The sequence below is a fragment of the Euprymna scolopes genome, chromosome 19 (assembly GCF_053919585.1).
Source record: "Euprymna scolopes isolate OS-2025 chromosome 19, ASM5391958v1, whole genome shotgun sequence".
Taxonomy (NCBI): Eukaryota; Metazoa; Mollusca; class Cephalopoda; order Sepiida; family Sepiolidae; genus Euprymna; species Euprymna scolopes.
In genome coordinates, this window is record NC_136500.1 from 56,906,958 (window position 1) to 56,979,046 (window position 72,089).

Genomic DNA, 72,089 nt, shown 5'->3' on the forward strand with positions numbered 1-72,089 from the left:
TGCGCAGCAAAAACGATCCATTTCTCGAGCGGATGGCGACGCGTGATGAAAAATGGATCCTCTACGACAATCGGCAACGTTCGGCATAGTGGTTGAATGACAGAGAGGCTTCACATATCTTCCCTAAGCCGAAATTTCACAAAAAAAAAAGGATTATGGTGGCTGTTTGGTTGTCTGTGGCCGGTCTCATCCATTACAGCTTCTTGTATCCGGGCAAAACCATTACGGCGGAGAAGTACTGTCGACAAATTGACGACATGCACCAGAAGCTCCAACGTATGTGCTCGAGATTGGTCAATATTAAGGGACCAGTTCTCCTCCATGACAACGTTTGCCTGCATGTTGCTGAACTAACCCTGCAGATGCTGAACGAATTGGGCTACGAGACTCTGCCTCATCCGCCATATTCACCGGACCTCTCACCCACCGATTATCACTTTTTCAAACATCTCGAAAATTTTATCGGTGAAAAACGCTTCAAAAGTCGAGGTGATGCCAAATTGGCCTTCAATGACTTTATCGCTTCTAAAACTCCGGATTTCCATGCTAAGGGGATGAATAAACTTGTTTTTCGTTATCAAAAACGTGTCGATTCTAATGGTTCTTATTTTGATTAATAAAGTCTATTATAAAAGAACTTATGATATTTTGAACGTAAAAACGACTTATTTTAGCACCAACCTAATATAATAGTTTGAATTAAAGTTTAAATTGCAAAAGTCAAGTATTATGCTTCAATTGTGCTGTAAATAGAAACATTTAGAACGTGCCACTGTTATATCCAAAAACTTACTGTTAATTTTATATACCTGGCCTTACTGGTTGTGAGGTGGTAATAGCTGGAAATTCAGTTTAGGATGAAAAAGTCAAGTAGCATGTCGCAATATCACTTTAAATAGAAATATTCATTTCGAACGCGCCTTTGTCATGTTTAAGAACCTACTTTTGATTTTATATGTTGGGTCTTTCGACGTGATGAAATAAAGCTTATCCAATGTACTGCTGATGTTGGGCAGTGTGAGGTGTAAACTTTCTTCAAAATCGACCGTTCTTTCTTTCATCGGATTATTTCGCTTATCGATTATTGATTCTTATTGAAGACATTCGGATATAAAGCCTGTTTTAGAAGACTGCCAGTGACATAAAGTATTTTCGCGTAAAATTTTATAAAAATAAATCCAGTTCATAGGGAATGGATCCCACACACAATTCTTTTTTATATAATAGTTGAGATGAACACACACACACACACGTGTGTGTGTGTGTGTGTGTGTGTGTGTGTGTGTGTGTGTGTGTGTGTGTTCTACTTCCACAGATTTGTATGGATATGGTCATTCTGTGGTAGATTTCAAGAAGCAAAATAAAATTGATGGTTTACTTCTGGCTAACCAGATTTTTCATAACTACTTGTTCGCATCTATTACGTTATTTCTTTCTTGCCTCAAGAGTATTTTTTTTTTACTTGTAAGCTAAGAAAATCGATCTCTTTCCTTCCATCGCAGTTTCTCACAATTGCATACGCAGAATAGTCTCATATACAAACGGACAATACAAACATGTTCTCGATGCGCAAACAGCCCGCTATTTTATAAGGCAGTAAATCTATTGCGCATGTTCTATTACGGAGGCTTTCGTTCGCCAATGCATTTATTCTGAAAGGAAATACATTTAAAAGCTGACAAATATGACAAAAGTAGAATAAATAAGAGAAGTGATTTTGAAGTATATGATCTTAAGTCACACACACACACACACACACATATATATATATATATATACATAAAAGTGTATGTGTGTGTGTGTCTGTCTGTGTACATTTCCCTACACAATAACTCTGTCAATTTTTAATCTACAAACTCGAAATTTGATATGCAGGGTATGGAGATTTGGGAAAATCTTTGTAATCCGTTTTCAGCCAGAAATTTGGCTGTTAGGGGGTCAAAGTTCAACGATTTGACCTTTGAGAACTCTACCAAACTCCTCCGCCAATTCGGTTATAAACAATTGAAATAGGTTCCTTGGACAAGGATCTAACTTAATAACTTGATTTGAGCCCAAAACAATAAATTTTAAGGGTCATAATAGGGGTCAAAGTAAAACAAAAATTGACCGCTTCGGTCTCTACCAAATTACTCAGACAATTTCTGGTCTAAATAATTGAAATTTTACATAAAGGATATTCAGAGAGAGGGCAAGCTTTATAGTCGGTTTGCGTCGAAAATTTCCCCTACCAATATATAAATGTATGTATGTATGTTTGCATGTCTGCCTAAAACTTTCGAGAGAGGCGACGGATTTTAATAATATCAGTATTGATTTGAAGCTCGACCCTTCAAACGACAAATACCCAAAAATTGGCTTAAAACAGTAATTTCTTCACCCTCAACTGGGAACTTTTCTATAGGGAAGGGTCGCCTTTTTTAACTGATATTTTCGAAAGTCACTCTTTGTTTTTGCTTGTCTAGCCTTAATTTAAACCTACGTCACTTCCGGTTTGGTGGTGGTCGTAACAGTCAGGACGTTACGTTTCTCCCCGTTCTTTTCCTCCTTCGCAGTACGGGTTCGAGCTTGCCCTCCTACTACCACTTTTTCCCTCAACATACACCTCCAAACACCCGTGCAACATTGGGCTGAAATGCTAGTATATATATATATATATATATATATATATATATATATATATAACTACTTAATTTACTCACATAAAATTAATATACGAAAGTATAGATTTATGCGTAAACTTTATGTATTTACTTCAAAAGTACTCAATACGTAGGTAGAGCTAGTTAGTAAGTTATAAAATGTATGTGGCATAGGCCTGAAGAATCCTAAATTGATTGAAACGCGGAATATTCAGTGTAGCTTAATCGCCACATACATTTTATAACTTACTATATATATATATATATATATATATATATATATATATATATATACGAGGGGTGTGCAATAAGTAATGCCCCTGACCCACTTCCAGTTTTCTGATCTGGCCGAAATTTTGCATGTGCAATGATTTATATCTCTACGGGTTATGTGGGAAATTACAGCTCTGAACTAATTGTGGTTTCTGTTTTACAGGTGTTTAAACTGAGTCAGGTGTGAAATGGAGCCCGGTGAATGTCGAGCAGTGATCCGGTTTTTGTATTTGAAAGGACATACACCACAGGAAACTTTTGATGAAATGAAAGAAACTTATGGTGCTAATGCCCCATCATATGACCTTGTAAAACGCTGGCATTGTGAATTCAAACATAGCAGGAAGTCTGTGGAAACAGCTCCCAGACCTGGTCGCCCCCATCTGCCATTGAGGAGGCATCTGTTCGTCAAGTTGTGGCTGCTATTTTTGAAGATCGGCGCATTACTATTCGCCAAATAGCCCAAGATGTCAGGATTAGTACAGGGTCTGTGGAAACTATCATTTATGACCATTTGCATATGCATAAGATGTCTGCCAGATGGATTCCTAGGTTGTTTACACCATTCCAGAAGCGAGAACGAATCGAGTGCTCCAGGATGAATTTGGAGATGTGCCAAGAAGATGAGTCCAAGTTTTTCAAAAGACTGATTACACAGGATGAAACCTGAGTCTATCACTATTATCCAGAGACCAAAGCCCAATCAATGCAGTGGAAGCACTTGGACTCACCACCTCCAAAGAAGACAAGGGTGCAGCCCTCCGCTGGCAAGGTCATGCTCACAGTCTTCTGGGACCAGGACGGAGTAGTGATGACAGATTTTCTGGCAAAGGGTACCACAATTACAGGAGCCTATTATGCTTCACTTTTGAGGAAATTAAGGGAAGCTTACAAAATCAAGAGGCGGGGCAAGATCAGCAAAGTTCCCCTCCTCCTGCTGGACAACGCTCCGGTCCACAACTCGCATGTCGCCAGATCAGAAGCACCGGCGTGTGGTTATAAAATTTCCCCACGTCCTCTCTACTCTCCTGACCTTGCATCCTCTGACTTTCACCTCTTCCCAGCCATGAAATTGGTTTTGAAAGGAAAGCGTTTCCCAGATGATGCAGCCTTGATTTCTGTAGTCACGTCGTAGTTGGTCCTGGAGTGTTCTACAAAAACGGGCTTCCTGAGCTGCATCAAACGATGGGAGAAATGCATAACTCTTGGTGGTTCCTATGTAGAGAAACACTAATAACTGTTCCAAGTTTCGTTGCTCTACTGCTATGGGAAGTGGATCAGGGGCATTACTTATTGTTATAGTTCGTAGGAACACCTAAAACAAATACTTTAGCCAAGGGATGTGCAGAGGGGGTACTAGGTGTGCACAAATCCCAACATAGTGCCCCAGTAGTTGCTGCCCATGATAGTAGCCCCCTACACCAAAGTGGCAATGTGCCTTGTTTGGGGTGAAAATGTAATAAAAAATAAAATAAAATAAAAAGCACGTGCCCCTTTCTCTCCTGTCTTAAAAGTGTCCTTTTTAGAGGAATGTTTTATAGATCTGTGCCACACCGAGACACTATTGTTTTCACTTGAGTATCTGCCCCGAAAATTTTCTCTGTACGTCAGGCCCATAGAGAAAATGGTATTCTTGACTGGTAATTTAGTACAGATAATTTTCTACATCGAGTTACCAGTCGAGCTTATGTCCGTGAAGATAATAAACAAAAATACCGAAAGTGAGTTGTGGTTGTATTTGTTGATTTCGCTGTTGTGCGCTGCATATTTGGTCTCGATAATCTTAAGAGGTCAAACATTGACAACTTCACGTTCTCACTTTTAAAGTGGTTTGGTTTATGGCCAATCGCATCAGAGGCCATTTTCAGAGAATGACGATCAGCAGACTCACTGCCAATTGATCTCTGTACAACCGGCCTACACCACCTGACGTAAATACCCCGTCAGACCCGACTATCAACAAAGCCCCCCTGCACAGTAGAGATCTCTAGATGTAAGAAAACCTTCTACTCTAATAGTTTCTTCCCAGAACTGATAAACTCTGGTTCCTGCTTCCTCAACTGTACTGACATGCAGAGTTCAAATGTAATGTGAATAGACATCTCGCTGCTCAACTCCCTACGTAGTATACCTGCAACTTATGTATCTGATAGTAGTCCCTACATCAAAGTAGCACTGTGCCTTTTTTGGGGTTAAAATATAATAAAAACGGAAGTTTGGACCCTGAAGTTTGAACAATAGTAGAGCAATATGCAATTTACTGAAATCAATGTTCCTATCAGATAATCATTATATGTTGTTCGCAAAGCATTTGCTCTCTTAAAAACATATTTAGGATGATATCTGTTGACAAAAATCAGTTGATAATGCCAGTGTTTTTTGTTTGTTTGGGTTTTTTTTCATAAGACCTAGCACAAAAACCTAACCTGATAGAAGGAAACGGACGCCATTTGCTGATTCAGTTGTAGAAATATAGATAACATTCAAAACATAAAAATTGCTGCACAGTTTATTTATATATAGATAGATTCGGGGGTTGCCGTTATATACGGATATGGATTGGTAAATGTTTACATGTACCGATATAGGTCACTTGGTGTGTGTGAGTCATTCGCCATATGTCGTATTATATGAAATGTGTGAAATAACGCGTTGTATCAGAATTCGCGTGTGTAATTTCCTATTTATGTCTTTTTATCTACGTATCAGTTCTTTATTGCTTGTAATGAAAGTAATTTGACGCAAATATTTCGAACTTTTATTTGTCAGAAATGGATTTTATTCCACACTGCATTGTTCAGTGTTTTCATGCACATTGACCTACTGGCACCTTTTGGTCTTGTTTTGTGTCATTTATATTGATTTATTCGCAGGAATTATGCGATATAAGCCAGCTCATGTTTTTTACGGACGTCGTTTCAAAAGTAATGCGTAATATTTTAAAATCCATAAAAAATTAAAGCCATACGAAGAAGAGAATAGTATCATTAACACGGGCGACCTATGGTCAGCAATGTTATGATGGCTGCGTTCAGACCGCTTTGTCACTCGCATTCTTGTCACCATTTTGAAATCGACGAACTGACATCAGCTGCATCAGCTTCCCGAAAGTGTAAAAGTTCAAATGAGTGATGATCGTTTTCATTTTTCTGCATCCAATAATTGAATAACGCAGCTCTGTTTCTGATGCACGTCCATGACAGGAATTGATTCGTTAGTCTCACATAAGCAATATCTGCAACAAAACGATGAAACTTTGCATACGTTTAGTCATGATGACAGTGCAATTTGCAATCCCTCTGATTAATTCGGACGCAATAAAAAATAGGAGGTATTACTTTTGGAACACGTCTCGCCCATTTTAGGACATTTATGTAGATGGGCAGTGATGCTTAGTGTATTCATCTTACTCTTAAGAAATATATAATTTGGAGATTGCCTTTCGCTCATGTTTTGCTTTTTGTATCACTCCTATTTCTAGTCTGATATTGTAACGCCTCATGATATCCTATAACATTACAATACACTGTCATTTCATATAAATAATCATTGGAAATTTCATGTTAGCGCATATGTTTGTGGAATTTTATTTTAAATTTTGAGTAAAAAAAATCTGATCATTTTTTGTTTTAATTTAAATAAACAAAAATACATTATATTTAACGTTGGGTTTCGTGTAATTTCTTGGATATTCCTGTAATAAAAGGGCGTATTTCTTATAAATGATTCTTATCATGGATGGATTAAATTTTTGTATTAAAATTAGACATGCTAAATTAGTTGTTTAGGAAGAGTATGTCGATCTTAATAAAATACTGAAACAGCGTGTTATATTGATTTCGGTATAATGCGTATCATTAATTTTGTTTAATTACCGGAAAATTATATGTGAAACTTTCCTAGTTGTTAGGGACGACTTATTAAACAAGCAAGATAGGCTGCTAGTAGACATCCATGTGTAATGCTAGGGATCTTATGTTGGTCTATTTTTAATGTTGCAGAATCAATTTATTACTGAAGAAATCCTAAGTGGATAAATAATGTTATTAATATTAGCAATACTTCCCTCTTGCATATTTTCTAATACTATCAGAGGTGTGTATTAGTTAAGCCATTTCTATGATTCTTCAGAGTGAAGCTAAGAACCTATTTCGTTAAACTTCCGGTGTATGTACGTATGTATTAGATTCAGTTGAATGCATCAACCGTACTTATTTGAATATATATATATATATATGTATGTATATATATATATATATATATATATATATATATATATATATATATATATAATCGAAATTCCCTGTCTGTGTGGGTATGTGTGTGTGTGTCTGTGTATACATTTCCCGATTCGAGATTTGACATAAGGGGTATTGACATATGTGAAAATCTTTTTAATCGGTTTTTCAGTTCAATGGTTTGGTATTTGCAAACTTTACTAAACTCCTCCGCTAATTTTGGGTCTAAACACTAGAAATTTAAGATGTAGATTACTTGGACAGGGATCAAACTTTTATATCGATTTGAGCTCAAAACAATATATGTTAAGATATCAAAATTGGGGTTTAAGTTAAAAATACCAATTTTTGGTCTAAACATTTGAAATTTTACATAAAGTGTATTCAGGTATAGGGAAAGCTTTTGAATGGTTTTTGCCCGACTATTATGCTGCTAAGAAGTAAAAGTTAAAAAGATTTGACATTTGCAGTCTCTAGCAAACTACCCACCGAATTTTGTGTCTAAACATTTTACATTTTACATAAAATGTATTCAGACAAGCAGCAATCTTTTTAATCAGTTTGTGGGATACAATTTGGCTGGCAAGAAGGTAAAGTTGAAAGAGTTAACCTTTGCACATTCTACTAAACTCCTCCTCCAATTTTGAGATAAACAGTTGAAATTTTAGGTGTAAGTAACTTGGACATGGATCAAACGGTTAATATATATATATATAAATAAATATATATATATATATATACATATGCATATGAAGTTATGTACAGTTAATAGGACCCGAATTGCTAGTATATATATATATATGTGTATATATATGTAAATAAATATATATATACATACATATATATATAAGAGAAAGAAAATATATATATATATATATATATATATATATATAAGAGAAAGAAAATTATAACTGTAAGTTGAACTATACAATCATCAGACTCCAAAAAACAATTTACAGAGTGCTTGTTCCGCGGAGTTTCAAAGAATCTAATTCTTGTTATTCTACTCATCAGAGAACATAAAGAAATCAGCAGTTTATATTTGCTATGCTAAAATTTGCTTGTTAAGGCATTAAGTGGAGCCGCAATTTATTGTAATTATAAATTGCCCAATAAAAAGACAAGTGAAAAAATGTTGGATATATATATATATATATATATATATATATATATATATTAAAAACGCGCATAATAGTTCAGCTTCCATGAAAATACTCTCAAGTCGATCCGAAATGCAAAATAGTTCTTTAGAGAGAATGGAGTCCAAAATAAGTCCAGCGTTACGATGCATATAATCTGATTGGAAAGCCTTCAAAACAGCTGAAATAATTAAAATTGTTTTTTTCGTGAAGTGCGGTAGTCTAAAGAAAAGTCTGCCCCAGTCAAATGGAACCGAAGATTAAAAAGAGAGAAAACCAGTATGAGAATCTTCATGATCGGCTTAATTAGAAAAAAGTGATATCATCAACTTTTAAAGAAATTAAGATCAGGCTAAGCTTGAAAAAGAAAATCAGTCTGTGACAGCTCGTATTACTCTGATCGGAAATTTTCTAGACAGAACGAAACAGATTTTCCTATAAAGTGTTAAAGTTGGGGAGTGAGGATTATTAAGTTTTACGTGTTGCAGAATTTTAGTTTATTAAGGCTGTCGAAAAGCCATGATGATGATAAAGATGACAAAATAATAATAATAATAATAATAATAATAATAATAATAATAATAATAATAATAATAATAATAAATACAAAGTAATTCTAATTACAGTATAGTCAATGATTATTTGTAATAATAATAGTAATTTAGTAATTATAGTAATAAATTTGGTAATAATGTAAAAAATAGCAATAATGATAAAAAACGGTAATAAAGATGGCGATAATAATAACATTTATAAAGCTACTACGTCTAAAAAAAAGTATAGTAATGGAACTAAACATAATAGCAGCAACAGTGATAGTGACACGAATGATGATGTCAATCATATACCGGTATTGATAAAAGGTAAATATATATATATATATATATATATATATATATATATATATATATACTTACACATATATACATAAACATACATACACATACTTACCCACATTTATGCATACATAAGTACACCCATAAACACACAAATACACACACATGCACACACACACATATATATATATTTAAAAGAAACCTACGCATATAAATATAAATAAATATATATGCAATCACATACATAGACACACATGAGGACAATTATATACACATACCCAAATTATAATAGATGTTACTACCGCTACTACTACCACAACTACCACCACCACTACCACCAGAAACACTACTAATAATAATAAGAAGAAGAAAATACCTAGTGAAAGAATAGTAAATGCGCCTAAATAAAATTAAAATTGAAAATGTATTGATAATATATATACATACATATATATATATATATATATATATATATATATACATATACAACGCCGGGCTGAAATGCTAGTATATATATATATATATATATATATATATATATATATATAGAGAGAGAGAGAGAGAGAGAAAGAGAGTAAGAGAGAGGGGAAGTGAGAGATAGAGACAGAAACCTTTAAGGTAATGCTGACAGGAATTTACCTGAATGTGATATATATATATATTTTACGAATATATTTTCAATTTTTAATTTTCTTTATCCTCTATACGCATTGGATAGAAAGCATTGTCTGTATACATCTTGCTCTATATGCAGCTAGACACCAGCGAAAAGCGAACTGAAAATTGGGTATAATGATGCAGTTAAGAATTTAGATAGAATTCAAATTCATCTCTCGTTATAATACAAATAACATCTCCAAAAATGCTTCTCGATTTAATTGAGGCTATAGTTTGCTATTTGAGAAATAGGTGTGCCTAGAGATGGATATTTATGAAAACTGAATAAGAGTAAGTAAATATGGCAAGATACGTTTCGGAGAGAGAAGCATATATACAGAGATAGATATGCATTATTGAGAGAGGTGTTTCATAATGTATATATATAGGTTGATGCATATATATATATATATATATATATATATATATATATATATATATATATAAAGGTTGAGGATACTGTGTCTATTTGTGCGTACATAGGAAAACTCGTACTTGATATATTCTCAAAATACAAAATATTTTCATATCAGTTTTATTTGCATTTTGTTTAATCTATATTTATATATATATATATATATATATATATATATATATATATATATATATATATATATATACATGTAATGGATCAGAGGCAATTGCATTGTTATGAAGACTGAAATTTTATCTATTTTTTGCAGATATTATCCGTGTGAGACGCTAAGAAAGCATCCTGTCATGGAGTTGCGTCAGAATGAGGATATGTGCCCTTAGATTTGTTGTAAAAATGTACTGAAAATTGTAGTGACTATATAGAAAATCAATTCTGAAACAGAGAAGGTCGCTAATTTTTACGGTAATGTTCCGCTTTAATTTTTCGAGTGAAAAGAAATAGGAGGCTTTACTTTTGCCACGATCTTCGCATAAAAAGCGCACTCCAAACGCCTATTGACATCTATATTTGTTCATAAAAAATTAATCTGTGCATGTATATGTGTTTTGACCTCTTGTTATTTTTATGTGATTCTAACACATCTAATTGATGATTACACACAATTACAAAAGTGACCTTCGTTTTGTTACTTGTAGAATATTTTAGTGTTTACAATTAAAAAAGGATAGATTATTTATTTGAGACGATTAAAACAGTAAGAATAATTTAAATAAAATATTTAAATTGATCTATTTAAAGTTATTTTGATTTATTTAAAAGAAAATATTTAGTTGATACCTATTTTTACAGTATGTAAAGAAGAAAATTTATTGTGTTACAAAGATATAAATTGCTAAAATTTTAAATAAAAGAACAAAGAGAGAATAATTATTTTAACGCATATTTAAGATAGATTGACAATTATTTTAATGGGAAAAGAAAGGCTGATTTATTGTCATATTAATAATCCTGAAACATTATTGGAAGAGAAACAGTATTGTTCACAGTATGTTATGTAGAAAGTAACCGTAGAATTTCAGCGGGGATTTATAAACATATATACAACCGCAATCAAGTCGACAACGATATGTAATAACATATAAATGAAAAACTATCATACCAACAACTTCACAAACTGTAAAATTTTTGAAAATACAATAATATTTAAAATAAAAAACATTAAAATAATCGATTACTAAAACGCCCTTTTCTCGAACATGTAAGATTTCAACGACATTTTTAATTTTACTCAGGTTTAACACTGGCATACAATAAAAAAAGTCCAACGTATGAATTTTGTATTATTCAATCTAACAGCATCATTAAACAAAAAGTATATACCTTTCATAATTTATCTAGTGTCATATTATTAAACCAAGATGATATTCAGATTAAATGTTAAATATTATAAATTATCAGCAAAAAGTAGGATTTTGATATATTTTTTTTGTGATCTGTAAAAGTCTTATGCAAATTATTTTTGAATGTCTAGCACGTTGTTAAACATATTTCAAACCTTTAATCGGTTCATCTTGATTGGCATTTTGGATTGATGTCAACTTATTCATTTTATCCGTTAGTTGTGTGTTTTGCTAGTAATTAATGGAGAGTGAATAAACACGAAACAAGGAAAACAAAATGTAAATTAAAAAATTAATCTTAGCATTCACCCCGTGATTGATTAATGTCACAAGAATTAATTCCGAAAGTACAGAATAAATTCAGAAATAAAAATTTAAAAACGGAAACAGACATTAATTTTGACAGTTCTAATTATTTCCATACAAACTTTTACTCGGATTTAAATATGAAATACATTAATAGATTATGAAAACGGAAATGACAAGCGGGGGGTGTACAAGGGCGTGTAATTCTTCGGAGCACCTATTTAAATACTTGTAAAACAGGCAGAGAAGTGCAACATGTTGTCAATGGGAGAGAGGTTGAAGCCTAGCCGACTGTGCGAGACATATTAGCTTGGTGACTTTCTTTTGAATCCTATACAGGAGTGAGAGACTAGTAGCAAATGCACCAGCACAATACGCCATACCTGGGCAAATAGTGGCCTTGTGGAGGTACATGATACTCCTAGACGCAAGTAACATTCTAGCACAACAGAGAGTACCTATCTTCATAGAACTAGCCCCGGCAATGGCTTGAATGTATGTGTTCATATATATTAATTTGTTATGCATACATATGGCTTTTAACAATTTTCATTGGCTTTTATCAGCTTTTATCATCTCTAATTTACAAACAAACTTTAACTGTTTGATTTCTTCTAGGGAACATATAGATTATCTTTGATATATATATATATATATATATATATATATATATATATATATATATATATATATATCCGAATAACGAGATGGATTAAATCCTATATTAATCAGTCTTGTGGGTCACAGTCTTACAAAATATTTTCGGGGGTAATCATTTTATATAAGACAACCCTAGCCAAATAAAATTGCTCAATATACGAGATGGAGCAAATTACAATACAGCATATAAGAAGTGCTGAACATCAGCATGCCTGCTAAGATTTAGACTGGGATCGTCCTAACAGCGGTATTTATATTGAATGTGTTTTCATGTAGAAAACATAAATACATAACAGCACTCCATGTCAGGTGAAATATAAGTTATACATAAGGAATATTTTACAATATGTTCAAGATTCATATATTTTTTTTTTACTTTTATTTACCCTAAACAATAAAAAACGCCACTCGAATATAACGTGCTATATGAAACCACATCTTCACGGACAGGTGGTGAGCAACGAGATACCCGTTCACGGTATATTTAAACTTCTGCAGGTCAGGAAAGTCAGGGAAGCAGGTGACCAAGCCAAAATGTCAAAGTCTAGCAGTTCGAAGGATGAAACTATTCGAGTAGAAGGTTTTCCAGCATATAAGAATTACTAAAGTAAAGGGGTTGGATGTTGCTTTTAGTCGCGTTAGTCGAGGGTATTTAATTCGATGGGGACCAAGTCATATTTATAAAACAAGCACAAGGTTTCAAATTAGCATCGATGAGATGAAGTTGAAGCTTGGCTTATATTAGGTTAGATACCCTTTCTTTTTTGTACCCTGACTAAGAGAGATAGATTAGTGATAGATGCATCAGCCCATATGTGGTAACAATACTCCGTGCATGGAAAATAGTGGCTTTGCAGAAATGCAGGATACTGTCAAGTGTGAGTTATTTTCTAGCTCGCCTTCTTTTCAGAAATGCCATCATTGTATAGCAATATGTCTCTTGTGAATATAAGGCCGAGGAGTTCGGACAAAGAGCTCTCGTATATCGTAGACATAACAATAAATGATATATCAATACGAAACATGCTGATTGAGAGTGCATTGTAATTTACGCAATAGAAATAAATTGATGTTTCCTGTCTAACATAGTTACTGATATAAGCATTTTTAGAAGCAAAAAAAAAAATCTAACTTTTGCTTTTAATGTGGAATAAAACTGAATCATTGATTCCTGGAATAAATAAAAATTGAAAAGTGGTTTACAAAATAAATGCTTTATTGATTTATACACATTGATTTATGATATAAAAAATTGCCATTTATTTAACACAACGAAATATTTTTTATTCGATCTTTGTTACAATTCTGTTGCATCGTAATAGATATAAAACAACGTTAAATTAAAAAAAAAATAGAATCTAGAGATCAAACAACATTTACAAATTGTTACATTCCCCTTACTAATATGCGAGCCATATATATATATATATATATATATATATATATATATATATATATATATATACATATATATATGTGTGTGTATGTAAACAGATATATATATATATGTATATATATGCATATATATATATATGTATATATACATGTATATATGCATATACCTATATGAGCTTATATGATTCTATTTATAGATATGCAAGTTATATATATATATATATATATATATGAAGCGAATAAATAATACACGTATGTATGCATGTGTAATTATACATGCATGCGTTTATATATTAGTGTTTATATGTACGCACATATTCATAACTTCGAATGCGTATTTTGTCTTATATATACTCATATATTTATAGCAATAAAGGAAATTATAGCATACGCCAGTCTGTATAGATGTGTAGCAACCGCACATGCCAACAATCATAACAGAAACAACAGAGACAGTTCTTAGTCTACGGTTATGAATATGTGCTTCCTTTTTAAGACCAGCTCTGATTGTGCAATCATTCAACGTCCTTTCCGTCTTCCTTACTAGGAAGCCGTCTTTGAAACGAGCCTAGTACGTGGGAGAAGTTGATGAAACAGAGGGCCTACTTCATTTTTTCTGATAAGAGACAAACGCAAACTGACATCTCAGGGTACTCTCCAATTATGGATGGTAGACTATGTATGTGTGTATATACATACATAGGCTATGTATGGTCGCTCAACATCGTAGCAGACTACGTCGCAATGGATATAGGGTAATTAATAACTCGACTCCTATTTATTTTGTAACAAGGCCATTTATTTCCGGATAAAACGTGACCGTTCTCTCTCTCGTTGACCTCTGTCTTCTCGGACGTCATCTTACGGCGACGTCATTTCGCACACGGCTCGGCATTTGCATAAAGCCACCATACTCTGTTATGTCTCTTCAGTTGCAGTTTTTACACCAGCAAGCATGCCTCCATTATTCATCATGTCTTGTTCCGAAGATCGAATCTCCGTAACCTTAAACTTCTGATCTTCATCAATGTTATTGCTTTGCCATTCAATTCCGTCAACTAATTAAAATACAAATTCAAATTCAAATCTATAGTTCCTTCTTGCCAAACTTTCACAAAAACACTTGACTAGCTACAACCACTATATACGGTTTCCCCCACTCTCTAGCTGCGCCTAAATCTAAACGCAGATTCCATGAACAATACTTCTTTCCCAGAACGACCCGCATGTGGAACAATGTTCCGCTGGTCTGCTTCCCGGTTGAAGACCACATGATATCCTTCAAATCTAATGTAAACAAGTTCTTCTTTAGTCGTCCTCATAAATAATAAAATTCTACCGAATTTACATTAATGATTACTGCACTATCATTTTACATTCATTAACTGATATCCTCGAGTGGCCTTCGGGCCTTGATTAGGATGACACCGAAGTAAAAACAAAATAGTTTCATAGTATTACAATAAGGTTTTATCAATTTAACATCAGTCTTGTTTTTAAATCGTAAAAATAGTATTTCATAGGCATTTAGTTATTTTAAATAAGTCATACCTAGTTCATTTATTTTTTTATGATTACGTCCGTTTGTTGTTCTTTTTCTCAATGAACGAAATCTTTTTTTACACGCTTCACATAACAATTTGGGGGTATTATTGTTTGGGGGGGGTAACATTTTCACAGGTTGTTCATGTGATTTTTTACGTTCGCTTCTTCTTTATTTTCCTGTTTTTATCTGTTTTTGTCCACGCTCTTTTTTGCGATAAATACGTACAACTTTTCGTGTTGTTTCCTTCCGTTTTTCTCAGTTTTTTCTATTATCGAATTCACACCGATCCTTTTTATTTATTTTTTTATTATCGAAATGAAACGAAAAAGATTCATTTGCTTTCGGAGTCATTTTTGTTTGTTTTGGAGTTTATTTTTTATTTTTTTTAAATTTTTGTTTTCCTTACGTTTATATGTGACATAATTACAACCAGGTATTGCAGTAATTAATGAAAGACATAATAAATGATAAATACACGGTAGAAGTTTCGTCTCATTTTCGTTTCATTTCCTTAGGATAGGATTGTTTGAACAAATTTCTCCTTAATAAAACTTTGAGACGAACTATTTTTAGTTGCGGATGCCGGTAAGTAACCAGTCAACAATACCACAGCTTCAACGGCTAAATCCACTTACATATGTTATTTTAATTAATGCAGATTTCGTATATATTATTATAGAGTCAATTTTCTGTCCATTGTAATATATTATAAAATTGTGATTTCAAAAATAAACAATATACTCATATGTCTTATTCATTTATTACAAGAAATTTAACAATTAAACGACAGTCACTCGAAAGAAATAAGATGTAAGCGTGACACAGAAAATACCACACATCGTATTGATATATAGATGTTTGTGTAGCACAATCCCAACCTTATTTCTTACTATATTTTTCTTAATTATAGTTTTTAAAAAATATTTCAATTCCATTTATTCGATGCTGATATTTGATTTTGATATGATGTCACGTGAAGCCTATACAGCCTTTATACAAATTGTCATGCAAGAATTCGCTAGGAAATAGGTAAAATTAGTAAGAAATTTGCCTAATCTAACACATTCAGTATTACTTATCTTGCATGAGCTACCATTTCATGTATTTGTCAATATGAAGCTTGAAAGTTTTGATTGATTCTGAATCAACTGCCGCCTAGTACAAATGACTTCATGCAAAATAGTATATGTCCATCAATGTACACACGAGATTCGCCACGCACCTTTTAAATCTTTGAACGTAGCGTAATAAAAGATGAATATAAAGAAAATATATTGGCTTAATATCGTTACGAATGTTTACGTTTTGAGTTCAATAAGGTTTTGAAAAAGCTAAACCTTAAAACTAAACAGGCATTCACTCGCTATTCATTCTGGAACAAAATATTCCTGTTCTTTAGAATAAGGTTACTTCAAGGTTGAATGGCTGCACTGGTTCTAAAGACTTCTTTTTATTATTTGCCATTTTCAGATTATTCTTGGTAAATCGTAAATCCAATTAATCAGATAAATTTAATAGCATAAGAAACGTTTCTTTGCCGAATATACAAACAATAAGAAATAAAAGCGGATGCAACGATAAAACAACACATTTACGTTAATGTTCATTAGTTTTATCACAGTGACCATACAAAAAACACTAATTCGGTCGGCAGTGATTGAATTCTGTTGTCGGCATCTTTAAAAGTAATCAAAAACACAACAATATAAACCGTTCTATAGTTGGAAGTTTTCGCAATAACAACGCTTCTATAACCAGATTAAAAGTAAACGTTTTTTTTATGATAACAATTTTACAGTACGCGTGATGGAAAAGAGATTGGCAAAAGTACTCACAATCAGCTATATTAGATTGTATTTTCTGTCTATACTTATAAAATAAATTAACTACCTGTCGATATATCTGCTTATTCTATAAATACAGCGAGCCTTAAAAAGTGGATAAACCCTGACATCATCATATCATATGTATTCGAAATGTTTTTTGTTGGCACTGGTTTCCCCGATATTTTTCTAGTCAGAATACATTCTTGAAAGGCACCGGGTACTTACGGGAGGGGACAAGTGGATTACAACATATTGATTTCTATGGAATGAACTGGATTCAAACTTGGAACATCCAGATCGTCAGTTCGTGTTGTTAGCCACTGCACCACCGTCACTTCCCAGTGAGTAAAGTAATAAGCTATGAGTTTTGTTTTGTTTTGTTTTACATATGAATCACCACTTATCAGGGCCCAGAGACCACTAGAGGATAAGGTTAATGGGTGTGCAGTAGTCAATGGGATTATAGCGTAGTAATCGTAGGTAGTGGAAATTTTGTAAATTGGATTACTTAGGGGGATGGTTCATCAAGAACTTGTTTACGTTGGACTTGAAGACAATCAAATTGTAGTCAGCCGGACGTCAGGCAAATAGAAGAGTGTTCCACATGCGTGCAGTTCTAAGAAAGAAGCTTGGTTTATGAATTCTACATTTAGCTTTAGGCACAGATAAAGAGTGGGGGAAATTATGATAGCGTTTTCAGCTAGATGAATGTTTTTCGTAAAAGTTTGGCGATGGGGGAACCATAGATTGGAGCTCAGACGAGCACTTGCCATGAAAATAACGATAAAAAGAGACAGGCTCGCAAGTCTCTTCTGTGAGAAAGAGGTTGCAGAGAAGAGAAAATAGCACCTTCCACTAAGCTATGAAGTATTCTTTGAACTTTGTCAAGGCAAGATAAGCTGCTTCTAGCAGTTCCTTGCCCAGATCTTGCAATTATTTCATCATTGGACGTACTTGGCTTTTATATAGGTTGAGAATTGCATCAGCAGTGAAGTATCTACTGGAGTGGTAGAAGGATCCTGCCATTTTTACAGCGACCTTGGCAATGGATTTTATGTATGTGTTCCATTTCAGGTCAGGAGTAGATATAAAAACAAGAAGCTTGTCAAAACATAGAGCCACCCTCATGACGACAGCCATTTATTTCTGTTGATGCCAGATGGTGATCAAAGCGGTGATTAGGTTGATTTCTCAATTTCACCATGGGATCAAGATCAGAGGAGAGAGAGAGAGTCAGAGGAAACTTGGTCATTTACGCCTTTGATGTATTGCCATGGATGGTAGTGTCGTCAGCATAAATATCAACGAATGATCTTAGGATGCTATTTGGAAGATCATTTATGTAGATTAGAAAGAGAGTTGGGCCCAGGATGGATCCCTGGGGGGCCCAGCATTAATACTGTGAGTTTCTGATTTCTGCCCATTAACCACTACTGTTATGAACTTATCCGACAGAAATAATTTAATAATTGAGAAGACATTTCCAGCTATACCGTAGCTGGATATCTTATGAAGTAAACTTTTATGCCATACCCTATCAAAGCCTTTGATATGGCATGAGCAATTGCCCTAGAAAGAAAGCCTCCATCGAGAGATCCGCTAATCCTATGAGATATAAACTTTAGCTCATCTGCTGTAGATCTAGCAGAACGGAAATCATATTGCATGTCTCTTAGAAGTTTATTTTTGCTGAGGTGGTTGACTATCATATGTCACTCGTGTCTTATGGAAACAGATTAACCAGAAACCATTGTCAAACCTGTCTTCGTGTAGACGATCAGGCACAAATTATCGTGCTGTGTGAGTTGTTCTGGGTGACCAGAATATCTGTTGAACTTTTTTGGATGACCAGAATACCTATTAAACTTTATGGTCGTTCCATGATCGGAAAGATTCAACACAAACTCATATACCGAGCTAACTACAGTTAAAATTTCCATGGAACCGTTGTCAGGTTATATTATAATTATTTGCAGAAACTACTTAAAAAGATGTCCGCTTAATTGAAAACGGTAAAAAAAATACCAGCATTCATATTTATGTTATTAAAATTCCTGAATGTGCAGTCATCTTCTTCGCAGTTTATACTATTCTGTCTTGTTTGAAATTGTTACCTGATCAAACACATTGATGCAGACGGAAAGAATAATCGCTTATTTAGGGCATTATTTACAAAACTCTAGACAAAATCATTTATCTCTGAATGGTGCGGCTTGTCATTTGTATATGTCTGGAAAAGTGACATAGTTGTTATAACAGTTGTGGCAGTGACCAAATTACGACAAACAGACAACAAAGACAGCAATTAATTATGTTCATTTCGTAAACAATGCGTACTGTACAAGCATTTCGTTTAGCGTGTGTTAGTAATTCGAACTAAAAGTATCACGATAAAGAGACGGCATAGATCAATAAGTTCCTTTCTGTTTCGTAATTCGTGACATGATGATTGATATTTTGAATTGGTTGTATTATTATGACTAAACGTTTTATTTCATGGCGCAACAGGTAACTGTTCAACATATAATCAGTTATAAGCGGCAGTCTTTATCTAGAATCGGCTGATACTAAAAAAGCAATAACAAATAATTTATTTTTACTTTCTATTCCCCAAAACAAGCTACACAACCGCTGATATGTTAAGACTGCTACAAATTATGGGGAATGCTAAATACAGTGTTCTTCAGATAGATGTTTGTTTTCATTACATTTAAATGTGTATTTTAATATAGAATTGGCATATCGAGACGTGCTTCTATTTCTACTTTGACCTATTCAGTTACCCCCTTTTTAGGGAGGCTAATAGTTTTATTCAATGAACGTTTCTGATGTAATCTCTGATAATTTTAAGTCAGTCCACGTTATTTTTTTAATTATTTTGTTTTCTTTTGCATTTGCTAACAATTCATTCAAGCATAAAGTTTAACGAGTTTTTTCAGGGGACAGCGAAACAACAATGGTTGAGATTAGACGATGCTAGACTTGAAGATGATCACACTATATTGAGCTGGAAAGGAGCTCTGTTATAGTGTGTTTCACAGACAGATGGTTCTCTGAACAGATATTTAATTACAGAATATTCGTATGATTTTAGTTTGTTTATTTACAATGGTTGTAGCTAGATGAGTCCTAGTTGTAAATGTTTTACTTGGAAAACTATACATTAGAGCTTAGTCGAGCATTTTCCATGAAGATAAGGATAGAGTAGATAAAGACTAATAAGTCTTTACTCTTCGAAAGAGGATTTAGGGAAGGAAACAGAAATCCCCACGAACATTAGAAGCCTGTTTTGTCGTCTGCCAAAGTAGAAAAGGGCACTGCTCTCCAAATGTGGTGAAAGCTCTCCATCTTTAGATGTATTAGATTTCCATACAGATTGAGGATTGTATAAGAAATGCGATACTTTCTAGGGTGATAGAAGAATCCAGCAACTTGATTAGCGGTTTTAGAAACAGATGTAAGTAGATCTTCATTTGAGTTTTAGAGAGAAGGCCAGCCCTAGGAAATTATCAATTCAAGAGTCTTACTCAAGCAAAGAACCATTTGTTGCATATTTGTCAAGCATTGACGTTGAAAGTAATAAAGGCATTGATGATTATTGTGTTCAATAGGTACCTCCAACGCGCGCCATAATTTTAACCCCCCTCCCTCTATGTAACACGATGTAACTGTAGTTAAATTTAATATTATCATTCTAACTTTTTTACCATTTAAAAAAGAGGCTTCAAATAAACTGTTAATATTTTTTTTTACAGCATACAAAAATAAAGAAAATGCGAGACAAAAATCGTGTTTACACTATCGACGCTTTAAAACAACGTTTTGTTGACGTTTTTGTAGTGACGTTTTGTTGACGTTTTGTAGTGACGTTTTTTTTAAGCGGTGTACACACCCACGTTTTAAAAATCAAGCAAAAATTAAATAATAGTCATATTTTCCTGAAATTTTCGATATTTATTCATTATTAAATACACTTACACAATAAACGTAGGTTATGTTAAATATATTAAATGGAAATATTTTTAGGTTTTCTACCCCCCCCCCATATTTCATGTTACGAATATTAAAAAAATAAATGTCGATCGACAAAAATTTCAACACTTTTTAAAGCTGAAAAGATAAAAAAATTAGAAAATAGTTATATATATATATATATATATATATATATATATATATATATATAATACCGTCAATCTTTTTCACTTACCCTGAAGTTGTAGATAAAATTGGACATAAAATCAATATTATAATATTAAAAAATACAATAAACAATTTTTCTTGATTTTTTTTCTTTGTAACATAATTGGAATTACAACAAAAAACAGAATTTGTAACGTAATTGGAATTACAACAAAAAACAGAATTCTAAAAAATAATTATTTTTATAAAGCTTTAAATTATATTGAATTCAAATATTACGCGATATGAAATTTAAACAGTTTTTTTTTATATAACAGGTTTCCAATAATAAAAAAAATATATTCATCTAATAGAATATATAACTCTTGAGATAATAAAAATTACAAAAGCAAAATCGACTAAAAACAATTTGTTTGGATTTGATTATTTAAAGTGACAGAGGCTGATTTTCAGATTTTGCGTCGTTTTTCCAAAAAAGTATGGACGCCTGTAAGCACAGCATCTTTAGATGCATGTATCAACAGAACAGGTTAAAATTAATTTAATCGTCTGTGTAGTTCCTTATTAAAAATCTATTTGTTTTACAAAAGGTAAGTCTTATATTGTTTTTTATCCATTTTTATTGTACATTTTATTTATTCATAAATTTCTGCATAAATGATCTTTCATAGAAATTGACCCAAACACACGAAATCACCACTTATTGTGTATGATAATGACGTTCTATATAACGGGTTGGATGTCTCTAGTGTCCAAGCTTGCAACTCTTGGGACTAGCCTATTTTATGAAAAATTGATAACAAGCTTTTATAATATGTAATGCCTTCCCGAACAATTTTCGCTCCGCTCTTCTTATCGTTGATCCAATGCACATTGCAACAAAGCAAGGGTCGTTTTGTTATGTCGGTAAAAATACATAAGATCAATGCAATTTTGAGTAGAATTCCAATGTATAATGCAGATATACGTATAAATACATGGATAACTCTTTTAATATACGTATAGATAAATGAGAGGCTCAACTTCATAGTGTTTCTGTAAAGACGTTCATCTAAAGAACACCTGCCTTCAATAATCATCTGGGCATCTCTTATCTAGATTAGCTGGCAGATTTGTTCAAATCACTTGAGAATTATGCTAACTTCCATAAAAGTTCATTTGTATGACTTGGCTGGCGTTCACCATCTACTGTTTTCATTGCACCACTTATCAAGGCCCAGAAGCCACTCGGGGATAAGGTTATTCTGTGTATCAATGGGATAGTGTTGCAGTATTCATTAGTATTGGAGATTTGATAAAGTGTCATTACTTAGGGGGGTCATCAGAAATTTGTTTATATTGAACTTGAAGACATCCATGTTGAAGTCAGGAGGGAAACAGGCAAGCGGTAGAGAGTTCCACAGGCGTGCAGTACATCCTAGTATGAGTACATTCTAGACCTTCCCTCTAACATGATTATGTTTGGCTCGTTAAGCCAGAAAAATCGACTGCTAAAACCACCTCAGACATACGTCGGAAGGTATGCTACCAGTCTCAGGTTAGGAAGATCAGTTTCCACCATGAACACTCATTCCGAATGCGAATCATCAGATGATTACTCGAATGTAGCAAAGCCCACTCACCTACTTCAGACGATTATATTCTTTTTTTGCAGGACATATCACTGACATCTACATATATATTAATGTATATATGTATCACAGAATATCAGAACAACATCAATACTCTCGGTTTCAAATCCAAGCAAAGGGCCCTATAATCGCTCTCTTTTATTGAACTCTTTTCAGCCTCTGTTTACATCGGAAAATAGTGGATCGCGAAATTTCTGATAATATTTCAATCTTCTGCTATAGTTTCATTTAATTTTATTATTTTTACTAATTTGACATTATCGCTCTCAAATTATGTTGATATTTACACAATAAAAAAGAAAAAGAGTTTTCCTCTGATCAGTAAATTTAAATCGAAATTTTACTGATCTCCGACTACCTTCCCTTGATCTCTTATTTTGACATCGCAATCATTCGTTCTTTATGATTCTGATGTTTTCAGATGGTAAGCATAAAAGTATTGGCGGGCCAAAACGTGGTTTAAGTTCGGTGATTTAAGGAAAAAATATATTTTACGAACACAAAACTCAATATTTTACGATTAAACTCCAAAAGAAGCCTGTATTCTGTTGTTATAATTTTCGCAAACAGAAAAATCAAACAAGTATATCAACAAGCGAAATAATTGAATTAAGGATCTGTTCATTTTTTTTTTTTTTTTCCTGTATCGGGGGTTAAGGCGGCTCAAGCTAAAGAAAGCCACGGCAAAAAATTGATCACCAATGATATGCGTGATTCTTTGAGACGCTGATTGGCAAAGCGATATCTAATGTGATTACAAAGATGAGTTATGGGCTATTTCGGTAATTCATCTTAGATGCATTACTTTCGATAATGTTCTCATACGTATTTCCTATGCGAATTGCTGAATAGCTGAAAGATGAGTCATATCTTATGAAAAATTAGATTTCTTTCTTCATTTACTTTTTAATCATTTGTCTTGCGCGTTTTATGCATGCGTGTTAAAAAGTGTTCGTAACATACAATGCAGCTTTCTGTTTAAAAAGGTACACCTGGAGCTCTAAATAAAATTCTTATAATGCGCACATGTTTCGATCCGGTTTTTAAACTGCATTTTTCTCGGTTCTTTCTCACACACTTACTATCTCTATCTATACTTATATATAAAAAGAACTTTTTGTGTTTATAAGTTAGTTTCGCATGGACTCCGAAATGGCTCGGCCGATTGTTGTGAAATTTTACACAAATGTTATTCATGTACCTAAGAATGTTCTTAGGTTTTGTATCGGAACACCTCCGATAAGTATCGAAAATCCATAATCGAAAAATTCTATTAAAGAAAGTACAGTCTTATTTTGACCAACGTGAAGACATTTATACAGCCTAACATCAAAAATGCATTTGAAGAGTTTTATAACCGTACAAGCAAAAGAGCATGGGATATTAAATCAACAGTACGTTCTTTGATAAGACAGAGGCGCGTTGAATATAAATGTTTCTGTTTAGACAATAATATAATCACTGAACTTGACATTTGCATTTTATCATTAAAATAATTTCATAAAATCAACTCTAGGTTGTCTACAGTGCAATGCAGATTAAAATGAATTGTATGCTAGTGCACTAAGGAAGACCTGTGAAGCTTTCTTCTAACTAAAGCAGGCAATCAATCGATATATATATTGAAAAATGGACGATTTCACCGATTTTGATGATGAAAACAGTATGTGAAGTGTGGAACATTGGTTGATATTTATTCAATTCAGAGCCATGTCGGGTGTCTATGCTAACTGCATGTATACTTGTGCATTGCCACATTAACCACGAGAGATTTTTTTCTGAAAGGCACACAGCCTCGTTTCAGGTGATGGAAAACGTGAAAACGATACAGAATGTTAAGCTTTGAATAATGACCATCGATTATAAAACGTTCGTTCATGCAGTTAGTGTTAGTGACTTTACGCGTGTGTGCGGAATATAAGGGGTTATTCTGTCTATTTTAAAGTTTGATAAATAATACATTTAATTTCACTTGAATAAGAGCTTAAAAAGACAATATCATGAGACGGGAAAATAATGAAATAAAATAGGTTTGTTTATACAAAAGAAAAGATAAGATCCTACTGCGTCTAACTGGCTTCACAAACGAGCAAAGAGAAAAATTATATATATATATATATATGTGTGTGTGTGTGTGTGTGTGTGTGTGTGTGTGTGTCTGTGTGTGTGTCTGCGTGTGTCTGTGTTATTTGTTTTTGTTTTTGCGATACGTTTTGAATGAATTCAATTATCTACGAAAGTGCATTTTTACCTAAATGCGAGTTTGGAATATTTTTCCTTTTAACCAATTTATCCACTGACACGTGTTATGTTGTCTACGACTCATGAGAGTGACTGAATCTGAATATATATATATATATATATATATATATATATATATATATATATATATATATACACGTGTGCATATATATATATATTATTTTTAAAATATAATTATCCACTGACACGCGTTTCGTCGTCTAGGACTCATCAGAGTGGCTGGATCTGAATATATATATATATATATATATATATATATATATATATATATATATATATATATAGGTAGACAGAAAGATCGATAGATAATAGATATATAGGTGTGTCTGTGTGTGAAGGTGTGCGTTATATTATAGACAGGATAATGTTCGTTATTCAGAGAATCGATGACAATATTGCTCTGATTTCCCGCGTTCGTATCGATAATCCTCTTCCCTCTATTCATTTCCGGCATTGGTACGATCAGCTTGCATATACTTTTTTTGCCCTAGTTTTCCGCACGCTTTGCTGTTAATTTATATATATATATATATATATATATATATAAAGAATGTTGTCTGTTTCTGTCTGTGGGAGTTCATTTCCTTATATACTCAAGAAACGACTGGGCCGATATTTTATGAAAATTTACACAAATAGACTTTATGTGCCTGTCAGTGTTCTTAGATATGTTTTGTATCAGAATGTATCGATAATCAAAATAAACCAATGAAAGAAGCAAAACGCAATTTTAAGTTAATTCCTTATACAGCCAAATATCGCAAGTGCAGTTGAGAAGTTTTCTTACCACAAGAGCCGAAAAGTTTGACATCTAAATTCAACGGTAGGTATTGACATGACAGAACTGCGTTCGAAATGAATGTTTCTTTTTAAAGCATAAATGTTACCGCAATATTTTACTTTTTCAGTTGAAACTTAAATTTTTTTTTTTTTTTTTTTTTTTTTATTCAATTTTCACCCCAAACAAGGCACAGTGCCACTTTGAAGCAGGGGGCTACTATTAGGGAATTAATTAGCGGGGTCATTATGAAGGGAGAAGAGTAGAAAGATGTTTGTTAACATTACACTTGAACTTCTGCATATCATTGCAGTTGGGAAAGCAGAATCCCGGAAGGGAGTTCCAAAGACCCGCAGTTCTGGGGAAGAAACTATTGGAGTAAAAGGCTTTCTTGCACCTAGGGATCTCCACTGTAAAGGGATGAGACTTAGTAGCTTGTCGGGTTTGTCGGGGGTAGTTACGTCGGGGAGGCACAAGTGTTTGCAGTTCGTCAGAGCATTCACCATTAAAGTATTTGTAGAACAGGCAGAGGGATGCAACATCTCGTCGATGGGACAGAGGTTGAAGCCCAGATGACAGTTCAGGACCTATCAGGTTTGCGACTCTTTTTTGAACCCTGTCCAGGAGCGAGAGACAAGCAGCAGATGCACCAGCCCAGATGTGACAACAGTACTCCATACATGGGCGAATGGTTGCCTTATAGAGGTATAGGATACTGGCAGGCGTAAGTAGTTTTCTAGCACGGTAGAGGGAGCCAACCTTCCTTGCAGCAGCCTTGGCAATGCTCTCAATGTATCTATTCCAGTTCATATTCCCTGTAAACGTTAGGCCGAGGAGTTTAAAAGAAGTACTTTCAGGCAATGTGTTCTTGGCCATTGCTATTGGTGGTAGAGAAGGTTTCTTGTAGTTATTGAAGGAAACAAGCTTAGTCTTAGCAGCATTGAATGAGACCAACCATTTTTGTCCCCATTCCACTACGGATTGGAGGTCATCCTCTAGTGTTTCTGCAATTTTCTTGGATATGTGTTCATTTGTTTTCCCCTCATATCTGTTATAGAGAGTGGTGTCATCGGCAAATATACCCATCTCCGAAACAATATTATCAGGGAGGTCGTTTATGAATATCAGGAACAATAGAGGTCCAAGGATAGACCCCTGAGGCACTCCCGCATTTATGTCATATTGTTTGGATGTACGTCCGTCGAGGACAACTTTGATTTTTCTATTACTTAAGAAGGATTTAATTACGTTATGAATTCTTCCAGTGATTCCATATGATCTAATTTTCCTTAGAAGACCATCGTGCCATACCCTGTCAAAAGCCTTAGATATATCAAGGGCCACCGCTCTACCCTCCCCTGTTTTATCCAATGAACGGTATATACGTTCAGAAACTACAGTTAAGATATCTGCTAAATGAAACTACAGTTAAGATATCTGCTAAATGCAAGCCATTATCAATGCGCCTAGGCATATTAAATAAATAGTAGGTTCTTTGATATAACATAGGCGCGTTTGAAATGACCGTTTCGGTTTATAGCATAATTGAAGCATGATAGTTGTCTTTTGCATTTTAATATTTATTACGAACCATTATATATAAAAATAATTTGATAAAAACAAGATAGGTTCTCTACAGTGCAATGTAGACTACAATTTCATGTGCACCAAGTCACAGTGAGGAATCATGTAAAGCTTCCCTCCGATGCACCTCAATGAGTCACCTGCTAGAGCAAACAATTTGATTGAAAAATATGCGATTTCACTGTTTTCGATGAAAATAAAAATGTGTGACTGTAAAATATTTGTTGACCCTCATTCAATTCCGGGCAACGTGGGGTCTCCCCAATAGTATTTATATATCTATATATGTCTATAAAAGTGAAATTGTCTCTGTGTGTACATTTCTCTACCAAACTACTCTGTCAATTTTCAGTCTAAAGACTCGAAATTTGACATAAGGGGTATTGAGATTTGGGAAAATCTATTTAATCGGTTTTCGGTCAGAATTTGGCATTCGAGGGGTCAGAGTTCAACGATCTGAAAACTCTGTCAAACTAATCCGCCAATTTTAGGATTAAACACTTGAAATTTAAGGTGTAGGTTAATTGGACATGGATCATACTTATAAATTTGATTTGAGTTCGAAACAATAAATGTTAAGAGGTCAAAATTGGGATCAAAGTTAAAAATAATGTGACCTCTGCTGTTTCTACCAAATTACTCAATTAACTTTTCAATTTTTAATGAGCCCAAAACAATAAATGTTAAGGGTTCAAACTAAAAAAATATTGACCTCTACAATCTCTACCAAATTTTACTCGACCAATATTTGCCTAAACATTTGAAATTTGACATAGTATTCAGACATAGGTCAAGCTTTTTAATATGTTTTTGGCCGAAAATTTGGCTGTTGAGGGGGGCAAAGTTTACAAAAATTTGACTTTTACGGTCTCTAGCAAACTATTCAGTCAATTTTGGGTTAAAATATTTGAAATTTTATATAAAGGGTATTCAGACATAAGAGCCAGATACGTCCAAAGATGGAATATGTGTTGCCATATCTGAGCAGGAGCTGCTTAAAAGATCTTATCCTGCCTTGACAGAATTCAAAATAGTGGAGGATGCTATTTTCCCTTCCCTGCAATCACTTTCTCACAGAAGAGAGGTTGTGAGCCTCTCTCTGCTTTATCCTTAGTTTCATGGCAAGTTCTTGTCTGAGCTCCAATCTATCGTCCCCCTCGCCAAACTTTCACAAAAAACATTCGTCTAGCTGAAAACAGTATCAATCATTCCCCCCAATCTTTATTTGTGCCTAAGTCTAAACATAGATCCCATGAAGAAAGCTTCTTTCTTAGAACTGCACACCTGTGGAATTCTCTTTCATTTGCCTGCTTTCCGGCTGACTCTAATATGGTCGTCTTCCAATGTAAGCAAGTTCTTGATGAGCCGTTCGCCTTAAGTAATCCAATTTACCAAATTTATGCTACTACCAATTACTAAGTCATTGTCCCATTGACCACTGTACACTTATTAACCTTTATTCTCGAGTGGCTTCTGGGACTTGATAAGTGGTGACTCATTTGAAAAAAAAGGACATGCAGCAAGCTTTTTAATTAGTTTTAGGCGAAAATTTTGCTGCCAAGTGGTCAAAGTTGAAAGAGTTGACCTTTGCAGACTCTACCAAACTCTTCCGCCAATTTGGGGTCTAAACAATTGATATTTTAGATGTAGTTCATCTGGACATGAGTCAAACTTTTTACAAATGTACATTTCAGCCTCTGTCCCATCGACGAAACGTTGCCTCCCTCTGCCTGTTCTACAAGTATTTTAATGGTAAATGCTCTGACGAACTAAATATACTTGTGCCCTCACGACGTAGACACCCTCGACAAACCCGACAGGCATCTAAATCCCACCCCCACACAGTAGAGATCCCTAGATGTAAAAGATCTTTCTACTCCAGTAGTTTCTTCCCCAGAACTGCTAGACTCTGGAATTCCATTCCAGGTTCCTGCTTCCCTAACTGTACTGACATGCAGAAGTTCAAGTGTAACGTGAACCGACATCTTGTTGCCCAAATCCCAACATAGTGTCCCAGTAGTTGCTGCCCCTGATAGTAGCCCCCTACACCAAAGTGGCAATGTGCCTTGTTTGGAGTGAAAATGTAATTAAAAAAATTATGACCAGTATATAAGGCCCGAGCAAAGCCGGGCTTAACTGCTAGTATATATATATATATATATATATATATATATATATATATATATATATATATACTAGACTACCCGTGACCCGTTGGGTCAGTATGTTATATTAGCTATGGAATTCATGTATGATCGTAACACTTGTGACGTAAAGAAAATAGTTTTTGTGACATAAGAGAAACATTTCTATGAAAGTATATTAAAATGAAAAAAAAAATATAGATAGATTTCTATGAGTCATTCTGTTTATAATTGTTTAATCTTGAAAAAAAAATACAGCCATTGAATTATAAGTGGTTTGCCATACTTATAGGTAAATGTGAACTGAACAGATACCATAATACTTAAAGTAAAATTCAAATTTTGAAATATCTATTAATTTAAACGTGGAAAAAAAAATTGGGTCGCTGAAAACGTAAACAGTAAAACAATACATTGTAAAATAGTAGATTTATTTGCAAGAAAACTGCATTAAAATAACTTAAACGTAATACGGAAATGAACGATGTAAAAAAAACATGCAGAAAGTATTAACAATTGTTTATTTGGATAATTTAAAACGCAAAAAAAAATAGGCCGCTGAAAACATACACAGTAAAAAAAATTTTATCCTATGAACCTTATTTTGGCTTCTTGTAATTTAAATTATTAACTAAACTGAAGTTTAATGAGCCTGTTCTTTTGGCGTCTAACCGAATTAATTGATTTTACTGCATTTAAAAATTCTCTTCTTTTCTCGAGTTTTAATGTTCATTTGTTTGAATTTCATGAAGATTATTCGACCACGAATCGAAATCATTCGGGCTACATATAGAATATATAATATTTCTATTTTTATAACAATAAAAAGATAATAAGAAAAATAGGAAAAGAAAAACAGTATAATTAAGCAGAAATTATGTTATTATTAACATAGTTTGCTTAAATAAATATATGTGAATGCACGTCTGTGTCTGCGTGCGTGTGTGCGTGTGTGTGTGTGTGTGTGTGTGTGTGTGCAGTGCGCTCTGAATGAATATGAATGCTTTTGTAAGGTAAATATAAGCGTCATATATTGGCCAATAATAGATTTATTTCATAATTCCAAGTATATTTCTTCGAGGAAATATTGGCGAATATAGTCCGTTCGTAGAATTTAGCCCAACTCAAAACATGATCTAAAACAGGAACATGCGACAAGTACGGTGTCCTTTTAGCGACGCCCGAAAACAGTTTGTCACACCGAATCAGTTTTTCGTTGTGTAGGTGGGAGTTCGGTTCTACTGCCATACGAATAGGTTTACTGCGACAAGCCTCTGCATTGAGCACCTGATGAATATGGATAGTTTCAAAGATTTTTTGAAGTTGCGGGCAGCATGATATGAAAAAAGAAACGTATTTTTTGTGAATTAACTTCTTTTTCGGTTTGCGAATAATTTTTTTTTAAAGAGCGACACAAGGTCAGAAGGTGAAGAATAAGCAAGCTCTCCTAAAGGAGGGGCACTTTTGCCTCGACAAAAACTGCCTGAGCCTCCTCGTCTGCATTACCCAGTCGGGGCGCATCGGACGAAAAGCAATAAATTTGCCCCACCCGAAAGCCGGGTAGCAAGGCCTGTGAAGGTGGACTTCCTGTGTTATACCCAAGCGATGTACCTCAGTCCTGTGCCAAGAAGTGATACTTGACGAGTACTTTACCCAGTCTCCAAGCAGCCGAACCAGCCAGGAAGCTCATCTCATCACGAGTGATGAGGTATGGTCCCTTACAGTTAGGAGATTCTATTTATAAACGCACAACCTGAAAACAGAAACGACCCCGATTTTATTGGAAAGAACGCAACCGTCTTTGCCGTGTTATTACAGTGCTTAGATGACCGAAGTCTATAATGGGACTAGCCATGTTAAGGGAGCATTATTTATCTGAATGAAAACCCCAAATTATCTTTTTATATACTGAACTGACATCTGTCAAACGAATGCCAGCCGAGACGATAACAGATTATATTATAAGAGCCGAAACCACTACAAATTTTTAAAAATGCCTGGAGAAGTTATTAGTGACAGTCTGTTAATCTCTATTGTCCTCAAGGGATTACCGAGTGATTTCAAGTCATTTACCACCGTAATAACCCAAAAGGAAAAAAAAACATGACTTTTAGTCAATTCTAGGTGGCACTTAGGAGTTACGAGGAAACTGAGAAAATGATCACAGAAAAAAACGAATCTACAAATATCATGAAATTTAAAAATGTTCACTTAAAAACATCAAAATTTAATTATACCCATCACTGGAATAAAAACTGCAACTTTGCCAAAAACAGATGTTCCCCAGGGAAAAGTACGAAAATTATTTGCTATAATTATGAGCGACCTAATCACAAGAATTTCCAATGTAGATAAAAGAATTTCAAAGGAGCCGTTAGCGAACATATATTTTTATTTTCATGTACGTTTGACGCTTCAACAAACAGTAGTAATTTTCTTGTCGATTGTGGGGCAACGGCACATGTCATTACGAAAGAATCTGATTTCATCAATTTTGATCCCAATTTTAGGTCTCAGAATGATTTTGTAGAACTGGCCGACGACAGCCTAGTAAACAATATCGATTTGAAAAGAGGCGATGCTAAGATCTCGCTAAGGAAAGGGGAACTTTGTTTCTGTACTCAAGAGTTTAACTATGTTAAATCAAACTTAATCCTGTTTGACTTCCTTTGTCGAACAATCATTTCAACCTCCACCAGATAGTGTTAACCATATAAATATATGTAATTAAATGTAAACCAAGTCTTCAGGCTGGCCCCATGCTTCAAAATCTCTATATAAATATTAGAGGGGGGATTAATGCTAGTTTATGTTTTTAGAAACCTATACTATAAGCGCACTTAATCTCACTCTCTCTATCTCTCTCTCTCTCTCTCTCTCTCTCTCTCTCTCTCTCTCTCTGTGTGTATATATATATATATATATATATATAGTTAGTTAGTTAGTTAGTTATAAAATATATATGGCGATTAAGCTACACTGAATATTCCGCGTTTCATCCACTTTAGGATTCTTCAGGCTTATGCGCTAGAGTGGATGAAACGTGGAATATTCAGTGTAGCTTAATCGCCATATATATTTTATAACTAACTAACTAGCTCTACCTACGTATTGAGCATTTTGAAGTAAATTCTTAAAGTTTACGCATAAATTTATACTTTCGTATATTAATTTTATGTCAGTAAATGAAGTAGTTATATATATATATATATATATATATATATATATATATATATATATATATATATATATATATATATATATTGGCTCGGTGAAGTTATCCAACCAAAGAAAAACTCTCGTCTGTACTCATGCATACATACATAGTAAGAGTACTTTATCCTGTCATGAACATTAATGGTTAGTCATGAACAATTTAATTCTTCTATAAGTACATTGTTCAACAAGCTTATCAGAACGTTGCCAGTCACACGGATATATGCACAACACACATATAAACTTTATGCATGCTCGTTTGTGTGCACCCTCACAAACGTTCTTATTGTTCCTTTTTCATTTTGTGTCTCAAGGAATGTCTCTTGCATATATGTAAATTGGTCTTCAGGTTGTATGATTGTGAGGTCAGAATTTTGAACACGTTTTGTATCCTCTAGAGATCGGTAACCCGGATCTCTACATATACATATCTATCTCTACTATTATATAAAGTCACTTTGTGTATGTGTGAGTTCCTTCCCCAGAGGTTCCGAAACTGCTGAGCCTATCTTTTGAAAATTTCACACAAAGATTATTTATATGTCTGGCAGTGTTTTTAAATACGTTTTGTACAGAAATTCCTTCGGTAAGTACAGAAAAAAAACGATCTTAAAAATAGTTTTTCTTACTCAAAGATAAAAAAAAAAGATTTTTTACAGGTGCACATTTTATTTTACACTGTAAAAAAATATAATAATAAAATCTTAACAAATCATTTTCGGAGATCAACAGAATACAGGGTGGCCACAAAGTCAGGCACCAATGAACTGAATTTGAATAAATGTTACTACTATAACTTTTTTAATTTTTTAACTTTTTTAATTAACATTGGTGCGGGACTTTGTGGCCACCCTGTATGATCTTAAAAATAGTTTCTCTGTCTTATAAATAAAAATAAATTACTAATAAAATTTCAGCAAATCATTCATTCTTGAAAAAAGATTTATGGTCATCTGGAGATATAGCGTAGTGGATAAGCATTCGACTACAGCTGGGAAGATCTCCGGTTCAAGCCCGGGTGTACCTAACTATTTTGTTTTAAATTTTCTTATAAATAAGTTCAATTTACGATATAAAAAGAGTACTCTTTAAAATCGCTGCAAATCATTTCTTCATTTGACTATTATAAAACTAAACATAAAGAAGTGATTTTCGAGGACATTAATCGTCAAGCTTAAATATCAGCTGACATGATATTGGAAACAAACACAGACAGAATTTGATGAACGACATTATCATTATTTTTTATTATTTATTCATTTTGTGGATTAGTCCAGCAGGCAAATTATTTCTCATAATACATAATAATCAATAGAGGATTGATTATATAATAATACATACGTAATATGCATGAATAGAAATAAAATATTTTAGGGTATTGTACGACCGGGTAACACCTAGCGGCCAGATAGCATATATATATATATATATATATATATATATATATATATATAGAGAGAGAGAGAGAGAGAGAGAGAGGGAGAGAGAGAGAGAGAGAGCTAAATGCGTGAGAGGAAAAGATGAATCCTACGCTAGACGCCGCATCTTCCCCATGCTACCTAGCACCTTCTCTACTCTTCTGATGAGAAGCATTAGGTTTCGAAATGTCCTGGCATAAAGAGCCCCTTCTATCCCCCAAGGTTTGCTTGTATTCCATTATTCAATAAATGATCCATTCTATATCTACTAATATATAGTTTTGTGTGTTCATTTCATACTTTTGTTTTCCCATTATATATATATATATATATATAAGGGTACGGAGTTCTGCGTCATACCTCGAGAAATATACGACCACATTGCACCCACACACCTATGCAACGACATCTTATACACCCCAACTACTGACATTACATCCACACATATCAAAAACAACATCAACACCGCATGGGCCGACATATGTAGAATTAAAAAAACTCCCCAACAAATACAAACAGAACTTCACTACTAAAAATATAGACTCCCCACTTTTTACCATCTCACCAAAACACACAAAAAATCAGCAACCCCACAAATTAGACCAATAGTTTCAAGCATTGAAGGACCCTTATATAAGATCCCTTTGCTACTCTCTCAACTACTTAAACCATTACTCTCCTCCTTCCCCAGACACGTCAGCAGTTCCGATGAAGTACTACGCCATCTAAACTCCCTCCAACCGCAACAACTAAAACAAGGTAAATACGCCTTTAGCCTCGATCTAGTTACCCTCTACATCACAGTACCTGCACACCCAGCAGTAGATCTAATCACCGACCACATCTCGTCCTGTAACTTACACTGCTACGGCCTCACCCCCTCAGATATCCACAAACTCTTACTTATAATAGTAGATAACACATACTTCACCTACCAACGCCAAACATACAGACAAATTACAGGACTGCCCATGGGTTCCAGTCTCTCAGGAATACTGGCCATCACTTACATGGATAGACTAGAACGCCGAGCCCTCAACACGTGCAACTCGGTCATATTTCTCTCGAGATATGTCGATGATATCCTGATCCTCACATCATCAAGCGCCGATGCTGAGAACATCTACACCATATTCTCCGATACTGACCCACACATAGAATTCACCATTGAACACCCCAGCGATGACGGATCCCTATCACTCCTAGATTTCAACCTCAAAATAACAGACGAAGGGGCCGTCACTACTAAATTCTACCGAAAATCAGCCACTGAAGTATATTTGTACACTACAAGTCGGCCCTCCCTACTAAGGCCATTATCGGATATGCAAGGAATGAGATCATCCGCATTCAAAACAAGTGCAGCAAGCCAAAAGACAAGACAGAATGCACAAAACAGTTCCACCAGGTCCTAGGGACAGCACTGTCATTAAACACCTTTGGAACACGAGAAAACGTGTAAGAATCTTCCCCACTAATACCTGCTCCCTTAAAATACCCCCTCTCAGCGACAAGATCACTACGGCTATTCGCAGGGCTATCAGTAGGGAGGGTCTCAATATGCAACTAGCCCACTCCGGACCATCCCTTAGACAGAAGCTTTCTAAACGCAAGCACAACGAGGATCCACAACCATGCACACTGACAAATTGCCCCGTATACCCCGCAACTATTTGCCACCGCACACACGTAATCTACAAACTAGAATGCTCTGCCTGCGAAAATTCTACGTGGGCAGCACCACAAGACCCCTACACATAAGAATTAAGGAACACACACAAACACAAGCATCATCATTCCACAAACACCTCAACACCTGCAGAAACATTAATATATCTATTAAAGTCAATATTTTAACCACAGAACGCAATATTAGGAATCTTCGCATAAAAGAATCATTACTAATATCCAAACTAAGGCCAGAACTCGACAACAGACTGGAGCTTGGATCATTATTCATTATATAACTTTACATACGGCTCCCACCATAGACTTACCACTACAACCCTAACCCATTAGAACAAGTACACCAACTCACAATCCAGACAGGGCCTTACTACAAGCAACCTCCCATATAAATTATATATAAAAATTTTTTAAAAAAACTTAATAAATAAGTAAAAAGCAGCAATATATATAAAAAATAATAAAAATAGTTAACTGAAGTAACATAAACCAATTAAAAAAAACTTTTGATTTAAGCTAACCCACCTATTCAAACCCAAATAAACACTAACAACAAACACAAAAAAATAGTAAACAATAATAATAAAAAATAAAATAGAAAAAAAATGCCCCATCTTTTACCACTTATAGTTTTATTAAATTAAATAAATTAAACATTCTCAAGGAATGTCAATCTAGTGCCCCCTTCCCACCTATCTTCCTATTCCTGACAACCGCACCCCTAACCAAAATACCCAAACAGCCCACTGAAAGCGCCCCATCCCGCAACCCTCCCCCTCCTCTCTCACATACCACTCTTACTTCTCTCCTTAAAAAGCTAACCTGCACCAGCCTACTAGCGACTTATGTGACCTAGATACACCAAGTCATTCCACCTAATACATAACAACAGGAAAAATAAATAAAAATAATAATAATAAAGACAACAAAATAAACAGAGAATATACATTTTTAAAAAAGCTTACGCTAAAGCAACAAGTTATAAACTAAAACAATAAACAAATAAAAATATATACGCACAAAATTTGTTTATAAAAAATATATGTTAATTATCTAATAAGGCCATACATAAATTCCCTCCCTACATTTGCTCCGAGGCTCCACACAGCTATTCAATTTCCGCTCCATCATCTAGCATGCTTTGGATCGATTTGTCACGTCTACCATTTGAAAAGGGTTTTTTTCCGAAAGTATTATGGATATTGTCGCAGACATAACAAGTAAAACATTTGTATTTAATACAACTGAATAAATATATGTATAAATAGATATATATGTATGTACTTATTGATTTTTAAATCGACACTTGTTTTCGTCTTCTTTCGCCAACACCGACTATATTTCATTCCTCGCATTGTGATAGCCTTCTAAATCTCTACTATATATATATGCATATATATATACACACACATATATACACATATATATACACATATATATACACATATATACATATATATATACATATATATATACATATATATATATACATATATATATATACATATATATATACATATATATATATATTGTTTTAACAAAAACCAAGACTCCAAAGAATGGGTTGATGGCAACAAATAGTGTATGTATTTAATCGTTAGTTACAATTGTTTCAATATTATTCGAACGAATCCAAACATTATGTCGTTTGAAAATTTTCACAAGAGCTTTTCCTCAGACTTATTGAATAAAAAAACACTTTAACAATAAAACATTATGGAAACCATTTCCCTCATAAGGAAATGAAAACAAGCGAAAATGTTTTACATATATCGCATCCTTGCAAAGTATTTTTGAAAGATTTATATATTTACCTATTTTCGTATATCTATTTAAAAAAATCAAACAAAATATCGTACATTGTAACCACTAATTACCTATGTCCACTTAATATGTTTTAATAATAATATTCATTGATTTCTTAAATTAAATTTCTTTATTTTTTTATTTAATTTGAATTATTTTTTAATCCGGACTAGTCAACTAAGTTAAATTCCTGCGATTCCATGTTTGTTTCGCATCTGGACTTTGTTCTGTTTATTTACCAAAATATCGGCTAACCTATTTATTTGATTTAAGAAAAGTTTTTTGTTTAAAACTTATTCAATAAGGAAAGAAAGTTTAACATTACTTTATACTTAGTTCATTCTCATTTTTAATTTAAAATGAAGGATCTCAATCTATTTTTTTATTTATTTTGTATTTTTAATTTTCTTTCGTTGGCAATTGTCCGTTGGGTGGCAAATGCTTAACCCCAAAAATAGTGTACAAATGTGAGATTAAAGCCGATAATAAGAAGATATATCTTGGAGCCACGGAATGCGCCTTTAAGGAAAGGTTACAGAAACCATGCTGTATCCTTCAAAAATGAACTGTAGAATGTAACTAACAGAGAAAGTGTTAATGATGGAAGGGTGGATGGAACAATAATCAACATTAGAAATAAAAAGAGGAACACAACTGGATTAGGTGATTGGGTCAGGGAACTTCATAAAAACAAAAAAAAAAGATTTTGAATTGAAATGGCCAATAGTAGATAAGGGTTGTAAGTATAGACCTGGGAAATCAAAAAGGTGCGATCTGTGTTTACTGGAAGTCTTCTACATAGTGAATTCTAAAGAAGAATTATTAAATAAAAGGCTGGATGCTACACAGGAATGTCTTCACTGGTATAGATTTTTGCTATCGCGTCTTAAATGTAGCTGAGAGGAAAAAACATCCTGGAAAAATAAAGGTTCTTGAGTGTAAGGCCAAAGTTAATATAAAGTTAAATAGCACAGAATGATGTAAATTAGATGTGATTAATGATTCAAATCTAGCAAGAAAATCTGAAATCTTATATTCTACACTAGAAACACATTTTTAGAAATAAAGACAATGGATTATTAGATAAGAAATTTATATCTATTATAAGGATTAACAAAGATTAGCAATATTGTTTCAAAACTAAAAACACAAATTTAGTCATATTGGTGGTGAAATAGTTGATACCGTTTCTTAATCAATAAAATAGGTTAACAAAAATTAGCAGTATGAATTCAACAAAAAAATATTACTAATAAAAGAATGGGGATTAATTAATACTCTTTTTAGATCAGTAAAACTTGAAAAATCCTAGCTTTGTAAATAATACTCTTGTTCGAAACGTAGGTTAAATCTTTGGTAATAAAATTAGTATCATTGTTAAGATATGCATAACAAACTTATCTTTTGGATACGTTAGCCGAGTTTTATTTGGATTTGTTTGATTAATAAATAAATCATAAATGCATATTAGGAATTTTACCAAACCTAAAAACATCGAACGACTTGACTTACTTCCCTTTCATCGTTATGAAGACATATAAGGACTTTGGTAACTTATAATTTAAACTAAAACTTTAAAATTTCGAACTACAGAGTTATCTCCCTTTCTACTTCTAAAATATCCGATAATCGTAAATCTTAAGAGGAAAACGAAAGAAAGAAAATAAAAGTACAAAATAAATAAAAAATAGATTAAGATCCTTCATTTTAAATTAAAAATGAGTAAGACCTAAGAATAAAGTAATGTTTAACTTTCTTTCGTTATTGAAGAAGTTTTAAACAAAAACTTTTCTTTAATCAAATAAATAGGTTAGCCGATATTTTGGTAAATAACCAATGCAAAGTCCAGATACGAAACTAACATAGAATCGCAACAATTTAACTTGGTTGACTAGTCCGGATTAAAAAATAATTCAAATTAAATAAGGAAATAAAGAAATTCAAGAAATCAATGAATAGTATTATTAAAAGATATTAAATGGGCATATGTAATTAGTGGTAATATTGTACGATATTTTGTTTGATTTTTTTAAATGAAGATACGAAAATAGGTAAATATATAAATCTTTAAAAAATATTTTGCAAGGATGCGTTATAGGTAAAATACTTTCGCTTGTTTTCTTTTCGTTATAAGGGAAATGGTTTCCATAATGCTTTATTGTTAAAGTGTTTTTTTTTATTCAGTAAGTCTCAAGAAAGGCTGTATTTGTGAAAATTTTCAAATGACATAATGTTTGGATTTGTCCGAATAGTATTTTATTTTATTTAATTATTTATATTTTGCCATGTTGTTGTAGGAGCAGAGAATCGCCTAGTAAAAATAACTACCGTAAAGACAACAAACGGACGTCTACTTGCTGATTCTCTTCTCCAACAAAAACATGGCAAAAAATAATGAAATAAAAAGAAAGTCATACTGATGATGTAGTATATCTTCGAAATATATTCATGAATTTCAATATAAATTTCAAACAAAATAAATGTATGTTTATTTTGTAATAATGCATTGTTTTGGCTCTAAATGTATATGATACGTATTTTATTTTATTCAAACTAAACCAGCGCCTCTAAGGAATAAAAATCTTAACGTTAATTACACGTGACCAACGCACCGTTCCGACATTAAAAAACTACCGTAAAAACAAAAAATGGACTTCTACTTGCTTATTCTCTGCTCCAACAAAAAGATGGCAAAAAAATAATAAAATAGAAGGAAAGTCTACGATGAAGTATATCTTCGAAATATATTCATGAATTTCAATATAAATTTCAAACAAAATAAATATTTGTTTATTTTGTAATAATGCGTTATTTTGGCTTCAAATGTATATAATACGTATTTTATTTTATATTTAAGTGTATTTCACGATCGGAAAACGACGGTCAGTCTGCTTGTATATGCATATTTCTTTTGTAACTGTCCTCTCTATTGTAATTGTCTTTTGATATGTCTTTCTATATTATTATTGGTAGTAGAATACTACTAGTAGTAGTAGTAGTAGTAGTAGCAGTATGTTGAAATATTTTTTGCATGTGAGAGGGTATGATTAAAGAATTTTACTCACAGACACTGGCGATATGAATTGTCCAATCAAATGGAGCCACGTTCTGTATACAATTAATCAGAAATCAGAAATGTTTCATAATATTGAATCATTTAGCATTTCCACAAATATTTCGTATCCAAGCAAGAAGGATATTGCTATTTGCCTGCAAAACTTTGAAGTCAAACACTTATACGGAACATCTACCCTACGAAAACTCTTCAGCTCAAGGACTAGTACAGAATATCTGCCTATCGGAAAGTTTTCTGAAATTAAATTTCAATTCCGGAAATAATAATAATAACAACACCAACAACTACAACAACACTAGGGACCTTGAGGAGGGTTTCTGCCACCTAAATTCCATTGAAGATCAATGGTCGTCGCCATCGAGAAATCAATGATTAGCGGCTGTTATGATAACGCAAATCTTTCTGCTATAGTTATCGAGAAGTGAAGAGTACTGGGAATCTGGGGAGGCTTGTTATCGCTCAGACCCCAGAGAATGTCACAAATTGTTCTCAAAGAGAAAACTTTGGTGATGGTCTGTGTGACTAGTCCTAGTGGGTAAATAATAGTAATAATAATAATAATAATAATAATAATAATAATAATAATAATAATAATAATAATAAAAATGTTTGAGCACAAAACACGTATAATACTTACATTTTATAGGCGTTTGTTTATGAAGGAGATATAGATCGATTGCATCAGCCTGGAAAATAATGTGATCGAGGATTTTTCCGTATTGTTGAAGATGTGCTAAATATATTTCTGAAAGTAATGATATTCTACTTATGTAATATAAAGAGATAAGATACTTAGACACGGAGTGAATAAAAGTCAGAGGTTACACGAGACAGGAAAAAAATTTTTTTATGAAAAGTAACTACACGGTGTATTTTAAAGAACACTAATTGTAGAGATAATGACAGCTGGAATTGGTTGGTTAGAGGTGATCTTAGAAGATTAACTGAGAGCACTTTAATGGGAACTTAGGAGCAAGCAACTCTCACTTGGTCAATCAAACACTACATCGACAAAACTGCAGAACCATCGATTTACAGAGAAGAAATAATATCGCATATTATATCAGAATATCCTAAACCAGCTCAAAATTAATATCAAGGAAAACGACAATGTTAATCATTTTTTTTTTTTTTTGAGACAGCGCATACGAATTTTTTTGGTCCTTGAACATTCTAATCTAAAATAATTTTTCTCAACAAAGACAAGCAAACTTGCTTAATCATTGATCTAATGTAAAAATGAATCTATAAAAGCAAAAATTTGTGTGAACACAAAGAACAGTTTAGATTGGCTAATCTAATAATCAAACCTCCTCATAAACGATAATTGCAATCGTCTTAATTTCAGTATCAAATGAAAGAATAATTTATTGTTAATCTTGGGGCGTTAATTTTTTTCTAGATGAACATTTACAAAAATAAAATTATACGAAACTACCCGCAAAAGACATTGTATATACGAAAATTACCATTTACATCCTAATCTTATGCCTGGTTTCTATAACAACACACCCGCACGCACATATACACGCATGCATGAAACCGCCATGTTGTTATGCACACACACACACACACACACGCAAGAAATATTATCTTTAATTTTGAACTTCTCTTGTATTTAATATTTTTTTACATTTTTGAATTTTTTTAATTAAATAATTACCATAACATTTCAAGCAATAACAAATTCTTTAAAAAATATAATTAGCACGTCTGTTTCCTATTTAAAAAAAACAAAAATTGTTTGATAAACTTTTACATTAAGGCCCGTCTTATGTTCATATATGACAAAACCCGTTTCCATCGCACAAAAATAGTTTTCATTATACGAAGAAATTACTTTTTCGAAAAGTGGGTGATCACTTTTCCATGTAAATTTAACTTAGAATGAGCACCCACTTTCTGGCAACATGAGAGACGAGGCATTTTAGTGTTTATTGGCTAAAAGGTTGTTTTCGTTTTCTTTTTTCTGTTTTCATCTTTCAATAAAGACACGAGGAAATTAAAAAATAAAGAAAAATCGGTATTATTTTACTTTAAGGCTCGTCTCACATTCGTATAGAGAAAAATAGTTTTTTTGTAGTTTCGGTGTGCATAAAAAGAATATGGTAACCGTTTCCGTCGCAAAATTACCGTTTGTATGGTATTAACACCTTAACTCTAGGACTATTTTCCATTTCACAGCCCAGCCTTCGTTTACGATATGCGCGAGCATAAAAAAGGCTATTAAATGTGCACTCGCGTACCAAACTACCTTGTAACAGTGTAGTATGAGACGAAAAACAAGTAGTTTTCCAAATATGAAGCTATGTAATTCTATTTTATCACGGGTGGCCATTTTTGTACGCGCAAGCGCGCGATGGTATTAAATTAACCCCTGAAATCTGGGACTATTTTTCATTTTACAGCCAGCCTTCGTTTATGCTACGCGCGAGCATAAACGAAGGTTATTAAATGTGCACTCGCGTACCTAACTGCCTTGTCACAGTGTAGTATTGGCGAAAAATTGAAATTAGACAAAAAATCACGCGCGCGAGTGGGAGAGGAAGTGTGGATCAAGTCGCTCGCTTCTCGCCTTCCTCCGCGGGTACCTGTGCAGTTCGGGGATGCCGCCACTCGTACTTGAAGACTGCCCTCTGCGGCACTGACTCCACTTTTTGCCCTGACTTTTGAGCTATATTATACCAGAAGACAGCTTCTGGCGGCGAAATCTGGCCCCTTTCAGCTTTAGCCTTAATGGTCCTATGATGCCGCTCCACAATTCCGTTTCTGCCTAGTCTATATGCAGCCCTGAAATAGCGCTGCACTCCCCACTTATCCAACACATTCTCCATGGCAGCTGAGCGAAAGGCAGTTCCATTGTTCATTAGCACTTCCGTCACTGGACCCCTCTCCAAAAACACCTCTTCAAGACCTTTGCAATTTCACCTGCATTTTCCGCCTTGATCTCCCTCCAAATGGCTACTCTTCCTGGTCCACAGTCGACCATTGACAGATACGGCCTCTGTCGATAGTGCGTTACGTATATCGCCAACCTGCTCCAGTTCTCTGCCACCTGAACCTCACCAGCTTCGTGTCTACTCGGCGCAGGGTCGATTGATTGACACCGGCTGCATCTCTCAATCAATGTCCTAACGGCCTCCTTTGTGATTCTGGGGTCCACCTTCCTGGCCAAGAACAAGGTTCTATCCACTCCAAAATGGTGCATGTCATGCAAATCCTTCAGAGTGTCTTCATTCAAACAGCATATTGCAACAGCCGCCTCATTCGGCGCCTTAAGCCAGGTCTTCTGCACCCTCGTCATCACATCTGCTCTGTTCTTCACTGAAGGAACGATAGTGACCCTAAGTTGAAGATCAAATTCCCTAATCAGCTCCCTTAACATCATCAATCGACGCTTTACTAGCATCTCGGCAGCGCCTTTCGTCTTCACCCTCCTTTCTTCTGTAGCTTCGGACTTGATCCAAGAGAACACAGTGGCTGAGTCGGTCCTCACCTCAATATTCTGTAGCCCCCATTTCAAGGCTAAGTTGATGCCCTTCATAACCGCATCCAGTTCTGCCACATTTGTGTGAGCCACGTCGTCCCCATTCCGCAACCAAGCAGCATATTCTGCAGTAACACCACCTATTTCCAACGTGATTCCCACTGCTATACAGCTTGCATCACACCATACAACACTTTCTGCACTGTTGGGTACATGCCAAACACCTCTCACTGGATCCTCCGTCTTCACCTCTTCAATAATCTCTCTCATAATGTCCACAGTCTCTTTATCAACTCCATCCTCCCACTTCGCTCCACCAGCTAGCCTTTTGATATAACCACATGCAGTCCGTAGCCATCCTGCAATAGGGTAATGGCCAACCAGTCTTCCGCATATTGAGAAGAGTTCTCGCCTGCTCAATTTTTCCGACACCTACGGGATCTCATTTTCCCTCCGGAACACTAACCGTCCTATCTGGTCCTTTCTTAGTTGGAGCCCTTACACAGCTCCTACCTCCAACGATTCCGGGCGTTTTGCAATTAGCCCAAAGCTGTTGAAGTGTTTTACTGCGTCCTCTGCAGTTGTTACAGTCTCATCCACCAAAATATCATCAATGTAGGAACTGGTGGCTCTTCTGACTGCATCCTCCTTGCTTAGCACCGTTTTGAGGATCGCTGCCATGATTTTTGGTGCAGCATTCAGGCCAAAACCCAACCTAGTCAGGCAGTACGTTCGGCACTTGTATCTTACCAGCTGGTATTTCCAGAATTCCTGTGAAATGTGGATCTGTAGGTATGAAGATTTTAAATCCACAATCGTCGCAGCCTTCTGAATCTACCTCCACTCTCGCATGGTCTCTCCGCACACGTCCATCACATCGCCTCCCATGTGACACGCAACGTGTACGTTCAGCTCCCTGAAGTCCAGTACTGGCCGAACTTTTTGTTTTGTGGACTGAACCACCGCCATTAACGGCAGCTCACCTTCCACCTTCTCCGTCCATGGTCTAAAAATCCCCTCTGAGATCCATCGGTCCACCTCCTCAAATTCAACTCTTGTGCCTCCTCGCAACGTATGCTCGTAGCATTCCACTCTGTTGTTCAGTATGAGAGGTTCTCCCTTCCATGCCCACTTGACTGTCCATTTCTCACCATCAAAGTGTGCAGAGAAATCTTGGTCCTCTATCGTGCAACTTTTGTCTGACTTGGCCGTTCCTGTGACACCTTTTTCGAATTGCACACCTGCAGCCCCTGGATTTGCTCCAAATCTAACGGAGTTCCTATATACCGTAACGCCCCCTAGTCGAGCAATTGCGTCGATCCCTAGCACCACATCGACACCCGTGACAATTTTGTTAATAACAATCGCCTGGATTGTTAGTGACATCCCACGTACCATCAACCGAACGATACTTGTGCCATTGCACTTCACCTCTCTGCCGTCAACTGCCGTAATGCTGCTGGTTCCATTGCATGTGTCAACCATGTCTTTGGTGACAATTGTTGAAGTACAGCCCGTGTCGACAAGGGCTTTTGCACTTCGTCCATTTAGGGTCACCTCGACTTGTGGTGACATACCCTGAAGCGCCTTCATCGAATAAGTGGGGTAGCCACCGGCGCAGTGGCTTCCCCCCTGTTCGTTTCCCTGGGGACAGAATCTGCTGATGTGGCCGACTTCCCCACAGCGGTAACACGTGACTTATGGCTTTAGCTCCCTGCACTCCCTCGCCATATGGGGGCCTTGGCATCGGTAGCATCTGCCAGAGGACCTGGGTCTTTGCCACAGTCCTCTCTGCTTTTCGCCCTTCACAATTTCCTGCTGCAATTTGCTTCGTTGAGCGACAGCTACGATTCCCTGCTCACTCTCTTTTTTCCTGGCCAGCACCCTAGCCTGTGTAATCAACTCCGCCACCTCCATAGTATTTACACCGGGCAGTTGCTGCAGAGCTATAGAAATATGGTCCGGGAAGCCATTGATTAAGGCCATCTTAACCATCTGTCGACGGCCTCCTCCATTGACTCCTGCTAGTCCCGTCAACCTCCTGATATTGTTGGCGTAAACATCGACAGGCTCTCCGGTCCACACCATACGGCTTAGTTTGCCATATGCCACAAACGGTCCTTCGGTAAATGCTTCCTTCAACTTTTCCTCAATGGCATCAACAGACAGTCGATCCTCCTCCCGCATCTCCAGATATAGGGCCAGAGCATCACCATCAAGATACAGCGGTATCAAGCTGGCTACATCTGCGATGTCCCGAAACTTAGCGACAAGTTTAACCTTGGTCAGTCAGGTTATAACATCTCCCTCTCCAGAGAACGTCTTAAGCATTTCACTGCTGATCCTCTTTGCTTTCATAGTTCCCGCCGAAATAGCTTGTAGTGAAGTAGAAAAAAAAGAAATTTAAAAAAATATATAAGACACAGCTGTTCCTTCCAAAAGGTTGAGCTCTTCAACGTCCAAAAATAATTCACCGTCACAAAAACAATTCACCGTCACTTCTTCCAACCGTCGTTTCACTCTCTGCGCTCTTTACCCTGCTTAAAAAAAGTACCGTTTATATGCTGCCCATTTCTCCACTTATGCAAATTGACTATCAATCAGAGCCATCTAGTTTTCCATTCCTCCAAACAGCCAATTTGCAAAGGGGGACAACTCAAACCACATATATATATATACGGACGTGCGATGGGCCTTAAAGTAAAATAACACCAATTGTTTCTTTTGGTCAATTATTTTTTTTCGTCGGTTACACAGCTTTTATAACCGAAGAAATACTACATTTTTCGACAAAAAGAAATAAAACATTTTTAATGCATAAAAAGCAGAAATCTAGCGTGCAATAACTTTTTTATTATTGTTTATTATCGTCTGAAATCTTTTCCTTTTGTTAAAATAATTAATTATATCACATTTTCCTTGCATGCAACTTTTTCTTTCAACTGGTTTGCTAGGATGGTCAAATTCGTTTTACTGCTATCGATAATTTACAAAGATTCCTTAATTGTTATATAAATTATACTGACATTGAAATTATATATATATATATATATATATATATATATATATAGTTTTTTAATTTTTTTTTCATAATATTATTCTGTATTCCTGCACGTCACCAATTGAAAACGAATAAAGAAAAGTTATAAGCTTTTATACTTTTCGTATTCTTTTTTATACATTTCCATTCATATATATATTCATATATATATATATATATATATATATATATATATATATATATATATAACTATTTCATTTATTCACATAAATTTACTATACGAAAGTATAGATTTATGCGTAAACTTTAAATATTTACTTCAAAAGTGCTCCATACGTAGGTAGAGCTAGTTAGTAATTTATAAGCCTGACGAATCCTATAGTTGGATGAAACGCAGAATATTCAGTGTAGCTTAATCGCCATATATATTTTATAAATTACTATATATATATATATATATATATATATATATATATATATATATATAAATGTTGCATAGGTTGACATTATTAGAGAGAGTCGGATGTGGACATGTATATAACAGTGAGAGGGAGATGAAAAAGAGAGGATATTTTTACAGTTCTTTAGATGTTTCTTCTTTTAACATATTAGAGTGGAGAGAGAGAGTGATCAGTTCTGTAACAACGGAGGATAGGATCATTTCTTGGGTGGAGAGGGGGACACATTTCTTAGATGGGTTATACACAAAGTTCATTATAAAGATGAGGTGGAACAAAGTTCATTAAGATGAGAGGGCTCAAAGTTCATATTAACGATTATTTCACATTACCTTCTGTTGTGGAATGAAGACACAAAGACGCAGTTACAAAATATGATGTGTTGTTTTATTACATTCGCCCGGTTGCAATGATGATAACATCCAAGAATTCAAAAGTCGACTACATGATTAAAACTTTCTAACCCTTCGCTTCCACAAGGGGGGGGGCTCCTCTGATTCGATCCGGACTCGACTGCCTTCTGTCTGCAACTCTGTCTCCCGTCTGTCCAACTCTGTCTAATCTCCTAAAACTAGCAAACGATATTGAGAATTCATTTTCTGCTATGACGCCATACGTGTGTATGGCCACGTGATCGTCCAGGTGGCCTAAACATGAGTCGTTTGGCACGTTTCCAAACCACTTTTGCAGAAAATGAATTTTCTCTTACCTAATTTTCCACCTAACTTATTTTTCAAAATATTTAAAATTTCTATTGTTCGTTATTCTAACTGACCTTATTTTCATTCAGTTTTCATAAAAAGAATTGAAAATCAAACATATCTACTATTTTATATTAATTTGAAAATGCGAATTCCTCCTGAATCTATTTCCAAACCTTGCTTACCAGGTTCGAATCTCGGTCTATCTAATCTCATTTTTACTTATTTAATGTTTTTCTTAATACAAGAAAAGGGGGCCTTTCTTGTGTGTATATATATATATATATATGTATATATATATATATATATAAATGTAAATTTGGTTCGTTAAAAGTGAATAAAACCATATTTCTACGTTACCAATTTATTTGAAATTTTCAGACAACCCATCTTTAGAGTCGAGGGATGTTCTATGTTATTAAAATAAATTTACCCCGTGAGTTATTAAAATATTAAATAAAATAAATATATCTTTTAACCGTTAGTGCGAATCTGTTCTGTTGATAAAACTGAACTTCCGGTTCGATTAATTTCATGGCCACGAATTGACGAAAGATTTCATTTTCTGTTTACTCGATAAGTAAAAAAAAAAAAAAAACATAATTCATTTGTTTATCTTTCAATTTTTTTAATTTACACATTTTTTCTTTATTATATAAGGCCAAAAAAAAGTTTGTCGCTTGTTTTTTGAGTTTTTTTTTGTTTGTTTGTTTTTCGATATAAGATTGGTTGGTAAAGGTTCGCGCTATTTTTTAAATCGTATTTCCAGGTTTAATTACGGTTTTATTATATGTTTTTTTTATTCAATTGTAAGGTTAAAATACACCCTCCCCTCCCCATGTTAAGAATGGATTTTTAAATAATAACGTTATTATTTCAACACGGATCTCTCTCAGCATGAGTACTGTACTTTCACCTAACAATTTAATAAACAAAACATGGTACTTATGCAGAGAAAGTACCATAATAATAGAATAATAGAATAATAACGTTATTTAGAAAGCCATTCTTAACATGGGGAGGACGTTTTGTTACTATTCTATACTTTCACCTAACAATTTAATAAACAAAAGATGGTACTTATGCAGAGAAGGTACCGTGCTGAAATAACGCTATTAAGAAAGCCATTCTTAACATGGGAAAGGGAGAGTGTTCTGTAACTATTTTATATTTTCACCGAACAATTTAATAAACAAAAGATAGTGCTCATGCAGAGAAGGTACCGTGCTGAAATAATACCGTTATTTAGAAAGCTATTCTTAACATGGGGAGGGAGTTTTGCATCTATTCTAAAATAGGAATACTGTTTCTTTATTAAAGAAATTGGGTACTCGTGCACTTATTGATCCGTGCTGAAATAATAACGTTATTATTTAAAAAGCCATTTTTAACATGGGGAGAAGAGGGTGTTTTGTAACTATTCTGGACTTTCACCTAACAATTTAATAAACAAAAATTAAACTTAAGCAGACAAGGAACAGTACAGAAGCATTAACATTATTTAGAATACAATTGAATAAAAAAAAAACTTTAATGAAACTTGGAAATACGATTTAAAAAAATAGTACAGATCGGTAAGTGCATTAGCACCATAAATTTGTCTAATTCTTAATTTCTTATGTTATTGGAAAAAAAAAAGGTAAATATGAGGAATTACTCCACCCTCGAAAATTCCTTTAAAATTACCACTCTTATAGGTTTTCGGGGTCGCTGAAAACGAAAATAACCTTTATAATTAAGGCAAACGAGTAGTTTCCAAGATATGAAGAATTGTTAGATTTAAAAAGTGAAGGATCACTTTTCCATAATAATTTAACGTAAAATGATCACCCACTTTGTGGCCACGATTTTTGGGGTGGGGGCTTTCTTTCTACCCTTGGAAAATCCTTAAAAATTACCTGCTTAAATTGGTTGGAGGGGCGTTGTAACAGACGCTTTAAAAACAAATAAATCAGAAAAAATACAAATGTAAATAATCAAAAATAACAAAAACCTATCTTTAAAGGACTGGAAATAGTTTTATTTATTTTATTTTATATATTTTGTTTTGTTTTTTTGTTTTTTGCAAAATATTTATCAACAAAAAGTTTTGTTCTTTTTTCCTTCAAGAAAAAATAAAATTTTTACTTTTTTTCACCGTATATTCTTAGGTGTAAATACAAGTTCTTTGGAATATTTTAATCCTTTTTGTTCAATCAAGTGTTTCTTGGGGGGTGGAAGAAAATACGTAAAAATAATTTTACGAAAAGCATAAATTTTTAGATGAAAGTACAGGGAAAAATTTAGTTTTTTTTCAAGAAAACTTAATATCTTTATTTTATTTATTTCTTTACGGCTGTTCATTGACGGTGGAAGAACTTGCTCGAGATAAGAATATTTCATTAGAAATCTTTTACTTTGGTAGACTGTTGGACGGCGATCGACGGCAAAGAGGGAGGAGATAGGGTAAAAGAAATGTGTAAGTGTGCTCCGATATAATACTGCATTCCCTTCGCATATCTTTAAGGGTAGCCATTTCGGGCGATCATAAATAAATGATTTTTTACTATTGTTAGAATCTCACCTGGTGGAGAGGGTATCACGTACTTTTTTTTGGCGATTACATTTACAGGTTTTTATCTGTTCTTTTATTTTTGAAATTGTTGTGTATATGTGTGGGTGGGGGTATCAACGTTATCCACGATGAAAATGATTAATATGCTAAGTATAGTAGGTGTGTTCAAAACGTAACTTTATGTCGACCCTGGCAACGCCGGGTATCCATGCTTGTTAATTTATAATTAGATATTAAGCAGAAATTAATTATAAATTAATTACTTATATCTATCGATAAAATTAATAAATATGTAATATTTTATGTTGAAATGGTCTTGATACTAACATTTTATATTCAACGTATTAGATAATTAATTTATAATATACACTGATATAATCATAGAATAATATTAAGTGAAAGACGTTAGAACTGTATAAACATTACTTATTAGTAGAATTAAAGGATGGAACGTATTAAGTATAATAAAAGAATGAATGGTAAACAAACCGAGTTGATATATCGATAGATTTGTTCAAAGGGCGATAACTCGACCATAATAAAAATTAAATTAATGTAAAATTTTTCGCTTAAGGCAAACAATTGACGGTAAAGGATTATTTAGCGAAATTATAAATATAAACTAAATGTGATTATAGGTTTAGAATTACTTAATACTAACAATAATAATTGAAGTAATAATAAATTTATTATAACGGTTAAGTGAGTTTAATTATGTATAGTTTAAAATTCAAATTAATGAATAATTTAATATAACTAGAAATTTTAAATAGGTTTTTTTTCGGATTTTTTTAGTTTCGTATATGCAGACATGTGTAATAGATTATAATTATTGATGTTATTTTCGTAAATATTATACATTAATTATAATTAATAAATTTACTAATTATTAAAAATAGAACATTTCTGGCAGAATATACCAAAATTAAAAGAACTTGTTTGTACGAATAGATGGGTTTAGTAACTTTATTTCTAAAGTCAGAATGACGTAATGGAAATATATTGTAAGTTATTTACAGCTTCTCTTCAAATTTTTGGATATTTAATCATGTAATAACGAACTCTGTTTTCTTTTGACAGATTGATTGTTGCTATTTCTTTTGATGAGTGAAGGACAAATTAGATTCACTGATTGATATAATAATTAAGTGATTGATTTTGTGCTACGAAACATACTGTCAGAAATTGTAAAGGAATAAATTGTAAGATGGTCAATATCTTGAATTTTGAAATATAGACTTCTGTCATTCATTCACTGTATTGCTCTGTAATTACATTGAGCTTCTTTAATAGGGGTTGATATATATATTATAAGTTAATAAAACATTTCCACAGAAATATATGTGTGTGAGAGAGTAATCCCTTACTAGCTACATATTAGACTTTTAAACAACGCGCTTTCATTTATGTTTTATGATTTTCTGCTGAATGTTTTCAATCTTAATCTTAAGTAAAGAAAGTAGTTATTAGTAACGGGTCTGATTTATTGCTTTTCGCCTGCTGGCGTTTCCGATCGAGTGCTTTGTTGCTGTATTTTTATAAACGATACATTATCAACGCAAGGCGTTATTTTGGGTATCTCCTGACTTGTTTCTTATTCGAAATTTTCTGGCCTATATGTACTAGCGTATTACTCATCTCTAGAATGAATTATTTATCCCATGGTGAATGTACTTGACTTATGAAGAATTTGACTTTCACATCAATTGAAAATTTAATCAAGAGATTAAAGGGAATCTTTCGATTCTTTAACGCAACAAAATACCCGCACACACCTAAGTCTGTGTATGTACCTGTCTGTTAGTCTACATTTCATCGTTTATGTTATACGTGATAGACGTTTTTGTCACAATATTCGATATTAATCTCGCATTCTTCGTACGCACAATAACATGTTATTGTTCTTTGTTTTGCATCGATACAGTTCTTTGATGATCTCAATTCTTTGATCTTTTCTTTCTATTAATTTCCGAGAATGGTTCAATGTTAAATGATATATTATCAAAGTTAGATTAGATAGCATATATGTAGCACTCTATGCCACACATTTACTAATTTATGCATGTGGGGTAGTAACACGTGTTTTGAAACACAGTTTCTTGTGTTCATGTACGTATTATTGGAATGTGGCATGCTGCGTTCGGTCAGTAGCGGTTCCATAGCGCAGCATTTTTTTTAGTCCCTTCTGTAACACCTGCCTATATCGATACAATCTAAACAAGCAAAATTAAGTGATTTTTATTCTTTACATTAATCGAACTCCTATCCTTATCATAGTTCTCATAAAAGTTGCACTTAAAATGTTTGGAGAATTACATTGAAAAAAATGTCAATATAATAACCAAGATAAGAACAGTAGTCTCCTTTGTTCAAAAATATAAATTACCAATCCTTATCTAAAAAAAATATGAAATCTAAAAAAAAAAATACATTAAAACGGGATATTTTCACGATTTATAAGCTTTTCTCATTGCCAATCAACATCAACTGAATATGTACGAACCAGAAATTTTAATCCAGTTACTGCTAGATAGAAATGCAGGTTTTATTAAAATTCTTGTAAAGAATTTTAACAAATAAAAGGTATGCAACAAAGCGTGGCGCTCCTATTGTAAGAGAGCGTTGACGAACAAAATCAGCGAAATATTAGCAGCAGCAGCAGTTTTAGCGGCATGAAAATTAGGGAATGTGCACGCGCTGACGTCCGAGGAAAAGAGAAAAGAAAATGTGTTTAAAGGTGTGTGTTGAGCAAAAAAAAATTTAAGTGGTAGTAGGGAGGCGGGATCGAACCCGTACCGCGAAGGAGAAAAAGAACGTGAAAAAACACGACGTCTTCCTGTTACGACCACCGCCAAACCGGAAGTGAGGTAGATTTAAATTGAAGCTAGACAATCGAAAAGATGGGATGACTTTCGAAAATATCGGCGAAAAAAGCGACCCCTCCCTGTTGAAAAGTGCCCTGTTGAGGGTGAAAAAACAAATGTTTTTAGCCAATTTTTCGGTATTTGTCATCTGAAGGGTCGAGTTTCAAATGGATACTGATCTTGTGAAAATCCGTCGAAGGTTTTAGGCAGACATGCAAAAATACATACATTTATATATTGGTAGCTGAAATTTTCGACCCAAACTGATTAAAAAGCTTGCTCTATCTCTGAATACCCTTCATGTCAAATTTCAAATGTTCAGACCAGAAATTGTCTGAGTAATTAGGTAGAGACCGTAGAGGTCAATTTTTTAAAACTTAGACCCCTATTATGACCCTTTAAAATTTATTGTTTTGGGCTCAAACTAATTTATTAAGTTAGATCCATTCCAAGGAACCTATATTTAAAATTTCAATTGACTATAAGCGAAATGGGCTAAGGAGTTTGCTAGAGTTCTAAAAAGTCAAATCGTTGAACTTTGACCTCTTAACAGCCAAATTTCTGGCTGAAAATGGATTACAAAATTTTTCCCCACTCTCCATACCCTGTATATTTTAGGCAAACATACACACATACATACATTTATATATTGGTAACTAAAAATTTTCGATCCAAACCGATGAAAAAGCTTGCCCTATCTCTGAATACCCTTTATGCAAAATTTCAAATGTTTAGACCAGAAATTGTCTGAGTAACCGCAGAGGTCAATTTTTTTAAAACTTCGACTCCTATTATGACCCTTTAAAATTTATTGTTTTGGGCTGAAATCAAGTTATTAAGTTAGATCCATATCCAAGGAACCTATATCTAAAATTTCAAGTGTTTAGACCCAAAATTGTCAGAGGAGTTTGGTAGAGCTCTCAAAAAGCAAATCGTTGAACTTTGACTCCTTAACAGCCAAATTTCTGGTCGAAAACCGATCACAAAAATTTTCCCAAATCTCAGTACCCTGTACATCAAATTTCGAGTCTGTAGACTTAAAATTGACAAAGTTATTGCGTAGGGAAGTACACACACACACACACACAAACACACAGATACACAAACACGTTCATTTGTATAGATATATAGATATATATATATATATATATATGCCATATTTGGGCAATTTTATAAGTTCGAAATCTCGGCTACAGCTGATCAGAATTTAACAAATGAAAGATAATTACCTGACTTGTGTAGTGGGCTATGTAACATTGGCCCTTTGTTTAAAAAATTAGGGGATAACTTTTCTATATTCATTTCACTTAAAATGAGAACCCACTTTATAGCCACTCCTTGTAGTGTCTTTTATTTTTTTCAGGGGTAGTGTTTATTGTAACCTTGTAGACCAACACAAAATCTACCATGAAAAATTGTTTTCTATATGTTTCCAGTTAAGCTGGAATCGAATATCGCATTTAAACTCTCCGCAAATAAGTATTACTCTTAATATTTAGAAAAAGTATGCGCGCGTACAACAATGGCAACCACTTATAACATAAAAAATTACATTGCGTAATGTACAGAAATATACTTATTTGCAGTAAATTTTAATGCGATATTCGTTTTTCAGCACAACTGAAAAACTATAGAAAACAAGTTTTTAAGTTAGGTTTTGTGTTGGTTTACCAGTCCACAATTACCAAATAAACACCGCCTCTAAAAAATAATAGCCTCCTCTGCCCCCCAAAAGGTGGTAATAAAGTGGATGTTCATTCTAAGTTAAATTGATATAGGAAAGTGATCCCTATCAAAAATTCATTTTGAATTCTGCTTTCATAAACAAGCGTTTTTTGCCTGAAGAGGTCTCAGTTACTAAAAACTAGAAGACCGAAACATGCTCATGAGTGTGTAGCAATAAATTACTGCTTATGTAAAGACAAATTGAATATATATATATATATATATATATATATATATATATATATATATATATATATATACTGGCAAAACTACCCGTCGTTGACTGGGTTCAAAAACAGCCTACAGAAAATGGACTCTGATTTATGAAAGTATGATAGGTTATGAAAAGGAAGGGTTGTAAAGAGATAGCTTCGAATTTGGGGGTATCAAAACCAAAGCAAAATATGATGAAAGTAAAAATAAAATAGATAAACCCCATCATTTATTATACCACACACTGAAACAATATCACAATATGCTGTGTATCTATATTAAAAAACTTTGTTAAACTTTGTGACATATTTCCATTCTATGGAGGTCAGGCGCGAACGAACACCCCATAATTTTATTATACCATATTTCTTCAAACTGAAACACTATTATCAAAGTATACTTACGCAGATAGATATGAAAAGTATTTATTAAATTTTGTGCCTATTTCCATTCTATTGAGGTCATGCGCGAACGCAGACCCCAACATTTTATTATACCATCCCTATTTAAGTTAAAACATACTTATCAAAGTATTATTATGTACATCTATATCAAAAACACTTGTAAAAGTTTTGTTTGTTTATTGTTTTTTTTTTAATTTTTTTTCCATACTTTGTGGACCAGGCGCGTACTAAGACCCCACAATTTTAATGAATCATCATTATGCTAGATCAAACATAGCCATTCCTGTGTCTCGATACATCTTCTATCATTATATGTGATCAGTTTTCTATAATAGTAACCATATAGGAGCCTATTCGTGACCAGACACACACACAGATGCCCAGCTTTACATTATATATATATATATATATATATATATATATATATATATATATATATATATATTAAAGCTCCAAAATACATGTTGAAATTTATATATTTTTATAGATACACACATACTAAATCATTCGTTGATATCTATGCTGATGACACGATTATCTATGGCAACACACCAAAGGCTGTAAATAACAACGTTCTCTCTGATTCTCTCTCCTCAGATCTTGAGCGCGTTGTTCAGTGGGGGAGAGAGGTGGCTGGTTTCCTTTAATGCATCCAAAACCAAGCTCCTATCATTACATCATAAACGCTCTGATCCCCATCTGGCATCGATTGAAATGAATGGCTCTCGTCTAGGGGAGGCCCCATGTTTTGATAAGCTTCTGGGTTTGACCTTTACTCCTGATCTAAAATGGAACACATACATCAAGTCTGTGGCCAAGGTCGCTGGGAAAATGGTGGGATCCTTCTACCGCTCCAGAAGATATCTCACTAATGATGCAATTCTCTATCTATATAAAAGCCAAGTACGTCCAAGGATGGAGTACTGCTGCCACATCTGGACAGGAGCTGGTAAAAACAGCCTATCCTGCCTTGACAGAGTACAAAATAGACTTCGTGGCTTGGTGGGGGATGCCCTTTTCTCTTCTTTGCAACCTCTCTCCCACAGAAGAGACGTTGCGAGCCTGTCTCTGTTTTATCGTTATTTCCATGGCAAGTGCTCGTCTGAGCTCCATTCTCTGGTCCTCCCTCGTCAATCTTTCACGAAAAACACCCGACTAGCTGAAACCACTGTCAATAATTTTCCACACTCTTTATCCGTGCCTGAATCAAAACGTAGATTCCATGAACAAATCTTCTTTCTTAGAACTGCATGGCTGTGGAACTCTCTGCCGCTTACCTGTTTCCCCCACCGAATTCAACTTGGATGTCTTCAAGTCCAACACAAACAAATGCCTGTTGAACCGCCCCCTTTAGTAATGACACCTTATCAAATACCCAATACTAACTATTACTACGATACTATCCCATTGATTACTGTACACACAATAACCCTTATCCCCGAGTGACTCCTGGGCCTTGATAAGTGGTGACCCACATGTAAAAAAAAGATCTAATATTTAAGAAGCTGACTCTCTTTCTCTGTCTCTCTCAATATATATATATATATATATATATATATATATATATATATATATATATATATATATATATATATATATATACTACCCGTGACCCGTTGGGTCAGTATGTTATATTAGCTATGGAATTAATGTATGAACGTGACACTTGTAACGTAAAGAAAATAGTTTTTTGTGACATAACAGAAATATTTCTATGAAACTATATTAAAATGAAAAAAGAATATAGATAGATTTCTATAAGTCGTTCTGTCATTGAATTATAAGTGAGTTTACATACTTATAGGTAAATGTGCACTGAACAGATACCAGTTAAATTCAAATTTTGATATATCTTTTTAAAATTAAATTGTTAGTTTAAAGTATATTATAGTTAAAAACACTCTCCCCATGTTAAGAATGGCTTTTTAAATACAAAATGAAAATAATATGTAACTTTTTTTCATTTATTTTAAACAAACATTCATGACACATTGGGTCAAATATTTAATTTATATGTCAATAAGGTCAATGTATAAGGTCAATAAAACTAATTAAGACAATGCGGAAATAAACTATGAAGAAACAGCAGAAAGTATTAACAATTGTTTATTTGGATAATTTAAACGCGAAAAACATAAACAATTGGTACGCTGAAAACGTACACAGTAAAACAATACTTTTTTGTCAAGTTGATTATTTACGTTGTTATGTATTTATGTTTGTATACGCATGCGCAACAGGAAGTCGTAAACCGGATGTTTTGTTTCAACACCCGTTACAAGATCATTTGAGTTTTATAATTATATATATATATATATATATATATATATATATATACATACTAGCAGTAGTACTCGTCGTTGATTGGGCTCAAAAACAGCCTATAGAAAAATGGACTGTGATTGATGAAAGTATGATAGATTATGAAAAGGAGGGGGTTGTAAAGAGATAGGTTTTCATACTCAAAATTTTATGCTAAGTAAAATATGATGAAAGTAAAGATAATTTTCGCGAAAATATATTTTTTTATATCAACTTTGTTTCCATTCGTAGCCAAGAGTGACCAACAAAATGATCTTTCCTTACAAACAGAACATGTTATATATAAAATAATATAAATATACAAGAAATAAATGTTACTATAGTCAATAAAACTTACTTTTATGTTTGTATTGGTTTGTATTTTTAAGTAGTTTGTAAAAAAAAAATTTTTTTTTTAATTCACGACCCGGTTTAAAAAAATCAAAATGGCAACGACTTTGAAATGGAGAGCTCCGTTTTCAATTTGAAGGAGGGGCACCTGGGCATTTTGTGTTAACAATTTAAGAGAGTTCCGTCAATGTAAGGAATATTTATAAACATATTTTAAGGTTTTCCGTTATTTTGTGCTTTAGGAATATTCGATTATGGCATGTGTAGTTTATATAAACATTCATTTCAGTAGTTATCGTCTCAAATTTCGTTTTAATTTCTCTTCGCTGAAATTAGTTCAAGTAAAGAGCATTAAAAACTATTTCAAAACAAAAAAAATCATGAACTGAACTTTTATTGACTATGGTAACATTTATTTCTTGTATATTTATTTTTTCGGGTAGTCGTTTGTTGGCTTTTTTGTTAAACACTCTTACTAAATAATATCGACGAAATATCGAAAAACAAAGAAAAATAAACAATTTTGAAAAATAATGAAGCTTTACTTACTTTAGTAAAATAATCCGAAACAGCAAAATGGGATATTAAAAAAGTAAACACGTAATTACTTTAGTTTTTGAAAGCAAAGAATCGACATAAATATGACTAAGAAGAAAATGGCGCCCTTTTCAAGCAGAACAGCTTCGTTTCAGTTTTACAGTATTGAACGGTGTAGTATTGCGCCGTCGGATTCAGGGATGTACTACTGTAATGTAAAGAACACGCAGAAAGGGTTGTAATCAGCTGAATTCCTTCTTCAGAAAAAGCTTACAGATATATAAATAAAAAATAAAAAGGTTATGTAAATGTTTTTAAAAAGACACGTGATCACGTGAGCAGGATTTTTCCTTCCTTTGACAAGATAAGTAACGTTCTTATTTTTTATTATTTATCAATTTACATATTTTCTAAAGAGTGCCACATGCAAGTGGAGAAAGTAAAAAACAGAGTTATGCAAAATTTGTGTCGAGAATTTTCTAAAGTTCCGACTTCTTTTTTTTTTTTGGCTTCCACTTTAATAAGAATGTGAATTTATGAGGGGAAATTATTCGACACAATATAATTTAACTCAAAAAAGTAAATAAAAGCTAACGTGAATTAAGATTAAAGTTAAGGTGTTATTGTGGACCCTCACACCTTTTAAAAAAACCCTTGTAAAACTTTGTGTCATATTTACATTCTATGGAGGTTAGGCGCGAATGAACACCCCATAATTTTATTATACCATATTTCTTCAAACTGAAAGATAATTATCAAAGTATACTTACGCAAATAGATATAAAAAGTTTTTGTTAAAGTTTGTGCCTATTTCCATGGAGTACAGGCGCGAACGCAGACCCCACAATTGTATTATACCATCCCTGCTTTAATTGAAACATACTTATCAAAGCATTTTTATGTACATCTATATCAAAAACCCTTGTAAACGTGTTTTTTCACCCCATTTTTTATTTCCATACTTTGGGGGCCAGGCGCGAAAGCAGACCCCACAATTTTTATGAACTACCCTTCTGCCAGATCAAACATACCCATTCCTGATCCTCGATATACCTTCTATCATTATATGTAATCAGTTTTTTAAAATAGTCAACCATATAGGAGCATATTCGTGACCAGACACACACACATTCAGACGTTCAGCTTTACATATATATATATATATATATATATATATATATATATATATATATATATATATATATATATAACTCCATTACTGCCTGAGACAAAAGGGTATACGTAGAATATGGGTGAGAAAGTAAAAGAATCATTCGCGCATTTATGTTTATGTTACTTTTTCGTTCTTTTATGTTTCTCTACTTTTCTTTCCAATTTCTCTTTCTTCCATTTATCTGAAACTGCTTCATTTCTTGTATTTTTGTGATCAGTAATTTTGTGTTTTGTTTATGTGCATCAAAGGACAAAAATTTCAAAACTGAGGCCCATTATTCGCAACCCGATGACTAAATGACACAAGGGACCCCCTCATAAACGAAATACAAAGAAACGGTAACAACTTCTCTAAAAATAAAAAAAGGTATTTATCTGGAGAAATGACGCCAGCGTTCAAGTGTATCTTTACGCTAATGCTATACAATTTAGACAATGTTTCATGACCTTCGATATTCATCTCGCCTTTTTCATGCGTACGTTAACGATTTTTTGTTCATCTTTCGCACTAGATGCACAAGAGGTTTTAAATCGCAACTTGTACACTGTCCAAAGAAATGCATTCCGTCCTAATTTATGTGAATGCGGATATAGCTTCACTTTGTTTCAATTCACCTCGGACGCCGGTTACCGTTTTTTTTTTTTGTTTTTTTTTTGGCAATTTCATTTACTGCAGAACGAGCATCACAGTAAATTTTCCATTCCACGGAGTATGTAAAATTCAGAGGACCGGTACAGTTAGTTGTAAATGGTTTACAGTGTGCTCAGCTGACTTGGCTTTTCCGAAATTTGTTTACGACACGAAACAATTAAAATGTCGATTTCTTACATTCTATTTTTTATTGATTTATGTTCATCTCTCTTTTTTTAACCATCCTTCTTTCTCTCTCCTTTCTTTCTCACTTTGTCTTACTATATATATATATATATATATATATATATATGCATATATATACGCATATATATATGCATATATACACATATATATACATATATATATGCTTATATATATATACATATACATACATGTATATAATATATACATACATATATATATATATACACATATATACATATATATATACACGCATATATATATACATACATATACAGACATATATGCATATATATATGAATTAATTTTCTTATTATTTTCTATCATCGATGATAGCAACGTTTTTTATTCGTCATCCTCTCCCCCCCCCCTTTGTCTCTCTTACTCTTACTAATATATATATATATATATATATATATATATATATATATATATATATGTGTGAATTCATTTTCTTATTATTTTCTATTATCGATAAAAACAACGTAGGAACGCAGCCGGTGTATTAAAATTAATTTACCTCAGTATAGCGATGTTTGTTTTCCTAAACTACTATGTCTGCATTTAGTTGCACTTTATGGCAGGGGCACGTGCATAGACACACATACAGACACACACACGTAGAAGAATTGAATGCCTACTAGACACCAATCTCGTGTGTCTTTTTTCTCTCTGTACAGGAGGTTTCTGGTATGAGGATACTTTCAATTTTCAATTTAATGTAAATCCTGACCAAATATTCGAATTTAAATGAAAATGAAAAATAAAACTAAATCAACAAACTGGCAGGATGTCGCCCAGGATAAAAATATCCCCTCAACATGGCAAGGCACTGGGCCATATGAGGAAATAACGGTGCACTTTCTCCTTGTGATGTCTCCACAAGAGACAAAACTAAGCTGGACACCCAACCAGCCCTGTAAAATTCTAGTTCTGGAATCCCGAAAGACCAAACAAGGACCACTAGAATAAGACACTATAACCTAGTCAAGTGGCCTTTTGAGGAGAAAAAAATTATTCGTCACTGTTTCGTATGTTCAAGGTATGAGAAATGGGGAAGGAAAAAAAACACAGTATTCGAGTCCTAAATAAAAGGTTCACCCTTACCAAAAGGAAAAACAACAATCACCACAACTAAGAACTTACTTTCAATTGTATCGCAAATACATAAATATCTCCCAAAAGATGTTAGAGAGTCAATTGAGAAAAAAGCGTTTAGTGAAGCAGCGATTGATTTTACCAAATCTAATACTGCTGAATATGCCCAAACCCAGTGTAATAGGGAGGAAAAATGGACATTGATTTGGTCAATGGAATTTGAAAAAATAAAATATCAAAAACTCACAGAAAGTTGTAAGCAATGGCAAAACACCACTGCCCAAACAACGTCTTTTTTGAAGAGCAAATATCCCAGCTAAAAAAAGATGTCCATGAAATGGTTAAAAACAACATTTGCCCAGTCAGCAATCCCCTCCCTATACCCAAGATCTGTCAAACCAAACAAGAAGACACTACAACACATTTCCACCTGACAAAGCTCCCCGAGACAATGCCAACAAGTCCAAGTCTTAGTTGTCTACCAAGATATCTCGCAACACAATTTAAACATGGGCAGACGTGCCAACAGTATGTCCCACTTGAACATGTGGCACTGGACGCAGACCAGTTGGAGCTAGAGGAAGAGCTGGCGAACAGGATAGAAATAGCACGAGGTCTGGCTGTTGAAGATCGGGCCAAACTGGTAAAAATTAATATGAATAAAGCCTTCAAGGTGCTTGTTTCACAGGTCAACGATGCTCTCGAAAGAATCACTCCGATTAATACACCATTGAGTGAAATAAATCATACAACATACGCGGCAGCATGATTTATTCAGTTAAAACTCTTAGCCCAACACCAAGAGAGTAAAAAAGGAACCATGAAGGCTAAATCATATAACCCAGCCTGGAAACGAAAACTCCAGCAGAAAATAGACAGACTCTGAAAGGAAACTGCCCAGATATCTGCATTTCTGTCCTGTGAAACCCCAGGCAAAACACTAAATAAGAAGGTGAATAAGTTGAAAACTTACTATTCCCTCCAAAACGCAGCTGAAATAAAAGCCTTAGCTGCACAAATAAAAAATAAAGTCAAAAACTTTTAAGCAAAAAGGATAAATAAACTGGTCCGTAGGAGCCTTGTTAAAGAAGAAATAAAGGCGGGCTCCCCACAAACACAAGATGAAATTGAAAATTTCTGGAGGCCACTCTATGAGGACACTAAAGTACATAAAGAAAACAATAGGTTAATACCATCAAAGAGGAGAACAAGGAGAGGGATACAATGCCAGCTCTAAAAATTACCAAGGAAGTTGTCTGCAGGAAGGTAGCTCAATGCAGTAATTTCAAGACCCCATAAATAGACCAAATACCAAATTTCTGGCTGCAAAAACTGAGCGCGCTTCATCATAACTATACCAAGGCATTCAATAGAATCATCAGTGGTTATGAAGAGCCACTCGAGTTGCTTACTGTGGGCAGTACATCACTTATTTCCAAAAATGAGGACACCCTGATGGCTTGCAAATATCGACCAATCTGCTGTCTCACAACAACCTACAAACTCCTAAAAGAGATAATCGACGATGGAACATACCATCATCTGGTTGCTGGTGATTACCTCGAAAGTGAGCAGAGGGGGTGTACGAGGAAAAAGCTTGGCACAAAAGACCAACTCCTTGTAAACAGAACAATATTAGAAGACTGCAGAAGAAGACAAAGAAATCTGTCAATGGCCTGAATTGATTACAAAAAGGCCTTTTACAGTATACCTCACTCCTGGATACTTTGCTCTCTGGAGCTGTAAAATGTGCACACTGATATTACATCATTCCTTCAAAAACAAATGGGCAGATGGTGCACATCAATTACACTACAACACACAGAAGGAAGGATACAGACCTCAAACATAAAGATCAAACGAGGAATATTCCAGGGAGACAGCCTCTCACCGATCCTTTTCTGCCTCACAATGGATCCACTAAGTTAGCTACTTAAATGATCCAATGCTGGATACAATCTCAGCGTAGACAGAAAGAAGGAGGAAAATAAAAGAGTAAACCATCTCATCTTTATGGACGACTTGAAACTCTTTGGGGAATCCGAGAAACAACTTGTCTCTCTGATTGGCATTATTAAAAATTATACAGAGGACATCTGCATGGAGTTTGGATTCGAAAAATGCGCTAAGTTTACCATAAAGAAAGGAAGAAAGACAGCATCAGAACATCTTAATCTTGAAAATGGCTCTATTGAAGACCTTGAAGAATATGCTGTCTATAAATGGGAGTGGAGGAGAATGAGACACTTGAACATGGAAAGATGAGAGAAAAAGTGCAGGGAGAATACTTCAAGCGACTTCAAAAAATCCTCTCATCAGAACTATCACCGAAAAAAACATCAATCAATCAATCAGCAATACCCGTTGTCTCTTATGGACTTGGCATAATCAATTGGCCACAAAACTGCATCAATAACCTTGACGTAAAAACTCGGAAAGTGCTGGCCCTTCATAAAGTCATTTACAAACATTAGTGAATGGACAGGCTGTACTTACCACGGAGAGAAGGTGGTTTAGGTCTCACTGAAATAAACCACACATACCGAGCTTCAGTGGTAAGCATAAGCCAATATATCAAATGTTCTTCTGATCCCAAAATAAAAATGGTGAATGAACATCACACCAAATGTTTGCTTCAGCAGACGTCAACTACAAAGCTCGGTGAAAATTTCAATGGTAACACACTGGATAACGCAATAGAATATGACAACACAGCAACCCTAATAGCCCGAAAGAAGAGAGAGGGGTATACAAAAAGGGAACTGAAGACAAGACTAGAAGGATGGCACAACAACATAAGAGAGCAGGCAGGTTCATGGAAGAACTGAACCAGAACTACATTGACAAGGAGGCTTCACTGCAATGGCTTAAAAGTGATAAATTTCCATTTGATGAAGAACGATTAATTATGGCTGGTCAAGATCAAGGCTTACTCACAAATGGATTTAAGAAAATTGCTGGTCTACAAAAAGCCGACCAATGCAAATTCTGTCATTCGGCTGTTAAAAGCCCAAGCCACCTAATGTCTGGATGCAAGATCCTTCTAGCCGATGGTCATTACACTGCTCGCCACAACAAAGTATGTAGATACTTACACTGGAAGATCTGTGGAGAGATGCAACTAGATAGGTCGTCGAACGTCTGGGAACATGAATCACCACAGATAGCATCAAACGGAAAAGTGACGGTGTTCTACGACAAAGACATACAGGCGGTTAGATACATAAAAGACAAGGGCATCAAGCCAAATGTAGTAATATGAAACAAGCCGAAAGAACTTCACTCATTATCGACGTCACAGTTCCAAACGACTTTAGCCATAATAGAGCTGAACAGGAAAAGATAACTAAATATCAGGACCTAAAATTGATTTAAAACAACATGGTCTCTGAAAGAAATAAGCATTATACCAGTTGTGACGGGAGCAACAGGCCAAAAAAAAGAACCTTCGGAAATACTTAGAAGCAATCCCTGGGAAACCAAGTGTAAGGAAATACAGATAGCTGGCATAAAGGGAACAGAGTCTATCCTTAAAAGAGCCCTCGGATATAAATTTAAACTGTAATATAATCAAGTGTTAGCCCCAGGAAGGAGCCCTTTGATCTATTCAAACTTTTTTTTTATTACATTTTCACCCCAAACAAGGCACATTGCCACTTTGGTGTAGGGGGCTACTATCAGGGGAAACATCTACTGGGGTACTATGTAGGGATTAGAGCAGCGAGATGTTGTTCACGTTGCACTTGAACTTCTGCATGTGAGTACAGTTGGGGAAGCAGTGACCTGGAATGGAATTCCAAAGTCTAGCTGTTCTGGGGAAGAAACTACTGGAGTAGAAAGATCTTTTACATCTAGGGATCTCTACAGTGTGGGGGTGGGATTTTGCAGCTTGTCGGGTCTGTCGAGGGTGTTCACGTCGTGGGGGCACAAGTGCTTGCAGTTCTTCAGAGCATTCACCATTATAATACTTGTAGAACAGGCAGAGGGATGCAACGTTTCGACGATGGGACAGAGGCTGAAGTTTAGATGCCAGTTCAGGGCCTATCAGATTTGCGACTCTCTTTTGAACCCTGTCAAGGAGCGAGAGACTAGTAGCCGATGCACCGGCCCAAATATGACAGCAATACTCCATACATGGGCGAATAGTGGCCTTATAGAGGTACAGGATACTTTCGGGTGTTAGAAGTTTTCTAGCACGGTAGAGAGAGCCCACCTTGCTTGCAGCGGCCCTGGCAATGCCCTCGATGTAATTATTCCAACTCATGTTTCCTGTGAACGTTAGGCCAAGGAGCTTGAGAGACGTACTCTCAGATAAAGAGTCGTTGGCCATTGCTATAGGTGGTAGAGAAGGTTTCTTGTAATTATTGAATGAAACCAGTTTTGTCTTGGTGGCATTGAACGTTACCATCCATTTTTGTCCCCATTCCACTACTGATTGGAGGTCATCCTCTAGTGTTTCTGCCATTACTTTAGATATATGTTCATTTGTTTTCCTGTCGTGCCTGCTATAGAGTGTGGTGTCATCAGCATATATACCCATCTCAGAGGCAATTTTGTCGGAGAGGTCATTTATGAATATCAGGAACAGCAGAGGTCCAAGGATAGATCCCTGGGGCACTCCCGCATTTATATCATATTGTTTAGATGTACGACCGTCGATGACAACCTGGATTTTTCTCTTATCTAAGAAGGATTTAATTATGTTAAGTATTCTACCAGTGATACCGTAAGATCTAATCTTCCTGAGGAGACCCTCATGCCATACCCTGTCAAAAGCCATTGATATATCTAGAGCTACCGCTCTGCCCTCTCCCGCTTTGTCCAGTGAATGGTATATGCGTTCAGAGATTACAGTGAGGATGTCTGCCGTGGAACGGGCTTGTCTAAATCCATATTGATGGTCGGTCAGAAGTTTAGCATCTGTAAGGTGCTGGACTAGAGCATGGTTAATTAAGGTCTCAAATATTTTGGCAAAAAGTGGGAGGAGGCTAATAGGGCGATAATTTAATGGGTCAGTTCTTTCGCCAGAATTCTTGAATACTGGTACTACAGATGCAGTTTTCCAACAGCTCGGAAAGCAAGATTCATTAAGGCATTTGTTGTAGAGTTTGGAGAGAACTGGAGCTACTTCGGCTGAGCACTTTTTTAATAGCACAGCTGGGATGAGGTCGGGTCCACATGTTTGAAAGTGTCAAGGTTTTTTATGATAGCATGCACCTGAGCTGGGGTGATTTTCAGATCGTCTAGCGTGGCGTCTATCCGCATAGGAAATTGAGGTAGGGGGTGGTTTAGAGGGTCCAGTGTGGAGTTTGAGGCAAATCGACTGGCAATCATGTTAGCCTTCTCGGTTGCTGAGCAAAGAACCTCGTGATTGTTTGTTAGTGGGGGAATTGTTGATGGCCCATTATTTACTACACTGTTGTAGATTTTCCAGAAGTCACGAGTTCCTAGATATTGTGCTTCGATGCGTTTTTTAGTGGTTTCCGTAAATTCCTTCTTAGCTGTCGCTATTTCTTTCTTAACGTTACTTCTAGCTTCTATGTACCTCTGTCTGTTTGAACTGGACTTATGTCGGTTAAACCTGCGGAATGCATGCTGCCTTTGAGCAATGACAGTTGCGCAAGTCGACGTAAACCATTGGGGAGAGTAGGGCTTGCCATAGAATTTCCGCATGGGAACATGCGCTTCGATTGCAGTTTTGAACCATTCAGTGGTCTCGGTTGCACACTGTTCAGCAGGAAGAGAAAAAATATTTCCCCATGGGGCGTCTCTGATAAGATCTCTGATAGCTTCCCAGTCAGCCTTTTTTATAATATCTCGTTGTTTTGAGCACTAGCTCTTCAGTTTTGGGTCTAGAGTTTAGGGCGATTTCAACCATTATCACCGCATGATCAGCGTTCCCAAGTGGGCTGTCGGCTTTCGTTACACAATCATCAGGAACTGTGGTCAAATACAGATCTAATAGGGATGCGTGTTGTTCTTCCTGATCAGGGAAGCGGGTTGGAAAAGTAACAATTTGCGATAGGGAGTGAGATACAGAGAAGCTATGAGTTGCGTTGCCTGCTGCATCTGTGTAAGTAGACAATCCAAGCCAGTTTTTGTGATGGACATTAAAGTCGCCAAATACATGTACTTGGGCGCTAGTGTCGAAGGAGAGTGCTGTGTCTATGCTGTCAGATACTTTGTTTATTATGGTGCAGTCTTGGGTCGAGGGAGAGCGGTAGAGAAAGTAAAAGTAGCTAATGTTGTGTTCCATGATTAGTCTAAAGCACATACAGGCTTGATCATCCGTTTCTAGGTTTGTTTCTCTAGTCAAGGGAAGGGTATTACGAATGTAAACTCCGTCCGTGCATATGTCTGTCAGAATCCTTACGGCAGAGTGGGAGATATCCAGGCATGTTAAAGTAGTTAGAGGGGATGGAGGAGTGTAGGTTAGTCTCACTTAGTGCTAAGATATCCGGGGTATTTGTTAGGAGAAATGCTTCTACATCAGCTAAATTAGTTCTAAGCCCACGGATATTTGTGAATGCAAGCCTCAAGGGAGGAGGCAAGTTGGATTTGTTTGACCCTAAGCCTGGTTTAAGCTTATTTTTAGATTGTACTGTCATCATGTTTTTTATCGAGTTTCAGTTGGGTTAGGGGAAGCCGAACAGGAGGTTATGCAGAATATCACACATGCATCACAAGTAGACCATCAGCTGACCCTCCATCAATTAGGACTGTGGCCTCAGGAAAGCCCACCGGGGATGAGTGCAGGGTCCCTTTCCATGCGCGCCATGGCACTGCAAACAACCCGATATTATTCAACTGTTGATGGAGCAGCCGCTCTAAGCGCTACCAAAGAGTTAGGGCCCCTGTACTACCAGTCGGAAACAGCAGCCAGTAACTGTCAATCCGGTACCCTCAACCCATCAGAGGAAGGTCAACCCAATCTAATTGCTCAGGCATATGTGGTACTCAAGCATTCTCAAGTGCCCAGCTTTAGGGGTGGGTGTGTCGGGAGTGGGGAAACGGCGTTCATTGCCCTAGACAAGAAACAAGATCTACCACCGGGTGTTTTTGTCGAATCACTGTGATAGTATCTCTGCGCCTGACTAATAAGCAAAGAAGGAGTATGGAAGCCGGGCGATAGGCAGGACCTATCAACTCCTTAAGCATTTTAGGTTTGCAAACCGGTAATTTGATTGAGTCACCAGCTCTAGGAAGATTGTCATCCAAGACTGAAGAGGCCTCCCTCCTCTTTGGTTTAGTTTCAGAGTTTTCCTTCTCCTAGACGGATGATCTGGAAAGATCTACTGGGTCCGTCACGACTGAGAGGGTTTGCTCCGCGCCTGGGTTCTAATCTAGGTATTTCTGCGACCCCGCGTGGTTAGTTAATGTTATTGGGTTAGTTTGTAGAGGTTATATCTGCTAAATAGTTACACTCCTCAAAGTGGATTAGGGACATGAAAACTAAAATAAAAAAGAGTGTATATATATATATATATATATATATATATATATATATATATATATATATAAATTCATTTTCCTGCATAAAATTTTATGAATATTAGTAGTAGTTTATGACTGAGCATTTATCAGCCAAAGGTTCTGCTAACTTGTATTTGACATTACTTTGTTTATTTTTGCAGAGAGGTGCGCCATCCTTCTTTATGTATTAGAATGCGACATTTAAGTGCGTTCCCTTATGTTTTTGTTTATATTGCAGATGTCATATCATTTTCGTTTAATTATTATTATTATTATTATTATTATTATTATTAGAAGGTAAATTTATTTTGTGCATACAGCTGTTTACTATTTTGTTTATAAAGGTAAATAGATGTTGTTTATTTAAGTTTACCATTAAGAATTTCTCATTCAAACGTAATATCTGCGATTCATTTAAATTCTTACATGTACTGACTTGTTCTGCTATTTTCCATTCGATTGTCATCAAACGTTTACTTTCTTAAGCCTCCCAGTAGTGGTTGCATAGTGCTGCTTTTATTCGGCGTTTTACTTTTTATATCGAATAGGTTGCTCTTCTGGTAATGTATGGTTTTTAAATCCTCGAAGGTCATACCCATGTCATCTTTCTAGTGATTCCTTTTTTTCGGTATATAGTATGGCCTGATAAATGATGTCTTTGCATAAGCATTTATTTTTTTAATAGGCAGAGTTCATGTGTTCTACAATTGCAACTGTTTGTTCATTATTAGCGTTTTTATTTGAGTTTGGTTTATTACTAGTATTTTCTTAGGATTATATTTTAATTTTCTTTTACTTTTATTGTTATTATGTTTACTACTTTTATTACCTATTTTGTTATTGTATTTTTATCTAATTTTAGCCCGACGTTGCCAGGATGTTTGGAGGTGTACACTGAGCAAAAAAAAAGGTTAACCATTTAAAACTTTGACCCCTTCAAATTTATTGTTTTGGGCTCAAATCAAGTTATTAAGTTAGATCCATGTCCAAGGAACCTATATCTAAAATTTCAAGTGTGTAGACCCAATTTTTGCAGAGGAGTTTGGTAGAGTCCTCAAAGGTCAATCGTTAAACTTTGACCCCTTAACAGCCAAATTTCTGGCCGAAAACCGATCACATCGATTTTTCCAAATTTCAGTACCCTGTATATCAAATTTGGAGTCTGTAGACTTAAAATTGACAGAGTTATTGCGTAGGAAAATGTACACAGACATACAGATACACAGACACACAGGCAGACACATAGACACGTTTACTTTTATAGATCTATAGATTCCTATTAAATATTTTGTTCTTTTGTGATTTAATAATCATCTCTAAGTTTTCGCAACAACTGCATGACATTGTAAGTATAATTTTATTGATTTAAAATGAGGGCTGGTTACGGGGAAGTCTTTTTCGTATGATTTAGGGATTTCTTGCCAGAAACACTAAGAGTAAATTTTTGTATCTTTTTAATACTACACTTTTAGTGAAAAGGGAAATGCACTTTTGGGGGAGTTAGACTTTTTCCACATGAAAAAAACGATACTCTGTCCAACTATTCTCGGAAGAAGAGACAAGTAAATAGGAACAATAGGAAGTTGGCATGAGAAAAAAAAACAGCGTCTAATAACTTGATCTAATATAAACCCGTGAAATAATAAGCAAAATAAAAGCGTTTCTAATTAAGGAAAGCTGGATGATTGGCCATATTTATTCCGAATATTTGCGTAAAGTAAACATCTATTCGTCTTTTCAATCCAATTCTACGTACAAAATTAACGCTTAATAAGTTTCAACAGACAGACGTCATATTTAGAAATTACAATATATCGAAGAATAGTAATTATAGAAACGTGTAGTAAAATAATATAAAGCACAGAGAACATAGCATGAG